The sequence below is a fragment of the Physella acuta genome, unplaced genomic scaffold (assembly GCF_028476545.2).
Source record: "Physella acuta isolate Inbredline_101_S28 unplaced genomic scaffold, ASM2847654v3 ptg001120l, whole genome shotgun sequence".
Classification (NCBI taxonomy): Eukaryota; Metazoa; Mollusca; class Gastropoda; family Physidae; genus Physella; species Physella acuta.
Window position 1 is genome coordinate 401118 of NW_026732637.1, and position 72089 is coordinate 473206.

Below are 72089 nucleotides of genomic sequence, written 5' to 3' on the forward strand. Positions count from 1 at the left end.
TACTGATAGCACGGAAAAAATGTATTGTGTGGATATAGTACAGGAATGTTTATAGTTCTTCATATTTTCCCGTTCGTGCCTTAGACATATGGGGCATATAAAATAAAGTTAATCAGTTAATCTGATTTGGCGACCTCGGCACAAAAGGGGATAAAAAGGTAAAAAAAATGTCCAGCCGCCATTGTTTCCCTAACTTGATGTCATGTACTCACCAGACTCGAACCCGAGATCCGAACTTGAGATATTCTGGTTAACAGTCGTAAGCTCTACCATCCAACCACCTCGCCCCTCTGTTTGTAGTTAATCACGTGATATTTTGACTAACATTTAAAAGACCCATTACATCAGTTAATGACAGTACACATGACCACGACATAACAAATGATCACATGACAAATGATCATGTAAGAAATCATCATAAAACAAAAGATCACACCTAAAATGATTTAAAAACAACAAATGCACACACCTACAAATGTCATCGAACATTGATCTTAGAACAATCGATCACACGCAGTACCCGATGTGCTATAGCCGGGTCACATGACGTCCTGACCTTGACCTTCTCACCTGATTGGAGCCGTGTAAGACCATCAACATCAAGACACGGCTACCAGCGCTGGGAGGGCACACACAATGCTCAGACGTTCACTCTAACGCCATAGCCAGTACGTCTGTCTGTAGGTTCCTCCAATAGTTTAGAACATACGTTTGTCATAGGGCGCAAGATAAGTACCGAGACTGAAACCCCCCCCCTTCCCAGACTGTGAGCACTACATGGGTCGGGGACCAGTAGCATAGGTGGCCGGAAAGAACCGCAACGGAAAAAAGCGCAACGGAAAAAAGCGCAAAACAAAAAGCGCAACGGAAAAAAGCGCACACGGAAAAAAGCGGAAAGAGAAAAAAGCGCACACAGAAAAAAGCGCAAAGAGAAAAAAGCGCAAAGAGAAAAAAGCGCAAACAGAAAAAAGCGCAAAGAGAAAAAAGCGCACACAGAAAAAAGCGCAAACAGAAAAAAGCGCAAACGGAAAAAAAGCGCAAAGAGAAAAAAACGCACACGGAAAAAAGCGCAAAGAGAAAAAAGCGCACACAGAAAAAAGCGCAAACAGAAAAAAGCGCAAACGGAAAAAAGCGCAAAGAGAAAAAAGCGCAAACGGAAAAAAGCGCAAACAGAAAAAAGCGCACACGGAAAAAAGCGCAAACGGAAAAAAGCGCAAACGGAAAAAAGCGCAAACAGAAAAAAGCGCAAACGGAAAAAAGCGCAAACAGAAAAAAGCGCACACAGAAAAAAGCGCAAACAGAAAAAAGAGCAAACGGAAAAAAGCGCAAACAGAAAAAAGCGCACACAGAAAAAAGCGCAAACGGAAAAAAGCGCAAACAGAAAAAAGCGCAAACGGAAAAAAGCGCAAACAGAAAAAAGCGCACACAGAAAAAAGCGCAAACAGAAAAAAGCGCAAACGGAAAAAAGCGCAAACAGAAAAAAGCGCACACAGAAAAAAGCGCAAACGGAAAAAAGCGCAAACAGAAACAGAAAAATGCGCAACCAGGTTAACCCCCCCCCCCTAACCCCCCCTGCCTTCGCCACTGTCGGGGACACGATTTATGTGGGTGCGAGTAATGGTGGATGGGACCAGTACTGATAAAAAAATTGCAGTATATATTGAATTTTAACTATATGTGATTAATGTAACAATATAAATAACACTGTTTCACAAAAATTATATAACAAGACACCACGTCCCTTCCCACACATTAATTCCCGTTTGATATTCTTCCCCTCCCCCATCTCCCCAGCTCCCACCCCCATATAACATCTTTGACCCCAGCGACCTCTACAGATTCCAGAATTTTGTTTGTCTGCTCCTCCGGTCTGTCACGCCTGACTGACGAACAAGTCGTCTGCTGATGGTCTCTATTGTCTGACCCTTTCCCGCCTTTATTTTAATAACATCACGCTCGGCAGAGAGCCGTTGACTGGCACGGTCTAGATGAGACTCAATTAAAGTGGGTCGCCGGAGCCAGGGACTGATGCGTGGCTCATTTTTTTCATTAGAGGGGGCCAATGTTGCCAGTTTTCTCTACTGCCCGGCTAATTTTGTTCCAGAAGGTTCCATTCCCTCTCCGCAAGACGCACAATGGTCTGACAATCGCCAAGTAGAAGATTTTAAGTCCTGGAAAGAAATTATTCTTGTACCCAACACGTCCTTCCTCAGATTTTGTAAGCTCTACCCTACTCTACTCTATTTGCCTTTAAATACACCTTTCTCGTACTGATCTACTTTGCTTCCATATTTTTCTCACTTTCTGTTCTCTCATTCTCTGACTGTCCAGTCGATGTCTCTATGTATGTCTAGCGTTTTAAGTACCTCTCTTTCACTATATAAAATGTCTGTACAACCTCTCCTTTCTCTCTCTCTCTCTCTCTGTCTCTCTCTCTCTCTTAATAAAACGCCATCTTTCTGTGCTAGTTCCCTTCATTTCTGTATTTCTGTCTCTCATTAGTAATTTTTCTCCCTCCCACTCTATCTTTCTCTCTCTATCTTTCTTTGTCTCTCTCAATCTCTAACTCTCCCCATCTCTATTTATCTTCCCCTTTCTTTCTACAGTTCTCTTCTCTATCTCCCCCTTCTCTGCCCCCCCCCCCCTCCCTCCCTCCCTCCCTCCCTGCACCCACCCACTTGCCCATGCCCTCAGATCGGCCCCCAATCATTCAATTAAACCTCCAGTGATGAATGCACCGAGCCTAAAAGACGGCCTTCACATTGAAACCGTCCATTGAAACGCCGTCACGTCTGATCCCCCTGGGAGGGGGGGGGGGAGCGGACCCATACAGAAGGGTGGGGCGGATGCTGCTAGATAAACGACGCCCGTAAAGTGGGGCTCCAGTTTGATTCTCTGCTCCCCCTTTTCGTCGAGACCTAATTAATGGGATAGAAGAAAAGACGTCTGTGTCTTCACGAGTGACCAAACACCCCTCTCCTCCTCCCCACCCCTACCCCCATCCACAATCCCCACTCCACGAGTTTTTATGTTACTTTAAATAGCTCAATCTACTCGACACTGTCTTAGTGCTGTTAGCGGAAACACTTCTAACATTTATGATTAAATCAAGTATAGTGATGAATATAATTAGATGCGCCATCTATACAATAATATGCCCCTTCATCACAAATCACATAAAAGATCAGCGTTTTATTAGGCCTATACATCTACTTTAAACAATACATGTTTTGAATATATTTCAAGAGATATTTTGTAAGCATCAATATTCATACCTTTCATTGAACAGGTTTATTAAATTTTACCTGTTGGACCTTAAAATCAAATGTTCAAGAGCATTAACAGATAACTCTACTACGCTGTCAATATAAATTATCCCTTCCACACGCTATATATATATATATATATATATATATATATATATATATATATATATATATATATATATATATATATATATATATATATATATATATATATATATATATATATATACGAAAAGTAATATGATTACAAATGGGCAGACATGTAATAATGCTTGAAATTTTTCGAAATAGAATACCTATAGTAAAACAAAAAAACAAAATCTCGATTACAAATTTGTATCATGAGTTCGGCATGATCGCATTGTAGTTAATTTGGGATGGGGTGGATATTTTAATAACCAACGCCTTGAAATTAATTTCACGAGAAAACAATACTAGCCTGTGAACAATGCGTATTAGAAAAATTGAAATTGACTTTTCCACTCGCTGGAGAGAAACATGCGAGCCGCTGTTATTAACTGGGCCGGGTAGGGAACTGATGAAAAGCTTCAAACAGATTAGTGACACAGATGTCTTGCGTCTAGGACTGACGCCGCTGACTCCCTTTCAAGAGCTGTCCAGGCTGCAGTCAGATCCGGCAACAAAAGACGCTGTCCGGCAATATGTTGGGGGCGCGATGAAAAAGATGGTCAAAAGACCGGATCGGTTTCCGGGTGGTTTGTGTCCCCGTGGCTATGTTGCCTGTCCCTTGTCTCCACGGCTAGGCGTAGCCATCCCTTTCAGATGAGTTCAGCCGAGCGTGTGATGGTTTTGTTTTCTCTGGTTGAAACGTCATGGTCTTCTGACGGCCCCGGAAGTACACAAGCTTGACGTGACGTGTGTGCGCAGGAGAAAGGATTATCGTTTAATGCGCATGATCGATGACCGATACCAGCGCGTGCGTGTATGCGTGAAATTGATGCGCGTCGTGTGAGTGGGTTGTGATTGTCTCCCATCGGGGTAAAGGGTCTGGTGTCACAATGCATTAGCTACACGGGGTAATTTGGCTCTGTGATCAAATCTTACCACACAAATATTTCGAATAAAAAGTGTTATTCTCATTATTATAAATCATTTGCAGACTTCTCGACAATCGGTACTACAAAGTGGCTTTGTCTAAATGGAGAGCTTTCATCTCATATGGTCACGTTCGTGTTCAAGACACATGGGCAGATGAAGTAGAGTTCATCTGTTTTAATGACTTCGGTGTATGAAGGGATAATGTGGTCAGCATTATGTCAAGCCGCCTTTATTTTCACTAACGTGAGTCAGGTACCCATCAAACTGGGTGGACTGAGACCTGTGAGTTAGCAGTCTAGCTCTACTGCTAGGCAACGCCGTCCCTTAGTGGAAGGTTATACCAACGCTAAACGTTTGATATTGCTACTACAAGAATCTTCACAAATCAATCTAAAATATCAGGTGAAGTTCTAAGCCATGGCAACACTCAGTTCAGATAAATCTAAAACAGCTTGTAATCAAAGCTCCCTCTAAGGGGAAAAAGCTTGTGCGCAACGTGTATTTTGTGTGCGTTGTGTTCTAAAACTCTTATTCAAGGATATATGTATTTTACAACAATGACTTCGCGGCAAGTTCAAAACAACTGCGCGGCCGCGCGAACGCACAGCTTAGATGGAACACTGCTTGTAATGTAGATTGAATATTTAGTTGTAAATAGAAGATTTCGATTAAATATAAATTATTTGCTATTCTCACATTTAATAAAATAAGACCAATGCATTTGTTTCAGGTCAATATTTTCTTTACCGTTTTTAACCTCAAAGTTTAGTTACATTTGTAACTTTCATAATTAGTAAGTTAACAATTGATGATTTACTTTTACAAAGACTCACTTTTCAGTATTACATTTAAAGTACCTGAAAAAAAAGATAATATAAAGAGCTAATTCTAAAATATAGAAATGTAATCGCCTTTATTCCCATCCTTTCCCGGGCAGTTCCCGGAACCTCAAGGGAGAAAAAAAATGACAACGGATATTCCCAAAGTCGACAAGCTGAAGGTGAGGTTTGTATTGTGTTCCCGCCCCACTTGAGCACCTGTATCCCGGGGGCTTAGGTCTAAAACTAATATTAGCTAATGACCGATTATACCGCCATTTTGGTGACCACGCTTGTCTTGGTGACCTCCCGCCCCTTCTTATTTCTCCCTCGCCGGGGCTTCTTATCGCACTTGCTCGGAACTTGAAAGCTTTATTTGAAAAGCGCGTAATAACCGCCCCTCTTAATGGCTTATAGGTGAGCGTAAGTTGACATGATGGCCGACGTGAAAAACTCGCACGACGTGACGTATGATAGGTGATCCGCTTAAATGTCACCGTCAGAGAAGATAGCTGTGAGCCGTCTTGATCCCCTAGACACGGCGGTACTGTGCTAGTCAAGACAAGGAAACTCACAAGCTATATGAAAACACCATAAACAACAACAAAACAATCCAGTTTTATCACACAATAGATAGTTACTTTTTTTTCATTATATTTTTTTTTAATGTAAAAGAGTGAATTGCTTTACTTTGAGATTTAATATTGTTCTGTTTCATTTTAAACTTCCTTATTTCTATACAACATTAAACAATCAGTATTTTTAAAATAATAGCTTTGTAGTAAAATTTGAAATTTCAATTATCTTTGATGAGAACAATCGACGAATTCAAATAATTAAATCTATTTTGTTTTTAAGTGAAGTGTTGATCTTAATTTATACTCCTGTTTAACTATTACTTTAAAATTATTACAGAACTGCCCAAGTGGGAGGTGACGACATCTATTTAAGTGAAGCACCATATTCTTATTTCCGTGTTGTTACGGACAGATGTAAGGCTTGGAGTTTACTTGGCCATAGCCTTGTAAAAACAGCTCACCTTAACTCACTATAACCCACAAAACAAGTCTGTTTGAGATCTTTGGATACAGAAAATACCAACCCACTGTAATACACATAAAACAAGTCTTTTTGAGGTCCTTGTATACAGCACATACCAATACCAACCCACAGTAATACACATAAAACAAGTCTTTTTGAGATCTCAAACAGTTCCTAGCAATCTGTAGTACACAAAGCAAGTTTTTTTTTTTTTAGACTCTTCTAAACAGAACATACCAACTCACAGTAACAGAAAAAACAAGTCTTTTGACATCTTTGTATACAGCAAATACTAACTCAATGTAACACCCCAAACAAGTATTTTTGAGATCCTTATGTACAAAAAATACTTACTATTTGTAACACACACAAATAAAGTCTTTTTGATATCCTTGTGAACAATAAATACTAACTCACTATAACACAGAGAAAAAGTCTTTTTGAGATCCTTATATACAGCAAATACTAACTCATTGTAACACACACAAAACAAGTCTTTTCTAGATCTATGTATACAGCAAATACTAACTCACTGTAACACACAGAACAAGTCTTTTTTAGATCTTTGTATACAGCAAATACTAACTCACTGTAACACACAGAACAAGTCTTTTTTAGATCTTTGTATACAGCAAATACTAACTCAATGTAACACCCCAAACAAGTCTTTTTAAGATCCTTATATACAGAAAATAATAACTCTTTGTAACACACACAAAACAAGTCTTTTTTAGAGCTATGTATACAGCAAATACTAACTCAATGTAACACACAGAACAAGTCATTTTGAGATCCCTTTATCTCACATGCCATAATGAAACTAATAAAAAAGAAACAGCCCTCCATTCATCATAGTCAATATGACATGATACACTTGTTTATAAATTTCTTTCACCGGAGAGCAGAGAGAAAAAAAAATGATCCGAGGGTGTCATCGCACCGGAGTCGTCGCTCTGCGGGAGACGGGAGAAAGTGAGAGCGTTCCCATGAGCCTCTTCTTCAAAGCGCTGGGAGTTGTTTTTTTTTGTTTTTTTGTCGCTTCCATCTATGATATGAATGTCAAAGTTTGTGCGGAGATTTCCATGTCTAATTATACACTCAGCTGCTTTTGGCGTCAAATGTTTGGGTTTTTTTTTGTTTTGTTTTTAAATCTTATGACGTTAAGATACTTAAAGGTATAGGGCAGTGTTGATGGCTAGGTTACAAGATATTTACTTCAGAATTGCCGTTGTCGTCGAAATACATATATTTTATATTCCTGTCCCTAAAATGGAGATGGATTGCTCACACAATCATGAAGCCTGCATCAAACATAACTAGACAAGCCCTATCACGGAATCAGCATGGTTTAAAGAAAAGAGCACCACCAAGGAAGACTTGGGAACGTGACCTGGAATAAGAAACTAAAAAGATTGGATACACCTGGGGACAGTTGGAAAGACTAGCCCAGGACATAGATGCATGAAAAGCTCTTGTCAGCTACCTATGTCCTAGGAGGGGCGACAGGCTAACCTAACCTAATTTCCTAATCCAAACCTAACACTAACCCGAATCCTTGAGCAATGGAAATTAGTATGAAAACCCAAAAAATTTCTTTAACTTTTATCGTAACTCAATCTGTAGCTCCTATAATATTTAAAACAACACCTTTTTTAAAAACAAATTGATTAATGCCCTACAACAGTTGATTTATACATCCACACATCTTTATTTTATATATGTAAACAATGTTATTCTCTAAGTCAAATTTTTATACCGGACAAATTTTGTTGTCTTTAATGGAAAACAGAACTTTCTCAAATAATGACACATTTTTGTTACATTAATAAAATGAGATCGTTTTTAAAAGTTATGAAACTCATAAGAAAAATACATTCATTATACGTTTTAGTAACAAGCAGAGACGAAGCTTGTCAAGATCTGAATCAAATATAACAAAATTGATTTTTTTTTCTTGTGAAGTTGTCGTCGAGAACCTAATGGGATTCTGTAGAAAAACCTCCAGCTAACACGGAACTGAGATCTTAGTAAACAAATCACGCAGCTTGTATTGCCCAAACCGTTGAGACCTTGTTTTTTTTTCTCCCCCTTTTAATTCCGACTAGTTCTCTCCCTTCCAGATAAGTCCGTTTAACCCGTTGGTTGCTTCCCCTTTTCACACCATTTCTCTCCCTTAATAAAGCCTCGCCGACGGTCCGGCTTGACATGCGCCGGCCGCTAGTCGCCGTGGACATGCATACGAATCAGCTCGCGCAAATTATATCCAATCGCATTCGTTCCCCAAGCTCGCGGTCTCCGGTTTCCGTTTCCGGGATTAGTTCAAAGGGGGGGAGTGGGTGGGTGGGGGGGGGATAGAAATGAACAGTCGGCTGTCGGGGGGTTAAGGCTTGTCGTTTTCATTGTTAAGCAAGCAGGGCAATCAAACTGCGGATCAGGGGAGCGAGCCAATACTGAGGACAGAAAGGAAATGAACATAGGGATAGATCGACATGGTCCCAGTCCGCGCCTTTAGATTGGAACCAGTGCTGGGGGGGGGGGGGGGGGGGGAATAAAAGGGGGGGGGGGGGGGTAGAATGGTGTGAGACAAAGAATAAATATGTTTTGTTTGTGTTGACAATAAAAGATTGAGGGAGAAAAAAAAACCGGATGCCAGTTAGGAGAAATGCACCCGGAATTCCGGAAACAAACAAATAAATTGTGTCTGCGTGCTACTCATGTATTGCTTTTGTTGCGTTGTATTAGCACATCCATCTTTTATACATTCAAGTTGCCATGTCCTGAAGCCTTAACATTTGTTTTCGTGCAATGTTTTTTTTCTAAACACGAGTTGAGATTTTATATTTTTCCTCACAGATATTGGAAATAAAGCTGAACTTTAAGAGAACAAAAATAATAAAATATTATTCAGGGTAAACAACTTGAAGCTGACGCCGGTTTCTCAGATTTACTTGCAAATGAACTCCGTTATTTAATAAAAGCAATCGAAAAACAAAAGTCGGCCGTTTTTTTCTGTGATAATACATTTCTTTTAATGTAGTGTTGGAAATGTTAACACGTTCATAACACATTGATTTATTTATCATTCAACATATATATATATATATATATATATATATATATATATATATATATATATATATATATATATATGTGTGTGTGTGTGTGTAAGGATGTATGTATGTAGTGTGTGAGTGCGTGCGTGTGTGTTTGTGTAAAAGGATATGTAGCAATATAAATACACTCGTGCCGATGACAGATTTGACTGTAAATAATGTTTAAAACCTTTCCTATGATTGCTGTCTATTAAACTGTCGATGGTAGTGGTGTGAGTTTCAATGACAGCGTAGTACCTGGTTGATGTTCATACTTCATAGCGTGCGGCTAGTACAAATCATGGGATAAGTGAGTCACTTTGTCCCTGTTTTTCTTATAAGATTCATCTTTTCCTCAGGGGACATGACCCTTATATAATTACTCTTATTTAAATAGTCTAGAAATGCTATCCACCAAAGTGAGAATATCAATGAATATTTCCTTTTAAAATACCAAACTTGAAACATTGTTTCAACAATTAGATACCATCATTAAAGTTATTTTTTTTTATTTTAATTTTTTTTAAATTTTGAACAGTTATTGTTTATCATTTTAAATTGGCCACAAACAACATACCCCAGACACAACATACCCCACATACAACATATCCCACATACAACAAACCCCCACACACAACAAACCCCCACACACAACAAACCCCCACACATAACATACCCCACACAACACATACCCCACACACAACAAAACCCACACACAACATACCTCACACACAACATACCCCACACAACTTACCCCACACAACATACCCCACACACAACATACCCCACACACAACATACCCCACACACAACATACCCCCACACACAACAAACCCCATACAACATACCCCAGACACAACATACCCCACACACAACATACCCCACACACAACATACCCCCACACACAACAAACCCCATACAACATACCCCACACACAACAAACCCCACACACAACAAACCCCACACAACATACCCCACACACAACATACCCCACACACAACATACCCCCACACACAACAAACCCCACACAACATACCCCACACACAACATACCCCACACACAACATACCCCCACACACAACAAACCCCACACAACATACCCCACACACAACATACCCCACATACAACATACCCCACACACAACATACCCCCACACACAACAAACCCCACACAACATACCCCACACACAACATACCCCACACACAACATACCCCACATACAACATACCCCACACACAACATACCCCCACACACAACAAACCCCACACAACATACCCCACACACAACATACCCCACACACAACATACCCCCACACACAACAAACCCCATACAACATACCCCACACACAACATACCCCACACACAACATACCCCACACACAACATACCCCACACAACTTACCCCACACAACATACCCCCACACACAACATACCCCCACACACAACATACCCCCACACACAACAAACCCCACACAACATACCCCCACACACAACAAACCCCACACAACATACCCCACACACAACAAACCCCACACAACATACCCCACACACAACAAACCCCACACACAACATACCCCACACAACTTACCCCACACAACATACCCCATGTGGCTTATGTTTTCCTGAGTTCCAAACATCACTACCCGCAAGCTGGAACTTTAATACCGGATTTGAAGCCAATTCCCCACGACCTTAAATACCTCTAAGGAATTTAACTTCCCCGTGCCATCCCTGGTGTTACGACTCAGACCTGCGTCTTTCTGATGTTAACGTTTTTTTTTTTTTAAACGTTTAGTCAAGTGGGTCATTAACACAATTTTACGAAAAAAAAAAAGTTTTTCTTAAAAACAAGACACAAAATCAATGAAATAAAACGCATGTGTAAGGCAGGGGCTAATATTCGCATTAACAACCTCACTTCCGCAAACCTTTACAACGTCCTTGAGAGGTAGCAGATGCCCGCTCTTGGTCTCTCCTTGGGTATGGCAGTTTGAAGCTACAGGCTACTCTCTCAGCTACACCAATCCATGTTGTCATTTATAACGGTGGCCATTTGTTGTGTGTTCGAGTTACGGTTCTTTAAAGGGCAATTTAAGAGCGCACACTCCCTAGCGTGGCAGGTCTCCCGACTAATTTCATTCCTCTTTTAGTGGGAGGACGCAAAAAAAAAATGTCCTTTAAGAATGGTAGTCCATACAGCGGATGAAGTAGAGTTCACCTGTTTATGAGACGTGGGCAGATAAAGAGATAGTGTGGCCAGTTGTACGCCTGTCCTCCTTTATTATTCTCAGAGACGGGATGACTCCAGAAAATCGTACAGACTAGAGCCAGGTACCAAACGACTCTAGCATCAACTCTAGCGCCCGACCACACCCTCCCAAGTGTGCGTGGTAAGCTTAATTTTAATGTGTCATGTAAGTGTGTATTCTTTATGTGTTTTGAAGATGGCGTGTTTTGGGGGCTGTAAAAAAATATCATTTATACATTTTCGCTTCTATTATTTGAAAGTTAAACTGTCACTTGTTTATGAAATCCTGTTTGGCTTCAATAAATGTCTGAAGTTAAAGACCACATTGAGTTTAACGACAGGGATCATTGTAGAAATTAGAGGTTCTCAAAACATACTAAACCAGCTCTTATGTTTAATTTTATGTGTGTGTTACCTACCACAGCAGTAAGATCTGCAAGGGGATGCTCTACTTCACCTGACGCTTGTGGTCGGGTTTGTAGCTGCTCAAAGAGCTAGCCAGTCGGTTGGGATTAGATTCTGAGGGGATTTTAATTAAAGCTGTTTAATTTTTTTGTTTATTCATTTTTTTTACTGTAGGTTTGTAAAAATGGAGTTCTGAGGATTCACAGCAGCGTCGTAAATATCAGTTTTAGTTTTACATTCTGCCTAGAGGCACGTAATTTCTTGATCTACACTGACGTTTAGTATTCATTTATATTAGGTAGGTTATATAAGTTCTAGAGGTATAAAGTGGGTGTCTGGACAATGTACAATGTGAAATGTGCTGTGGTTTGCTAATGGTGAATGTTGATAGTCATTGGGTTTTTTAATGTAGATATATATTTTTTTTTTTTTTGAGTTAGCTAATTTTTAATTTTTTTTTTTTAAATTTTGATGTTTATTACCGTTTGATAATGTTGAATCTAAAAGTTTGTTGTTGTTTGTTAAACTTGAAATTGGATGTTTAATCCGATTTATTAATGATAAATGTAGATTTGTAGTAGGCAAAAATTAGCTATGTATAAATAATTTCATAGTCATTAATATAACTCTCAAGGTTGTTAACGAAAAGCGCTGAGTTATGTTATATTCTCGTGGCGTGCACATTTTATGTGATGTATAATGTTTAAGGATTGTGATTTTAAAGTGTTTACAGTATCAACAAGAATAAGGCTAGGCAAAAGTTTAATTTGCTGGATTTGAATATTTGTAGCATTTGTTTACATTTTTTTTCTATAATCATAAAGATATTGTCGTATGTGTGTGTATTTATAAGTTATGTGCTTATGTTTATAGTGTTTATGTGTGTCCGTGGCGGCCTTATGTCTTGTCGGCCTTTTGGTTTATAGTTACCGATTTGCAAGCTTGTTTGGATACTCCGATTGTGTAAAAGTTACTGAAAGATTTGATAAAAACTTGGTTCATAAAACATCATGTTTATTAAGACTGGAAAAAAATATTGCATCATCAAATACATGGATTTACATAGCATGAAATATAATAAAACGAATCAAAATTTGCTAGTGAAAGTCAATAATATTTATTATATTAAAACGTCGATTTCAAAAAAGTATCCATTTCGTAAAATTATACAAATTATTACATGTCAATGTTCATTTTTTGTGTATTCTTATGGCGTTTCGCTTGAGTACACATTGTTCAAATTGTTCGTGTGGTTCGTTTAGGATTAGGATAATCTGTGATTACATACCTTGTTGTCTCACGCCATCAATATCACGAGCAGGTGAGAAAATTGAACTAGTAGGTAGACGAGGAAAATGGAGGGCCATTTTGTCTACAGGATGAGATACATCGCGGCTTGACCCACTTTCCGCCGCTGCGCGCGCAGCCATTTGCGCAGCATGTACATGGGCTTCAAGCCCGGCTCGTGCTACGTTGGGGGAGGTTAGGTTGTAGGGGTAGGATAATGTCGTGTGTGTGAAGGAGAGCGGGAACGGCCCGCCGAGTCCGGCGAACCTGGCGGCAGCGGGCCAGTGGGCCGCGGCCCCCGGGGGTAAGAATAAAAATCCCTGCCCGGGGTGAGGTCTTTGGGGCGATGCCGCGGGAAGTGTGGACGAAATGAAGGTCGACCTGCTCAATGCTGAAGGCGAGGGCAGCGACGATGATGTGATGTGGCTGGGCGAAGACGCTGTTGATGTTGTCGATGTGGATGAAGACGACGAGGAAGTTGTGTTGATGAAGTCAGATATGGACCAAATTTTGGGCCGCGTCGTTGGGGGCGTCTCGCTGACGGCGCCCCGGCTCGGACTGTGCGAGCTGGCGTCGGTTGTTGATTGACTAGAATGGGGCTGTTTCGACACCAAACTCGCGGTCACCCCGCTGTGACGAGCATCTCCGAGTAATGACGGAGATCTACGATGGGATTGTTCGTCGGTGTTCTTAGAGCGTGGGTCGGGCTCCTCGTCCCGTGGCTCGACGGAAGACGACCCCCGGAGAGGGGATCTGTCCCTGGAGGCCAGGTGCCTCTCCCTCTCCGAGACATCCGACAGCAGACGCCGACTGTGGAAACTGTCTCTGGAAACATCATCGTCTTCGTCGTCATCGCTGATGTCGTCGTCATCGACTCGAATGATCCTTTCCTTATAGGGCCGGTTGTTGTTTTCAGAAGCGTGGTCGGCACCTGGGAAAAAAAAAGACGAACTGAGTGAAGTCACGTGACTATAGAAGTTGTATGTTAACATGGTTATCTGAATATAATAATGGTGCTGGGTACTGGTTTGGGCTGAAAAACAATAACCGTTAATTGAGCGGATCCATGTTTAGGTCAACCGTCTCTAATCCTATCTCTCCCTCATTCACACATACATACATATACGTGAAAAGACAAAACAAAAAAAAACATACAAAAAAATTCGCACCTATTTCATTCAAATAGTTTAACTGAACCGTTGACTTAACCCATTAGCATTAACTTTTTTAAACTAAAAGTTAAAGTATGTATTTGAAAACGTTATTATTTACAACGCGTATTAAATTTATTTTGAACATCTGTTAATCCAATGAAAAATAATCTAGCAGAAAGATAATCGGGTGTAATTAATCATCATTACGTTGTTATAATTACCCGTGTAATCAATCCGAATATCGGTTTCAAGTTTTATCGACAAGTTTCATTGTATAAAATTATGTTGTATCTGATACACTCAAGTATTCTCCTACTAGATGTGTACGATATTTTTATCAAGAGGATTAAGACGGGGGGGGGGGGGTATGCACGACATCACGTCTAATGCGATTACTTGCAACTAGTACGTTTTCTGCGTGAGCACGAGTGGTCTCACGTGCATATGCGTCATCAAAGTACATCCGTGACGTAAGCTATTAGGTCTACTATAGATGTCTTATTACAGATGACAGAGGAGTGACGGCTAGAGTATATGGGGTGTGTGGATATATCTATGTGATATTTCGAATGGGTATGGGATTTCCTGAGCTTTTTTATGCATTGCTTGAAGCGATTTTTCGATTTCGAGAAGCTCAAAATTTTAAATATTGACTCTAATTTTTTAAAATACAATATGGTAAAAACAACACAGACCTAGTGTTATGTTTTTTATTTTTAACGGTTAAAATATAATGGACACGACTTTACGCCTTACCTTTCTAAAATAAAACACGAATGCGATGAAAGAAAAACATATACCGGATAAAACACATTGTTATTGTTATTAAAATTTACATGGACAATATACTTCAATTATAGGCTATCAATGTAAATCAGTTAAACTCTTATAAGCATATGCATTGCTATTATATCTGAACACTCAGTACTAATGTTTCAAGATTAATCCCTTCAATTACAAATCAATAGATTGCATTTTTCTAAACTGCGCTGTACAAGTTATCGATATCTATATCATTATAAACTAATTTTCATATCTGTAGCATCTAGTTTACAGGATTTAACGGTTACATTTTTCTGTTCTACTCTCGGGCGAGATCACGCGAGATCACAACACTGGGTTCCCAAGCCACGTAGCAGGATCGAATTTCACCCCCGCCCCCCTCCCCAGCCGTCACTTGTCAGGCGACGTGTAAGGCCCCTATCGCGCTGCCCGATCAACCCCAGCGCCCGAGGCCGCTCGCCACTAACGCCACGAACTTAAGCCTTCAGGCCTGGCGCCAGGGATGAAGTAGGTATTAGCTGTAACGGGATCTGCGTGTATTAGCAGTGTTTATTTGCTATACACACAATAAATACGCGAGGATTGAAATCTGCAAAACACAGTGTTGATAGCTTGTTTATTTACACAAAAATAAAATACATAATTTTAAGTGGGAAAAGAGGCAAACGCATATATATATATATATATATATATATATATATATATATATATATATATATATATATATATATATATATATATATATATATATATGTATGTATGTATATATATGTTATATATATATATATATATGTGTGTGTGTGTTTGTTAGTACGCAAATATATATATATATATATATATATATATATATATATATATATATATATATATATATATACATATACTATAATATATGGCGCATTTATGTCTTTCTGAAGACATTGCGGCTATTTTATCAGTGTGAGAGGGTGGTAGAGCGCGGCTCAGTGTGCCCGTTGATAAAGTGAGACGTCTGCAGCTTATGCTTGCAGCATATCGTCCTGCCCGCTGCACAGTAAAATGTGCACTCGTGGTCGGAGATTTCCCGAGCGGGGTGATGAGTCCCAGAGCCCTGGCAGGTCAAAAGCGCCACAGCTGCGGAAAATGTGCTGCAGCGCGATAACCCGCGGGACCATGGGATTATGGGATGGAAGAATTTGGCCACGGATTTATTGCGCTTAAATATCCGGAATTTTTTTTTTTTCCTGTTTAGCTCAGGGTTAAAGAGTTGACTTAAATTTACGTCTTTTTTATTAATTTTTTTATCAAGAGATTTAATTTTTTTAAAAAGGAGGAAATATCCATCATCAATCTAACAGCACTTATAATCCTTAATTAATCCAGTTAATTAAACTAACTAATTAAGCACGTCGTTATGTACATAACGCCCGTTGATCTAATACACATAATTAATTAATTTGTAGTGTGACACAACAACTTATTTTTAAAATGCATTAGCTTGTAAAGTAGAAAAAGTATATAAATCCTCCCCCCCCCCCCCCCCCCCCCACATCCCACTTAAAACTTATAGTCCACATGGAGGTTACGGAGTTCCATTTTTTTACAAGAAAAAAAAAAATCGCAAAAATGTATTTGCTCTACCGTTATGTTGGAGGGGTACTTAGGTACAGTAAGTGTACATATGCCCCAAGTAGCGCAGAAGTGCTTCGAAAGTCATTAGTGCCTTCGATGTAATACAGAAAATAAAATTAATTACTTCGTGAAAGTAATGAATGCCAGTATTCGTCTATGCCGCACTCTAAAACCGCATCAGCAACACTACATTCTGCCCCCCCCCCCCCCCACACCACCCTTACCTCAGTAGCCTCCCACCAACAAACACAATACTTTTCGCTCAATATTGTTAGCTGAACGACCACATTTTAAAAATATACAATCTAAAGATACAAATTTCAAAGCAATAAATTAACCCTTGGCACTTAGCCCCGCAGTAACAACCGACGCCTCGTTCTGTACAGTTAACCCTTTAGAGATCGCCGGTTAATTTAGACAATTATCCGCCCAGTTGAAGCTCCCATAATGGGTTCCCCGGCGATTAAAATAAAAGCGTGGGAGTCGTGTCTACATAACGGAAGAGACCCTTAGCCTAATGCAGCTCATTTTCGCCTGCGTGTTGGGGTCGTACTTAGATAAGGGCAGATCGTAGTTTTTTTTTTTTTAGCGTAGACATCGTAGTGTGTCTATGTCTATGTTATACAGCGGTTATGTAAATACATGTGTCAAGGTAATAGACACTTCATATGAAAAATTGATATAAAAAATTATTAGCCAATTTTTCTTTACGAACTGGGGTATATATCATGGGTATAAGATAATCGTTTTGTTTTTGCTCTTTTAATTATTTCTAAAACAATTGTGTGAAGATTAATTTTTTTTAAAAAAAATAGAAGTATCGTTGTATTTTAAACATTGTTTATCAAACGTTATAGAAAATTTTAAATTGTAGTCTACCTAGGTCGAAAATTGGGAGGTGGGGTATGCAGGGGTGTGGGAAAGATGGAGGGCGTGGTAAGTACAGGACGGGGTGAGTCCACGGTACTCACGGAGAGATTACAACTGACAGAAATTAGCTCCGTGAGCAAAGTGGTAGAGTGGCACTGATTTACCACCTTTTCAAATTGTAAACACAAAATGTCTAGAGAGTAACTTCCCTTAATACCACTACCACAATTAAGACTTAATTTGACTCAGTGCTTTATACAGATTTAAAAAAAAATACTATGTATGAACATCTATCCCTCAAAGCAATTTCAAATATATAATCATTTATCATCTATTAAATAATAGCAATTATTAATTAGTATATCTAATTTGCGAATCCGTTACTATTTTTTCAAAGCTTTTCCATGACGATTTATCTGGCGACATCATGTTGTGAGTAAAAAAATTTATTTCTGTGAAAATACGACATTTAATTTTGTGGCTTTACAATCAAATGATTACTATATTGGTGATTTTTTTTTATATGGGCACGTATCAATGAAACAAAAATTAGACTCAATTGTTAAATCATAAAATAAATGTCATAACAAGTCGAACATTTAAGTTATTGTACTAGTAAATCTCACCCTCCAACCCCCCTCCCCCCCCCCACTCCCTACTCTCTTCACGATTATCTTACTTTAAAAGTAAAACTAATCTCACAACCTAGGTATTCATTTCCTTGTCCCGGGCCTCCCCACACCCCTACTTCACACCCCCACCTCACACCTCCCCACACCCCACATCACAGTGGTTCCCACGCTGTCCATCATCTGGCACCGGACTACTGACAAGACTGTGGGTGAGTACCTCGCCTCACTCACGTGTAACCCACACACACGGCGTCCTTAGTGACGCCTGACTCAACCCCACTGTATCACTTGTGTAATGGAACACAAATCACACCTAGGACATACTCTCCCCCCCCCCCCCCCCACCACCATCGCCGGTCGTTCACCTAACCACTTGTTACCCCACCCCCCGCACTTCAACACTAGTACTTTCTTCAACTTGTAATACTATATACCGTCCCTACCGTCCCATGCCATGACTTAACGTTTAAAGGTCAACTGTCTGTCATTCTGTCAGTCCATACAACTGCCTGTTACTCTGTGAGACTGTTCGACTGTTACTCTGTTTACTTCAATGGTTCTCTATCAGTATACTGAATTGTTCTGTCAGTCTATTTAAATGTCTGTAACTACTTGCTATGTGTACTTTAAATTAAAATAAAAACACACTAAACATGTCATTTTCTACATGTCTATACGTCGTGTTTACCACAACTTTAGTTTTTGGTGCGCATGCGCAGTCGACAGGCGGACATGTTGTTTAGGCTGGAGCCACCCCCCCCCCTCCCCAACCCAACCTCCTCATTATACCCGCCATATCTTTATCAAACTGTTCACTGTTTTACACGTGTTTGCTCATGTTTTTTTGCCGTCTGCTGAGCTGACCAAGCACGACTCATCCAGGCAAAACAATGATAACATTTTTTTTTAAAAGAGGCAAATTATCTCCCATTTAAATAACGTTTTTTCTGTCTTTCCTTCTAGTAATTTTGTTGAGAAATGCGTGGCTATCATACGAATATCATTTACTGTAAATAAATTACATTTAAAAATATTTTCTGAATATACTTTATGCTTTGAATATTAACACATATTCTTCTTGGTATCTTTGCGGACATACGGAATAGCATTTTTAATTACACAATTCCGCAAACGGAAATAGAATATTGCTTAAAACAGTGTTTCCCAAACTTATGTAACAACATCTGTAAACAAAGATTTAATTGTTTTCATTTTAGTACATACTATATGTAAGGCCTATGTTACATAAAGCGTTGATTCGTTAAAATCTATATTTATTTTGACCTTTTTTTTACATACTTAATTATAGCAGTAGTCTAATTATCGTGGTTTCTTGCTATTCCATAACTCCTAATGAATTACATCTATTCTAGAAAGTGTTAAGAGAACCATGTTACTGTCGAGCTACTGATAATTTAACGAGCAGATCATAATCAATTAGCAAAGTGAGAGACTAAATCAGGGTTACATTTATATTAATTATTGAAATAATACAACGATAACTATAAATTAGCGAGAAGAAGCTCATGAGCTATAACTCTTGAATTAAGTATATCAAGGACCATCACTGTGATTAAACGTAATTGCGTTTGTTCCATTTAAAAATAGACTGTTTATATCCCAGCCCATAAGCCGGGGCCTCGCCGAGACCCGCACAAACATATCAGTGAAAGAGATAACACCAGCTTCTCTAATAAACATCCATAGTCTCGCCTGGGAAAACAAATAAAACGTGTATATATGTGTCGCGATACCCCTGTCCTAGTCAAGGGGAGATCAGACCCAGGCTTTCAAGTCAGGGGAGGTTACCCGTGTAAACTTTAAACTTTGGAGCCAGAAGAATGGGACGAAAGGGGAGAGAAACCACCCACATTCTGCTTGTGTTGCCAACTCCTCAAGAAAATGAGACCTCTGTAAATCTCATCAAGATATCGACACCCCCACCCTTCCCCTCACCCCCCACACACCTTCTCAAATCCCTGCTCTGTTCCCCCCACAAACCTAATGAATACCACACTGTCAATACCTTACTTAAACCCTGTCAACACGGCGCTTACCTAAACACAACCATCTCGCACGGCCAGGGATGTAGTGGAACTATCAGTAACAGAACCCCCGGGGGTGGGGGCACCCAGAGAAAATAGTCGGTGCCTCAACGATTCGTGCGTCCCGTGGTAGAACGGACAGTTGGAAATTTCGCGAATTCCGACACGATCATGAAGCAATTGAGAAAGAATGGCAGATATTTCAGCGGAACTCTTCAAACATCTGAGCACATTGGACGAGTGTTTCGCCATAAATTACTGAAGCGCTGACCAATTTGTTGATTGTTATGTAGACACTTAAAGGTAATTAACTATCCCATTGAATAGAAAGCTAAGCTGGTGGCAAAGAAAAAATGATGAGTAAAGTAAAAATGTATGGAGTAACAGTTGAGTAATTGTTTGTAATTGTTTTTAGGGATAAAAATACGACACTACAAATTGTAATTTATTGGATTGGTATTTTCTTCGTAGAAGCAAAGATTTAAAAAGAAAATTAATGAAATACGTTGTGTTGTTTAAATCAGTTACGTCATACAAATGGTTGAAAATGGGGTGGGGTGGGGAATCTGACTTTTGTGATGTGTTGGAGGTGGTACGGGAGTTGGGCTTTGCAGGGGGGGGGGGGACAAGAAACTCCTGTGCGTTTAAATTTTATTTTATTGCATAACATGAAATACAATGATTAAAATGAGACTATTAATAAACTAGAAATTTTTTTTTTTGCCATTTATTGTTTGCTGCGAGGTGGGGTCTATCAAACTGTTTGATAATGGCAATTTTGTTATTTAACTGGCCAAAAATTAACTAACACCCAGTAGCGTACGCAGGGGGGGAGCAGGGGGAGCGGCCGCTCCCCCTCTGGCCATTTTCAGCAAAGTGGCGCCTTTTTGGAAACTTTTTAAACTCAAAGTTTTAAACAATGATATTTGTTAAAAAATGTTTTTACATCTATGTAAATCACAAGATTTCTTTTCATGCAACAGTTAAGCATTATTGTACTAGTTTAGTAGTGTCTACGTTTACAAAACGTATTAACAGCTGAATCAGTTTGCCATTCTAAAAATAACCATTACGATGCATTGCAATGTTTAAAAAACCTCTACGGTAGTACCACTTGGCAAGAGGGGTGTTAAGTTTAAGGCAACTGTATAATGTATTTGCTTACGAATAATTGAATTAGAAAATGTAATACATAAAACTTCACACATAATTACTTTATATATACAGTTTGAATCGTGTGATTAATTTAAAAAAATTACAATACAGAAACAAATACAACTGATGTGGCACCTCTATTTAAATTTACTTATGAGCAAACTGCGTAGTGGTGGGGAAATTTTGACGTCATCACGATGAAGTAGTAGTATTCTTACAGTTTGGGCGATAGTGATTACGATTACAAATTATATGAAACAGTTACAACCCCTCTCCCCCATGGACCCCTCTGTAAAAAAAATATTGTCATAATACCACTGCTACTTATTTAAATTTATTTCTGTAATATATATTTGTGTAATATATATTTGTGTAATATATATTTGTGAAATAATATGTATGTTTAGAACAGTAATCTAAAAACTGACGCTATGTTCACTCTGAATTGGTTATCTCTCCCCCCCCCCCCCCCACCACAATTGTGTAGAGCGACATTAATGTACCTAGGTATACACCGGGTTGGATAATTTACCTAAAGTGAACGGACAGTGGTGAATGAAGTTGAACCCCCACCCCCAACCCACCCCGAACTGATCTGTTAAGTACATGTAGAAAAACGCGTAATGATGTACCAAAGTACCATGCCGCCAGAAAATTAGCTTTTTAAACGTAACACTCTGTGAATATTGTTTTTGCAATTACCAGTAAAAAGTTGTGTGATCAATACAGTGATCTAATCAATACCTATCACTATGTTAAAAATTGATCATTCAAGAACACAAAGAAGCAGTAGTTAATTAAAATATATGATCTGAACTAAAAGACCGATATTTAGTTAAACGTAGGCTGTTATTCCGAATGATTTTTCTATTATATCAAAAAGCGTGGTTATGTACCAACTCTGATTTTAAAATCTTTCATTATGCTGTAATACTTTAGCATTTATGATGACGATATATTAAATTCTGATTATAGACAAAAACATTTTGTAAACACAAATAGTGTTAAACAATTTCATTAAAAACTAAAGTAATTATTTATTTGGTTTGACATTTATAATTAAATGTGTAGATATATACATATTTATATTAAGAGAGTGATTGTTTCCCCTATTTCACTTGTCTTAAATAATTTCCCAGGAATTATTATGTAAGAAATTTGTTTTACAAGAACTACAAAACAGATTGTGTTACGTTCATTGTTTTTGGTTGTAGTGTGCGTATATATATATATATTTTTTGCTTAGATTGATACAATTTTTGTTTTGTCGGCTTACACTGTGTGTTTTTTCTTATTTCTTCAGAGAGCTACATTCAATTTAATTTACATCATAGCGAAGTAATGACATACAGCTAGTAATTATATATATATATATATATATATATATATATATATATATTTATATATATATATATATATATATATATATATATATATATATAATACACGTATATAGAACGTGTTAAAAATTCGGCGCCTTTTTTTTGCTCTTTTCGCTCCCCCTACAACGAAAACCTGGATACGCCTCTGCTAACACCCCCCACCCCCCACCACCCCACCCAGCTATCCCTACAACACCAAATAAAACATGGCGTGGAATCTCGGTCGAGCATGTCCAGAATGCTGCTATGTGAACTATGTGCTGGGCTCACGACCTTGTCACGTGACTACACGAGACCAATCGGTCTCTCATTCCACCCCCCCCTCCCCACCCTGCCACTACATGCCCCTTGTCATGTGACTTGTTGTCAGCTACGCCAGGCATCCCATACCTCCCACTGGCGTTGTCAGCATAGGTGGCATAATGGGTGGGGGGGAGGGGGGGGGGGGGTGGAATGATAGGTCCATGACGATCACGTGTCACCCGTGTGTTCTCCTCTGTTTACTGAACCATGCCAAACATTACTTCCAGTTTCTAATGACATCACTGAACAGATAACTGTCTATAAATATCTCTGCTTTGTCCGGTGTAAAGTTAAACTACATGTATGCTAACTATATCCGGTGCTGACTATTATATTATTTTTTTATTGCGTTTAGTGCTAAACAAAACTGTTTATCTAGCCGATTAAAGGTGAAACCCGACTAAAATTATTTGACTATATTAATTAATTACTCATTTATTTTATTTTATTTTCAGTTCAAGCTACACAGATCCCTACGTCATCTATAGTGTAAATGCAACTGTGTTTTAACATACGGCCCACCTTTTATTTCTGAGGCAACACAAAACTGATATTTTACAAAATATTTTTTTTTTTACTTTGAGAATGGCGGGGCGTGTAGGCAGAACACCTGCTGTCAGTAAACACATTCAAATCATGTGTTGAGAAAAACGTAAAACACATTCATCACATAGCAAGTTGTCTTGGTCGCGCAGTCCAATCTCACTACCGTACGTATTCACTTAAACGGCCGTTGTTGCTTGAGATAGCGAGAAAAGGTATTAAACGAAGGCTGAACGGAAGTGTTGGATGGGGGAGGGGGGGGGGGGGGGGGGGGTGGGGGATGGGTGTGGGGGGGGGGGGGGTTCTTGCAGCGGAAAACTGAACGTGTAATCTCCAGTGGGTCGTAAAGTCTAGGACCCATTAGCTACGGTGGTATCAGACTAGCGCGTCACACATGACTGGTGTTTATAAATATGAATGATAGTTGAACTCTAATGATTAAACATACCTGGAGAATTAACTAGCAATACTTATAGTAATCTAATATAGTCTTTGAAACCAGCAATTCTGATTGTTTAAGTTTCTATATAGCCATACCTTTAATCAAATTCCTAACCTTATTTCTTAAGCGATTTTCATAAAATGATGTTGCATAAATAAAGTCTAGTTAATCCCAACGGCTTGACATGATACGGCTAGAACGCCAACGTACAACAAAACAACAGCACATCATCATCACTTCAGTGGTTAAAAAAAAACAAGTCACAAACAATAAACCTCATTGAAGCAGCCCGCGAACATGACGGGCCGGTGTGCTAGTATTAACCAAACCTACGGTTTTTAAATCTAACTGTCAGTCCAGGATCAAGCGGTCAGCTCTCGTCCGTGGTTTTAATGCCATGCCAGCAGACGTGGGGGAGAGGACGGCAAGCTGCCGCAGGAGGCAATGACATCTGTCTCTATCGCAGAGAGAATATTAAAATCTCGGGGAGGGGGGGGGGGGGCGCCGTGAATGGCGTCCTTATAAATAACATTTTAAATGCTGGTTTTTACGAGAGTAATGTAAACATATGTGTTGTAATTAAACGGGGGCTAAAAGCAAGTCTATACTTTGTTTAAAAAAAATTAAGTTTATATTCTTATAAAGTATAAATTAATGTTTTTTTTTTTTTGTTGACGTTGCTATGAAACACTAGACGAAAAAAAGTTAAAGCAGATACACCAATGTCTTGTGTCTTGCTAAATGGAAAGCTACAACACTGTCGTTTACACTCACTACTGTTCTATGTTTTGTGGTCAACTTCATTTTTAGAATTAAAACTTTTTTTTAAAGTACATTCGAATCAACAAAGCATCGCAAAAAAAATTATTAAAATAGCATGGCTCAGATTGGAATGTGAATGTTTTAGATGGTCGTGTTTTCATGATCTTAAACCTCTCTTCCAATCCGTGGAAATGTATGTTTTTATTGGATACGTCCTCATATCCATCTAGACAGGTTGTCACTGGATAAAATTACCTTCACTAATGACAAATACAAATTATAAGAAGATAGTATTGATAAATGTTTTGGGGCTGACCTGCGTTCGAACCTGCGACCTCTGGGGGTCAACGCTTGTGTGTTTAGCCCGTCTTTATTTTAAAACGCTGACGTCATGCCCCTTATTTAAACCTCAGACAACAACACAAATTCTCCAGTGGTTATAACATCAGTCACGTGATCAAGCAACAACACCACCCCGGACCCGCCGTGCGGGCTATCTGGACAGCCTAAACATATTTAAAGGATGTAAAACAATTCAACGAATTGTAGGGGGGAGTTATCCTTTTACAATCTCAATTTCAATCTTTCTTTCTCCAACATCTGACTCGGTTGTGGGGTTGTTGTTTTTTTTTTTCGTATTTCGGAGTGCGCCTACTCCGACCCCCCAGTTAAAATAAACAATACATCTTGTTCTAAGCTTATCTCAGCGGCTCAGGGTGTTGAACAAGACAAGCCCGTGCGTTGTTCACCTCGGCTTTTAATAGACTTCCGTCCTTATTTTTGGTGCGCCGATGGGTGGAAATGTCTTCACAATTCTGATTAGTTACATATTGGGAAAATGTGCGGGACAAAACGTGTGCTGTGTGGTTGCTTGAATGTAAACAAGTTTAGCACAGACAGGTAATGTATTGTATTGTTGTAATTAACGCAAAAAAAATATTACTGCGGTTTTTTTTTTAATGCGATGCGTGGTGAATGTAGGAGATTTGTTAATTACTAGACAAATTGGCATCGCCCATGACGATTCTGGTAACTATGGAGAAATACATAGGTAACTAGAGTTCACTACCCTGTACATGTCTATAGCTGTTTAATGATGAATCAGAGGAACTTTCAAGTTTAGTTCTAAAAAAAAAGCCAACTTTATTATGTTTACTTGTAAAGTTTTAAATAAAATTTGCGTTTTATAAAATCGGTGTTGAATGGGGTAGGTTCAGATTGGGTCAGGTTGGGCAGATGGTGCCATATCTTGTAGGGTTGGGGTACGGGCGCCATATCTTGTGTAGGGTCGGGGTACGGGTGCATAGTGTTTAGGGTCGGGGTACGGATGGCATATCTTGTAGGGTTGGGGTACGGGCGCCATATCTTGTGGGGTCGGGGTACGGGCGGCATATCTTGTAGGGTCGGGAAAATGGCGGCATATCTTGTGGGGTCGGGCATATGGCGGCATATCTTGTAGGGTCGGGAAAATGGCGCCATATCTTGTGGGGTCGGGGTACGGGCGGCATATCTTGTAGGGTCGGGAAAATGGCGGCATATCGTGTAGGGTCGGGGTACGGGTGGCATATCTTGTAGGGTCGGGCAAATGGTGCCATATCTTGTAGACTCGGGGTACGGCCGGCATATCTTGTGGGTCGGGGTGGATGGAGCGACCCCAGTAGCGACAAGTTCCCACTGGCTCACACAGCTTAGACCGACGATTAAATGGGCGGGGTCGACATTGGAGGAGAGAAAAATATTTACAGGGTAACAGAGACGTTTGGAGATTAAAACAAAAAAACTTGATGGGGGGGGGAGGGGTCGGGGGGTTGGACTTTGTTGATACAAATGTTGTGTGTCGTGTAGGCCTGGTGTTTAAAGACATGTACCGTATTGGATTATCTAGGTGTTTAAATAAATATGTTGTAGATTAAGGTGTTTACAGTCGCAGTTTTTTAATAGCTTGTATCCTTTCCGTGTTAGATATAAAGAGCAAAAAAATTCTTTATGCACCCGACGTTCCATATTTGAAGAGGGGATGGAAGCGGGCGTTGTTACTGAAACAGCATTTTTTTCTTTTTAAATTAAATTGATTTTTTTAAATGGAACACGAAATAAAATCTAAAACTGACCAATAAACTGACCAATTTCGAAAGTTACAGAAATCTCAGTTTTTAATACACAGCAACCTTCTTACTACAGCAAGGTAAGTTTGTACAACGCATCTCAACTCGAGGAAACCAAACTTTGCTACATTGAGAGTGATTGGTTAAACCAGCGGAAAGCAAAAAAAAAAAAAAAAAAAAAAAAAAAAAAAAAATATTAATCTAGTCACCGGAAATACGAATCTAGTCGATAGAAAGAAGAATAAAGTCATCGGGAATGCAAATCAAGTCACTAGAAACACGAATACAGACACTAGAAAGAATAACCTAGTCACTATATTGACGAATCTAGTCAACAGAAAGACGGACATAGTCACTGGAAATACGAATTTAGTCGCTGGAAAGAAGAATCAAGTCACAGAAAGACGAATACATTCAGTAGAAATACGAATACAGACAATAGAAAGAACAATCTAGTCAATAGATTGACGAATCTAGTCAACAGAAAGACGGATATAGTCACTGGAAATACGAATTTAGTCACTAGAAAGAAGAATCAAGTCATAAGAAAGACGAATACAGTCACCAGAAAAAAAATTGAAGTCACCATCGATTCCTACAGACGGAAGCACCCAACAAGCGGTGGGCTAATATTTTCTAATCCCCAACCCGGATACCGGGATCAGGGGGATTACTCTAAACATTTTAATATCCGCCCCTGGAACTCTGGGGGATGTGACATCATCACAGCCAACTGGGTCAACGACTGTGCGATTTGTAACGTGGGGACACAAGAGGATAACCCGGGCGTTTTACTTGACTTACAGACACACAAACAGACAGATGCCACGTACATAATACTTGAAAACAAAAGTTATATTAGGAGGGTGCCGACTCATTAGATTTGTGCCAAAGATCATATTTGGAGGGTATGTTCCTTGGCTGCGCATCTTTAGCAGAAGCTAGCTCACAGTTACAATCAATAACTGATCAGAGTTTCTTTCAGGCAACTCTTCGTGGGGGGGGGGGGGGGGGGCAAGAAAGTCTACCGACCCCCCGGAACGCAATGGAATTTATATAGAAAATATATACTTTTAATAGTGTCCCCGTCCCTCCCCCCCCCCCCCCCCTCGGAGAAAAAAAAGTCTGGAAGAAACACTGTAACTGACGTATTCGTATTACAATGGGATGAGTTAAGCCAAGAAATAAGAGTTAATTACCTAGGGCCATCAAAACCGGATTTTCCCGATATTTCGTAAATTATATTTTTGTTTTCTTTTGTTTTTCTTAGAAGCGTGGGGTTTTCAAACAACGGAAAAGATAAATTGCCTTCAAAGATGTATATTAGGCGTTTTTTTTTTTTCTCCTGCAAATCTTTTTGTCATCGTCATTATTTCCTCATTTATCTACCTCTGTGTCGACGATGTACGCAGATTTTGACGTCACAAATATTGCGCTCTTTAGCTTAAGAGTACATTTGATGTGCAAATAGACATTTGTTTCATTTTTCCTTTGAACATAGAGAAAATAAAAATAGTGTATGTAGTGGGAATATGAATCAACAATAGTGACTAGCTAAAATACGTACTTTTCTTTAAAACTTAAAGCCTAAACAAATAATCATTTATTTTTTTTGCTGGACATAGTTGTAAGCTACTTTATATATAAATATATACTTTTTAAATAGAATATTATTATATTTTTTTTGGTTGTAACTGATCTAAAAAAAAAAAAAAAAAAAAAAAAAAAAAAAAAACGAGCGCAACTATTGATAACCATGGCACGCAATTCAAACAATAAGTGACGATGCAGAAGACAATGCAGACGGCAATAAATCACGCAGGAACTGACGTTGTATTAAATGCATCCATCGCTATTGAAAGTCCATTACATAATGGGATAAACATAATCCAGTGCAGCAATACATAGCTGTATGTTTCATTTATTGGGGAGGGGGGGGAGGGTTGGAGAGGGAGGCTGGATATTAAAACCGGATATGACGGAATCAATGGCCTAGGCCGTGAGATGAATGTAGATGGATTTTCGTTACAAGCCGGACCCGGCTTTTTTGCCGGCTGTTTGTACATGGCGGGGCTAATCGTGCGGCAAGTTTGCACGGAAGCGGCCGGAGCATGTGAATGGAGAGGGGCGTGTCGCTCGCTCTCGGACACAAATATTTCTATTTGCGATCCGCCTAGGGAAAATGAGAACACTACACTCGATAAAAGCGGGTCGTCCATTAAGGACGTGACGGTATACGAGCAGAGTTTTCTTTCATCATGATATTCATATCACACCAGTTGTAGTCACACCAGGGGCGGAACTACAGTGCCGCCAGACCCAGCAATGCGGGGGGGGGGGGGGGCACGCCTTTTAGGGGCCCATAGCCGACCAGAATAAATTGTTTATATATATATATATATATATATATATATATATATATATATATATATATATATATATATATATATATATATATATATATATATATATATATTGGGGGCCCAGAATTGTTTTTTTGCGGGGTGGCCATTTTTTCTAGTTCCGCCACTGAGTCACATGTCATCACAAAATGACACCCCCTCCCCACCTTCCCACACTCATTACACTAAAATTACGTCACAAGATTTCAAAACTTCATGTAACAATTTTTTGTGTTTATGTAAAGGAATCAAATTGTAATTCTATTTATAAAAAAAAAAGGTTTGTTTGTTTTAATAACTACTGAAGTAGGCTAGTTTACTCAAGATGTATTATTCGATATTATTAAATTGACTATTTTTTTTTTATAAACACTATATAAAAGCATCAATCAATTTTAAGGTGTTCTTACAAGTTTTGAATTTTAATGTCGAAAAAATGCGATTGTGTTGAGGGGTGATCAGAATAAATGGCTAGACTGTGAGCTGATATATATGATGATAACTACATGTTTATATTTAGCTTAACATAAGTGTATATGTTGGCCAATAGCCCATTGACCTGATATTAACTTTGATGTTTTGTTCACGGAGAAAACATTTGATATTGATTAATTACAGTCTGATATTATTAAAGGTTATTGACACTGCATGCCTACCTGGTTTAACAAAAGCAATTATAAAACAGGCTATCCCCCCCCCCCCCCAAGATTATGGCAGGGGTTGATAGCAAGTGTATGCGTGAGGGTATGGTGATTGCATAACGTGGAGAATTCGAACTCCGAATAAATCACAACATTTGCCAGACGCACATTCAGCGTAAAGCGAACATTTCCTCGTTTCAGTGCGCTAGTGTCACGCTTTACGCCGTCATTGTAAAGCGACAATGTTGGCGTAATGTTCATTTTCTGCTCCTGTATAAAACTAACATGCCATTTTTTTAAAAAACCAGCGATTATGTAAGCCATATTGTTCGGTCTGCTCTTGTCGAATTGTCGTAAATATCGCGAATAAAACGCGGCAGTAGTTTGAGGAGCGGGGGTGGTGATGGTTGGGTTCTTTAGCGACTCTGTCATCCGTGGCTAAGTGAGTGGAACGGGAGAAATGTATGGCGTATTGCTCGGAATCGCGCGGTGCGCAATTGGCGAAAAAATCTTTTGATAGCTGGCTCTACCCTCTACCCTACTCCTAACCACCCCCCCCCCCTTCCCCAACACTTTTTCTATGCGTGCCATTTTTTTTTTGTTGTAAAAATGCAACCATACGAAGTTGTCAAAAAAAATTATTCATGGTTCGTTGCGAAGTAAAAAAGAAACGAACATTAAAAATAGTTGAAATGAAAATCGCAGTTGAGAATTTGTAAGATAAAGACGTTAATGTCTGTTGGAATTATTTTTAACTAGTATTCCAATCATTGGTACGCTTTGTAATCATGTTCGTAGTGTATTGAAATTTTTGAAACGGACAAATTCAACAAATGAGATATTTTACGTCATAGTTTCTCCTACACCGACATTAGGATAGTTTGTGAGACAACACTCCAGCCGGAGAAAAAAAAATTGACGTTAAAAATAAAATTGTACGCGGATTTCGAGACGGTTTCGTGCGGATGAACGGGTTCGTACACACAGTCCATAATAAAAAAATAATCGATGTTGCAAAACTCGACGCGATTAACGGTATCGCATGATGTGTATACGAGTGAAAAGGCACTTAAATGATGTATCGATGTTTAAATAGTACGATTATGTCCGACTCTCGAGTCCGACTTCCGGCTGTCTCGCCGCGACATGTATGGATTGGAGTTTGATAGCCCCCGGTGTTGAAGACTGGGCCATTTCGGTTACATAGAGCCGGGGTGAATGCCGGAGAAATATCCGCGCCCGTGGTGGGACGGGGACGAGTTGCTAGTAAAAAGAAGAATGGCGGGTTGTTGAGAGTGACAAACAACGTCTTGTCTGACGTCCGCTGACACTTTTGTGTCAGTTTCAATTTCATTCAAAGTCATTTACATTTCTCTACACATGTTAGGAGTAAAGGGGGGAAGGGAGGTTTCCTCGTGGTTGTGGTTGTGTTTACAACTAAGGTGGGCTGCTCTCACTAAAGTGGGCTGCTGTTACTAAAATGGGCTTGATATCACAGAAGGCTATACCGTTCCATGTGTGTGTTAGTATGTCCTGAATCTAGGTTGTTACATATTAAGATTCTTTCCAATTCAAATCAAGTTTAAGTTCATGCTACTAGTGTTTTTTTTTTAAACATTTCGAAGAAGAAAAGTGTAATATTTTGTATTTTTAAATTTAGTGTCCAGTTTAATGTAATTCTAAAACTATCAACATTTCTCTTTTTTTTTTCCTTTTTTTTTTTAAATCGTATTGTTAAAAGAAAAAAGTTAAACTAACAAAACCCACATTTTTCTCAAGTTAGTTACTTGTTTCAGCTGTGCCTTTAAAATATTAAGGTAAATTTATACAGTGTGATCTGCTTTGGTTAAATTCAGTTTTTAAACACTATCCTAATTTTAAAAATAAAAACTCCGTTTTTTAGTTTTGTAGACAAATACATCGGCTGTTATAATCTGTAAGAAATTAATTTGTTTCCAACATACGTATTTCAGTTGAATTCGTTCAAATATTTGAAGTTGGCGAAATGGTGTCATTGTGGGGCCTAGAGGAATAAGCATGCCAGCATAAACCTATTTACAGCTAATTTGTATTAATTGAACAGCCGGGCTAGTTATTTGAAGGTTTATTTTTTAATCTATTTTGTTTATTCCCTGACAGTATTGATCTGAAATACCCTCCGGCAAAAAAAAAAAAAAAAAAAAAAAAAAAAAAAAAAAAAAAAAAATCGTGTAAAATAAACCTAAGTAGCCTACGCCAACACAGTACTCATAATACAGGGGAAAAAATGGCGCCCTCATCCAAAATAAAATAATTGAACCATTTTTTTTACACGGAAACCACGACAACAATCAAACCCTTACACAGTTACATCGATAATGAGATAAAAAAAAAACAAAGTCTGACGATAATTTTAACTACGAGAGAACAGTCCCTTAAACAAAGAAAGACAAAAATGATGTCAAACGCGGACGTACGGGAAGGCTATTATCGAGGTGAGCGCATACACATCACCACAGACGGCATTTAGCATGAGTGTTATACGGGCGTATTATTTGCTTCCTACCCCCTGTGGTCACACTTCATACGTTAGTTTTTTTTTTAAAGTGTAGTTTTTTTTTGTTTGTGAATTGTTGTAGTTTTTATTGAAGTAACTAAGGAAGTTAAAACTTAGTTATGTTGTTAATTGTAATAATATTTAAGAAAGTTTTTTTTTATCCTAATGCCTGATGCTGGAGGCGTCCTAATGTTTTTCCTGTGACTTTTTTTTTTTGTTGCTATTGTTCTTGGCAGGCAGATACATTAAACCACAAAAACCCCATTTAATTTATCGTTATGAAATTTAATTTTATACAATGTAAACCTAGATAATAGATACATCAAAAACGATGGCGGTAAGATATTTATTTTAAAGTATTGAGTCTTTATACCTGATGGGTCATTGTTTGGCATAAGGGTTATAAATTAGAGTTAGACACCTTGTTTAATTGTGCAGTTAAAAAAAAATCAATACATTCGAAAAATGACTTACCAGGTGAAACTAGGGGCGAGGAAGGTTTCGATGACGTAATATCAAGCTCCTGTGTCGGTGACATGACGTCACGGCGCCTGCTATCAACGCAGTCGTCGTCGTCGTCGTTATTATCGACGTCGTCGCTGCCGTCCTCACTACGGTTCCTGGGCGACCAGGTCATCTTGTTCTCCTTCTTCAACCGTCGTCTGGCATTGGCGAACCACGTGGACACCTGCGGCACCAGAGAACAGGTCAGTCGGGTGTGGAGGGGTGGTTAGCACTATGGGCATATATAATATGCTTGGGTTCGAAACCCATAGAACGTATATTTTAGATAATCTAAATTTCTTTCAAAATAAAGGAATCTTTTTGAAGATTTAAATTTTGAAAAAAAAATATGATTAATTCGGAGTTTTAGCATTAAAGTTATGAATAGAATGATAAGTACGACAAGCACTGAGATTAGGATTAGATTCTGGTTAACTGTTGTAACGAACGGGGGAAGTAGAGTTGACATGTCGTTCAAGCCGTTTTTATGTTGTATGTAAGTAACAGAATACACCACGTATAAAATATGCTCATATTTGTGTCATGCATGTAAAATAATGCCGTAGGTCGTAGATGTACATAAAGCCTAGTCGGGCGATTAAATAAATAATAAAGTTAATCTGAACCAATAATCTCAGATACAATACCGGAATAAAGATACCATAATTTTACAAAGACAGTCAACATATTTTACCTGTGTCAAGGTCATCTTGGTGATGATGGCCAACATGATTTTCTCCCCCTTGGTGGGGTACGGGTTTTTCCGATGCTCATACAGCCAGGCTTTGAGAGTATTTGTGTTTTCCCGTGTTGCGTTTTTGCTACAATATGAGAAAAAGGTTTACATTGAAAACATATCACGAACAAACAAAAAGTGAATAGATGAAGTTATAATACATATATTGTGTCTAAATTAAGGTCAAACAAAAAAATTATGCAAACATGAAAATTCGAATTTCAACTGTTAATTTTTTTAAGTTACTGTTTCAAATGTTATGTTTTTGTTATTTAAAAAAAATCCGAATACTTGTAAACTAAAACTGGGTTTAGTATTTTATCAATGCAGTTTTGTTTTATTAAAATACAGCGTTCAACATTTGAGTTTTTGGATCTTTGACAGACATTGTTTAATGTTTTTTTTCAAATTTCCCAAATAAAAACAAAATATCGCGGGGCATGTAGAGTTTACCATCATCTATGAAGCTGTGTTTATGATATTTCAACAAGGACTGAAGGGGTTAATCAGAAGTGCATGGATTAATTCAAGGGGGTGAATTCTGACGACGGTCAATTCAAGGGCGGTAAGCCACCCGGTTAAACAAACGCACGGAGAGGTTACCAGGAACGATATCATTAAACGCGAGTGACTTTCAATTTTGTCTGGGTTTTTTTTTCTTCTTTTCTTCAATGCCATTTCGCATGGTTAGATTCCACCGGTCTTTTGTGTGCGTGTCAACGTGTGGGTTTGTGTGGGTGTGTTTGGGTTACCACACCCCGACGCCCTGACTACTCGAATGCAACCCCCCCCCCCCCCCCCCCGTCAACAGCCGATGTTTTTTTTTTCAAATTTTGATTTTGTTTGCACCAGTTGGTGGGACGTGTTAAGTTTTTAACGTTTCAACTACCTCTTTCATCTGGAAGACGATAGAGGTGTGTGTGTTGGGAAGGGGGGGGGGCATTGGGGTAGCGGGTTGCACCGTGCCTCTTTAGACCAGTCAGTGAAAGTTGAAGTGTGTGTGTGTGGGGGGTGGGGGATAGGGGGTAACAGCTTAGGTACGTTTTACCATCTGGGAGCTGTCGCCTTAGCCTATAACCTGCTCTTTAATAGTGAAATACGTGGAAGTAGAGGAGGGAGGGAGTGTGGGGTGGGGGTGCTTCGTTCGGATTTATTGAAAAAAATCTTTCAAGTTTTCGTTCAGATGTTGAAGACCGTCAAAGGAGTTCTAATAAAAGAATAACAGTAGCCGCCGTCTCTGTATTAAACGGACGTAAAAGAAAACGTTAGCTTAGAAAATCTTGACTTTACTCGAGTTGACTATCGAAATTTGGGTACATCAAATCAACTAGCTTTTAACAATAGATCCTTTGAAGTGATTAAATTAGAAGCAGTACTTAGTTTCAACTAGATTTAAAGCAATAAACATTTATCGAAAAAATAAATAAATTTTGAATTGATTGTAAATTATACTTAGACTTAGTTATTTTTTTAGAAGCCTCATTTTTTTCCCGAGATGTCTAGTGCAGCTAAAATCCTATTTTCCGTTAAATACAATTTATAATCATGAGTGATTACGGTTAAGCTGGTTATATTAAATATTTAAACAACTTCTATACAATGCCGGCTTCTACTCTCTCTCTCTCTCTCTCTCTCTCTCTCTCTCTCTCTCACACACACACACACACACACACACACTCAGGCACGTTTTTGTGTGGAGGACGTGCACGTACTCACCCTGGTCCATACGGGTACATGGCCATCGGGTCGTACGGGAACCCGGGCTGGGACGCCGCAAGCTGCCTCCATGCCTCGGCGCTTTCTTTCAGGTCGTAAGGCGAGGTGCCCTGTAGGGAGAGAGACGTTTTTGTTTCACTTTTTATTCTATCACGTCCCACATGCATATATATATATATATATATATATATATATATATATATATATATATATATATATATATATATATATATATATATATATATATATATATATATATATATATTCTATCACGTCCCACATGCACATATATATATATATATATATATATATATATATATATATATATATATATATATATATATATATATATATACATCAGCGTGTATATGCATTCATTTATTATATACATGCATATATTCAAAACATACACACTTTAACATAAATCAAGAGATTATATTTTTAATGTTTGAATGTTTCTGTTTTTGTCTACGTAAAAACCAAACGATACCAAACGATATACTGTGTGGCATACAAAACTGTAGGAGTCGTACATCAAACAGACAGTTACTATGTATATATCGCTAGTTAAAACATACGCACACGTTAACAGCGAATAGGTTTCTAAAATTATTTGTTGAGGTCAAGAATGATTAGTATTATTACTACACCAAGTTTTGGACTACTAAATCTATGATACATCCACATACAAACCACACACATAAACAGCATTCACATACACATACATAAACACTAATCTACATATCATATGTACATAAAAACCATTCACGCAAACACACATCAATATAAATAGACACACACATATACATAAACGAGCATTAACCATACACAAACACAATTCCGCACACAACATACTCATAAACATGTATCCACATACACGGAAATTAACATAAACTCACACACACTCACAAACAAACAAACACACATCAACTTACAAGAGGTGTGTAGAAAGCCGACCCCTCCGCCCCCAGTGCCACATAACCTTGCGACACCGCCGCGGCGTAGGCGGACGCGCTGTACACACTCTCCAACCCCGGGGGGATCCCAGCCCGGGGGTAGCTGACCAGGCCCGGGGGGTACTGGCAAGAGCAGACGGTCTGGCCCGTGTGGGGGTCTGTGAGTATGGGCCTTCCGTTCTCGCAACAGGCACGGTGACCTCCTGTAGGTGTAGAGCTAGATATCTGAGGGTAAGAAAAGGCAAATAATAGAAGTATTAATGTTTGTACCATACTTCTACATCAGTTTAAATCTAAGGGTAAGAAAAGGCAAATAATAGAAGCATTAATGTTTGAACCATACGTCTACATCAGTTTAAATCTAAGGGTAAGAAAAGGCAAATAATAGAAGCATTAATGTTTGGACCATACGTCTACATCAGTTTAAATCTTAGGGTAAGAAAAGGCAAATAATAGAAGTATTAATGTTTGGACCATACGTCTACATCAGTTTAAATCTTAGGGTAAGAAAAGGCAAATAATAGAAGTATTAATGTTTGGACCATACGTCTACATCAGTTTAAATCTTAGGGTAAGAAAAGGCAAATAATAGAAGTATTAATGTTTGGACCAAACGTCTACATCAGCTTAAATCTTAGGGTAAGAAAAGGCAAATAATAGAAGCATTAATGTTTGGACCATATGTCAACATCAGTTTACATCTGAGGGTAAGGAAAGGCAAATAATAGAAACATTAATGTTTGGACCATACGTCTACATCAGTTTAAATCTGAGGGTAATAGTAACAAAAGGCAAATAGAAGCTTTGATGTTTGGACCATACGTCAACATCAGTTTAAATCTGAGCGTAAGAAAAGGCAAATAATAGAAGCATTAATGTTTGGACCATACGTCTACATCAGTTCAACACGCTGGAATAAAAGAACAAGTTTTATGGCTACAAAGGTAAAAATAAACAACATAATTGTTTTTAAACGTGTTCGTCGCGTTTAATTTGATTTAAAATAACCCTAATGAAACAATTATCGTCAATCTTTTCTGCAATTAAACGAGGCCGACAGTCGGCAGGGATTTAAAGAAGACATCCGTAGATTTTAAGTCAGTTTTTACTCTACCGAAGATTTGTATAAATCCACAGCTTTTATTATCACTAGCATTTCTGTCTCCTCTAAAGCAGTTGAATTTTAGGCCAAAGTGTAATTGGGACGTACTTTCTCTGGACTTTAATCATGCGTGCAATGTTAGGACAAGTGGTCATTTTTTTGTCATGAATGGAGATCTACATTAACTTATTTCATCACAATTTATTATCGTTTGTAATTAGCATTATGAGATAATTGGCACTCTAAAGTTATTAAAACATATCTTTTTAAAATGTAATTATGCTTTAATTGTAGGTACTCGGTTCTTTCTATTTAAGGGCCTAATTTTTTTAAAACTGTTGTTTGCTGTTGCTGGATAATAAACGAATTTCTTTACCCCTAAAACGTAAATATTGAGCTTAGATTGTAATTTAGGCTTAAATAAAACACTAAAACAATAAGTTACGTATGATCAGTACGTGTGTTTAAGTCATGTAATTCCTATATGTTAAAGTCAGTGTTTCTTTCAGGCATTTCTCCGGGGGTTCACACCTCCCCCAAACCCCCAATGGACGTATCAAATGTCCCCCACAGGAGGAGAGAAATGTCTGATAGAGACCCACATTACAGAGACCAGATAATGTGAGTTATATTTACGTGCATGGGATCGTGTGTGTTATATTCATATCCACAATGTAAAGTGGTTTTTTTTTTTATTTGTAAGTTAAACATAACAATGGCTTTTGTATCACATAATGTATGCATAGTGTAACTTTTGCTCTGATTGTGATGTTGGGTTTTAGTTTTAAGATTCCAGAGGCCTAACAGGTGTATTAGGAAACTTTACGTTATATTAGGAGATAAACTCATCGGCCGGTTAGCTCAGTTGGTTAGAGCGTCGTGCTAATAACGCGAATGTCGTGGGTTCGATCCCCATACTGGCCAATTTATTTTGATGCTTAAAGTTTTTAGTATAATTTTAGTTTAGTGTAAAATAGAATATGTATTTGTCATAAAGTTAGAAACTATGCAATACCCGATCGATTGTATCATGTGGTTACAAAGTAACAATGGAAGTCATTTTATCATCGTAACAATAGTGGTCATTTTGTTACTGTGTAACCGATGTTGTCATATTCTTTTCTTTTAACGAATGTAGTCATTGTGTTAATGTGTTAATATTTTTTGTCATTTTATTTAACAAATGTAGCAATCTGGCAATTGTAAACAAACAAAGAGATCTAATTACAAAGAGGAAATATAGGTTAGTCGTGACAATGTCTTATCTACAGATATTTTTTTAAGAACAGACCGACTTAAGATGTAATACATTTTTTTTCTGATTGTATAAAACAAAAATTCCGGTTGATATTTTAAAATTATATTCAAATAATTAGGCCAATGACTTTGTAGGTTTATATTTTTTTGTCCGCTTGGCCTTCGGTAATCCTTTTCGTGCTTTATTCTGACGATAAGAAACGATTCAATGGAGCTAGGTACTGTAAAGATTCTACAAGTTCCGTGCCGTTTAATTTTGTTGAAATATAGTTTACAATGTGTTACCATACAACCGGCAACCGTCGCTTGTGATGTGGTAAAATGTGTAGAACGGGATGAATTGTCCAGCATTACAGATTACACTACACACAGGGTTTGACCCGTCCAGGTTGTAGCTAATCAGAGATAGGGAAATCAGTAATGGCTAACTACGCTGTACAATTCTATGTGTTATAGGTCATCGCAACCAGTAGGCCGGTTAGCTCAGTTGGTTAGAGCGTCGTGCTAATAACGCGAATGTCGTGGGTTCGATCCCCATACTGGCCAATATACATTTTTGTATTCTAATTTTTTACTTTAATTTGTTGAGTCCACTAAATAAACACATGTATAAAGAGAAAAATAAATAAAATAAAATATTAGCGCCTAAATTTATACAATTAAAAAATTGATTAAAAAAACTCGAAAAAATTTTGTGTTTGATAAATCCTAGAAAAGTAACAAATATGTATCAAATTACCGCACAATATATGAAACATGTGAAGGCACACCAATAAAGTTTTAATTAAGAGAGTGTTTAGATGTGGAAATTATATTGTTACGCTACATCTCAATTACACACAAGTCCCAAAACCCGCTCCGTCTGAGGTAGGCATATAAAATTAAAACGCCCTAACATAATTATATATTAGCTAATTTGTGTTGATCACTATACTTTATATATTATTAAGTTTTGTACTAAAAATTAATCTAGAGTGATGAATTATCGAGGTTTTTTTTTTAAATGGTGATAATAGTGTAGCGTGTGGTGAGTTTGTTGATTTTAGTTTCTTAAATACAGTACATTTTTCTTTTCAGTGAAATGTGTTTTATACTATCCAGTTGTTTTATTTCAATGTCTTTATTAACAACGGGGCTGTAACCCTAGCCCTAATTAGCTAACCTTTCATTAGGGTTTTATTTTAATTTGTTTCTGGGTATTTTTTTACAGGGATAAGGGTTAGTGTTTTGTTTTGTGTGTGTGTAGTTTAAATATCGGCAAGAACATTATTTAAAAAATTTTTTTTAACAAAAATAATGAAAAGAATAAAAATGTAACACGCTTCATTTGAATGCCAATTACAATATGTTATATTAAAGTGAGATGTAAACCTAACCAGAAAGTATTGTTATAACGTATGTTGTATCGACATTATTATTAGGATTATTAGTAACGATTTCAAGTAACTCAGTGATTCTGGTACATGGTCTTGACCAACACCAGCGAGGTCAACTTATTCTACCCACTCGATGTTTAAACGACCAGCTTAATTGGATGACGTTAACATGGCGCAGTGTCCAAACAGTACCCTAAAGCTGACCCACGGGCCGCTGAATGCGTGATACATATTTAGATTACACGTCACATTTGCTTGAGTTTATGATACCCAGTCTGGGTACGATTTTTATATCATTTAGGTAACTTTTTCCTTGAATTGTTTGGTATTGTTTAGTTTAAAAAACAGTACATTGAAATAAAGTTGAATGATTTAGAAGGGGTAATTTTATATGATCGAGTTACAGCAGTCTTGAATTGTCATAAGATGACTTTTATGTTATAGCTAAATTATTAAATATAACAGTATTTGTGATTATAAATTTTACTTAAACTAGCAAATTACGCCGCTGGTCGTATTTATTTGTTTACAGTTTAGTGGAGACAGGTTACAAGCGAAAGGTCCGTAAAAACTAAATGTCCGCGAAAACGGAACTTTCGCTAGAACTAGATGTCCGCGAAAACAATACGTCCGCGGAATCTAAGTATCTGTGAAAACGAAACGTCCACTAAAACTAAATGTCCGTATATATGAAATGTCCCTGTAAACGAAACATCCGTGAAAACTAAACATCCCATTTGTATGCTTGGATCAACTGTAGTGAACAAATAAAATTTCTCCAGTATTAGGTGAGGTTCATGGATAAAAATCATGAACGCAAGAAACTTAAACTGTTCCGTTAAAAAGAAAACCTACATTTTGCTACATTTAGAGAAATAACACCTAAATGGTTAACAGCTTAACACGTTATTATTTAACTATGACCGGGTAAAAACAACACTAATTAAATAATAAAAAACATATTTACATTATTTTGTCGTTGATGTCAATCTGAATGGGTGGGGTTATTTTCACAAAACAGAACTTGTAATACGTACTAGGGTATGCGCGTTAAAGTTGTACAAATGTATAACAAGTTACGGCTGACTTTAAGGGGCAATCCAGTCTTTACGTTGTCTGTGTGCAGTTGTAGTCTTACATTTATCTCATTATTATCTCTCGGAAACATGTTTCTGTATCCCGATAACGTGGTTTGTAAAAGTAAAAATGTTGTGTTGCGAACAGCTAATTTGTAAAAATTATAATTAAACCCCCGGTGTTGTTGATGAAAGAAATAACGCAGTAAACTAACCGGCACTAATTAGGATTAATTGGTCCTTAAATCATTTTCAAACACGTCAGCCAATTACTGATTTATTTTTTTTTACATTCGATTATTCGGCACTCTGAAATTTTAAATGTTATGACACCGAAAGGTGTACCGGTTGTCACGTTGTCAGCCAACATGCTACCGATACTGCTATGAATTGTATCATTTGTGTCTGTTGATCGGTTTAACCAGTCGTCATATGGGAACTACACCCTACGCCCGTAACATAAAAAAACAACAACAAAACTAACACTGGAGCTGATGTACTGATAGAGACGACTAGACGCTAAGATGACCACGCCTTTTATTATCATACCATAGCAACATAAAGGATTAACATAAATTTTTTTAAAAAAAACGAACTTTGCATTATGTACCATAGTGACATCAAGTAGCTGACTTAATTTATCATAAAAAACAATGCAAACTTAAATCTAATCCTTGATGTAAAAATAACGCAAACAATAAAATGTGGGTGGTTCATATTTTTTAAAGAGCAAAGTTGTTGGGATTATTTTTTCATGTATCAAATTAAAATGTTAGTCTACTATTGAATACATTAATACAAGTTGTATAACATTTCTGTGGTAGTTATGCCAACAGATGGTCTAGAATAGTTCGACATTAAATTAAGTAAAACACTAGGTGGCGGTCTGCGCCATGACAACACACCTGGGGTGATAGATAACCCTAATTAAGATTCTGCTTAATGAGTCTGTGTCTTACCTGCGACTGGCTGGTGGGGGGCGGGCTCCGGGGCAGGTTGGGGGCCGGGGGGAAGGCCGGGAACTGGGCGAGCGACATGGCGACACCTGGCGAGCAGTCACCCTCGGGCACGTGGGTCACGGTCCGATAGAGACAGGTAGATATCCGTGAGGGTCACACACTTTTCAAGGTCATCCGGATGGTGCTGTGCTCATGAAGTTGATGAATCAGAAAGACCGTTTGTTTCTTCCAGAGTGTAACTTTATTTATTTTTAAAGTCCTCTTTTTTTTTTAAATTTCTTTATAACGTTTTTAGGTAATGAATTACACAGTATAAAAGATATAAGATGACAGACTTTAATGATTTGTCTGCTCAGACTTTCCCATACTTTTAAGATTCACAAGTCCTCATACTTCAAACTTAGATACACTTCTGAACTTTAGAATCATAAAATATAATTTTAAAAAGTTAACATATTAGTCTATTTATTTATTAAAAGATTTAAAATAAAATTTAAAGTTTCAATTCAAAATGAATCTTAAATTATTATATTTTTTAAAGATACACCATAGCGAATAAATTTGAGAAATAGCAAGAAAAACGAAATAAATTAAAATTAGATAAAAATGCATAACAAAATTGTCTTCTTAAGCGCAATTTAAACATACATCTGACGGCTGAAATTTTTACACCGAAATATACGGAGAAAGCTAGGATATAATCACATAATTAATTATAAGTAACGTTACTTTAAACTTTATCAATCGCATTTTGAAAACAAACACTTCACCCTACTGAAAAACTTTAAATACTATAAATAAAAACAATAATAACCTTGGTTAGCCGTATTAAAACATAAACCACATATAACATGAAATAGAATCTTGTCTCGGCCAAGACGTATAGTCCAAAAGACTTGCGAGAAAAAAAATATTTCTGTATGAGTGCGAGTAGACAGCCACGAGCGTATAGACAGGCTCCCTGTGAACGTGTAACTCCTGTTAGCGAGTCGCTCGAGTATTTTTTGCACCCCTAGGCAGTATCTCTCGCGGTAATATCAGGCGAGTGGGTTGTACGCGCAAAATGGGGGCCAACTGGGGCTGGGACTACTAGCTCCCCCTCCCACAGTGGCGGGGCGATATTTGTATGGCTGATGGGTTTAGATACGAGGGGGGAGGGGGGAGGGTATCAACGGAGGATGGGGCTTAGAAGTAGCACCGCCGGTAGGAGCGTTTTGATTGGTTGTTGGGTGGGGTGTTGTGGTATTGATCGACCAGCGCGAGATGTTTTGACAGACGTGTCACGCGGGTTGTGAGACGCTGAAGCTCCGCCCACTTTTAATCCAGGTTGTGGTATCGTCCAATAAGATTCTTGATGGGATAGTTTGAACCGCGTCAAAATAACGAGGGGTGGGTGGGGATATGGATTTTATTTGAAATAAAGCTGCGTCAATTCGTATTTCCCCACCCCCACCCCTAAACTTGTGTGTGGGGGTGTTTTTTTTTTCCACGGCTCCCCCAACCGGAGAGGTTTGTTTGTAGCGAGGTATCGTCCTGTGTTGACTTGTGTTGAAACAGAACCAAACACGGGGCTAGAATTAGGGTACCTTTACCTCGCGAGAACTGGGGACGGGGAGGGGTGGGTGGGAGGCAAATGAGGAGAGAGACCGAAAGAAAGAGAGAGAGAGAGAGAGAGAGGGTTTGTCGATCCCCTAAAAAATATCCCATAGTGCTTTGCGCGAGGCGTTTGTTATTTCGTATGGACGCGACGACGCGTGCGTGGTAAGCGAGGATGGGAAGTGAGTGGGGGGGGGGGGGGGGATAGGAATTGAAGAGAGGGTGGGGGATTTCGGAGCGAGGGTTTAAAACCCCGCGTTGTGCGGCTTCAACTGAGTATGTTTTGAGTTCGTCCCAACAAAATTGTGTTGTTGTTTTTTGTAAACACGGCTCACCTGAACACTAGAGCGGACTACTTTACTTGTATCAATACGCGTTATTTTTCTGCCTAATGGAGACGTCACATAAGGCGTAGAAATATTGCAGCATGCTAGGTTTTTTTTTCTATTTTATTTATTTAGTTGTGGCGTCAAAGAACCCCTCCCCTACCTCAATGCAGCCCCCCACCCCACTCAGAGGCGTAGCCACCCATTCCGGTGCCCTGGGCGAACTATCAAATTTGCGCCCAGTCTCCATTTATAAACAGTTAATCACGTTGTGTAAAAAGCCCCCGTACCCTCAACATTTTATATTTTAGTGTCACACAATAGCTGCAGAAAAAAATTAAATAAGTCTGTCAAGCCATGAGCAATCAATCGTTTTTAAAACTTTGACTGTACATGCTTTACCGTCATAATTAGCTTTATGTTAAACCCTGTTTGCCCCCCCCCCCCCCCACCCCGTATGGCGGCGCCCGGGGTTGCCACCCCACCCCTCCTCTCCTAGCTACGCCTCTGCCCCCAGTCCCTCTTATTACGGCCGACTGTAGCTAATGATAGACACTAAGCCTCACAAAACATGTCTATTATTTCTTTGTTTCCCATAAGCAGACGAGGGATTCTAGCTATGGCGTTTGTTAAGTGACGCCGCCCGCTCGCTAGGGGGTTCCAGAAAAAAGGGGTCGAGTAGGGGTAAGGTCCACATACACACGCTGAGAAACATACGGCCGACAAAAGGGTACTCACCCTCATGGGTAACAATTAACGACCCCGGTCCCTTATTTGATGCAACAGTAAGACGCTGTTAAATGGCGAATTAACAGGGTAAAAAGTGAGGCTGTTTTCAATGACACAGTGGTGATGACGTTTGATCTGATTTAATAGCCCCACATGGCGTTCTAAGGTCGTGCTTTGGTCCGTGTTATGGTCAATGGGGCGAAATGGTATTACTATAGTATCATATCAAAGTTTGCTTGTAGTTACTTGATCACCACCCCTACATTATCAGTGTTTCTTCCAATCTTCCAAACTTTTTTCTCCGGGGGGGGGGGGGGGGGGGCACTTGATATTTTCGGGGGGGGGGGGACGGTCTACATTTTCCGGGGGGTTGGACACTAGTAAAAATATATATTTACTATATAAATTCCATCTCGTTCGGGGGTGGGAGGGGGGGGGGGGGCGGTAGACTTTCTTTAGGGGGGGGGGGGGGGGGCGGAAGAGATGCCTGGAAGAAACTCTGTACATTATCCCCACCCCTACAGCAAGTCGACCCGGTAAGCAATCGAAAAATTAAATAATTCATATAGAAAATCTATACTTTAACCATCACCCATATATCCTCTCTTACCACCACTAAAAGTTTCAAGTAATCTCCCCACCTCGAGAATAATGACTGAAAGAAACCCTGCTAGACTACCAGTTCAAGAGCTGAGGGTTAGACCCGGGGTGAGGTTAGTAAAAAAATGTCAGGATTGGACTTTAGTTTTTGAAGTAAAGGTTTGGTAGAGTCCTAAATAGTACAGCATCTACTTCTAACTTCTAGACCAGGGGTTCCCAACCCCGTGCCCGCGGGCGCCATGGCGCCCGCCGAACGATTCGTATGTGCCCGCCTCTCACTATTCGACAGAGACAGAATTTTTTTCATAAACATTATTGAATGGTTGAAGGGGATGGAAATCGAAAGTTTGAGGGGGGGGGGGGGAGGGTGCAAATCGAAAATTTGAGGGGGGGGGGAGGTGCAAATCGAAAGTTCCCCTGGTGACGGGAAGGGTCGCTACGCCTCTGGAAGGAGTTTATCGATTTAAAATAGGTGGTGCCCGCCACCTTACCGATATTTTAGAATGTGCTCTAGAGTAAAAAAAGGTTGGGAACCCCTGTTCTAGACCAAGTGAAATTAAACTAGAATGTGTTGGGGATCGGGGCAAAATATTATATTTGTGGGGGAGGGGGAAGTGGGTGGTTCACCATTGTGGGGTATTATGTAGGAACAGTGTTGTACAGAGAAATGTTGTGTAACTTTTGACTTAAAGACATAAAAATAACAACAACAAAAACCAACAAAAAAAAAAGAAAAAAAAAAGCACACTTTGTTTAATACTGGTTGGTGAAAATGTTAACAGCATTGGCTTTCTATCATTCATGCTTTTTTCTCCTTTCAAAACACAGGGTTTTACAGTTGCGCCATGAAAAACAAATGTAAATAGAGATTTTCTTTACAGCTTAGAATGGAACTCCTAATACTGGGATTATAACTTTTAATATTGTGATTGTAAATTTAGAAAGGAATTCTAAAAATGGGATTATAAATTTAGAAAGGAATTACTAATACTCCTAAGACTATAAATTTTTCTTTTTAATAAACTTATTTCAGTGTTTGTAATGAGCGTACTATAATAAAAACAATATTATTATAGATCCAATTATTATAAGCCTTATCTATTGACTTAATTGGTACCAATTGTAACTTCTTGTAATCAGATGGCCGGTTAGCTCAGTTGGTTAGAGCGTCGTGCTAATAACGCGAATGTCGTGGGTTCGATCCCCATACTGGCCAAATATTTTTACGGACTATTTTTTAAAATTAACCAATTTTGAGATGTTACATATAAGATTTTAACATCAGCTGTATTACCTCAATGAGTTATCTTCATTTTTAAAGGTTCTAATGTGCGATTAAAACAATTTTAAGTTTATTATGTTTTCAGGCACGTTTTTTTTTCCCAAAAAGGTAAATATTTAGATATAGGGAAAAAACATTATAGTAATATAATTGATTTCAACTTGTAATATGCAGTGGCATCACTAGATCAGATATCTTCCTTTGCCTAATGTAGTGTCACTCCCATCTCACCTATGTTGTCATCAGTGTTTCTTCCAGACTTTTTACTCCGGGGGGGCACTTGAAATCTTCGGGGGGGGGGGGGCGGTAAACTTTCTTCGGGGGGGGGGGGGGGGGGGCGGACACTGTTAAAAGTATATATTTTCTATATAAATTATATAAATTTCATTTCGTTCGGGGGGGGGGGGGCGGTAAAATTTTTTCGGGGGGGCTTTGTCCCCCCCCGAAGAGATGCCTGGAAGAAACTCTGGTTGTCATCGTGTGCCTAATGGTGCATACAACTGTAAATAAAGCCTACTGAAGTAACTGGAAAAAAAACACACTTCTTAGAAAAATTCGATTTATTTCGTATTGGTGTTACCCCCATGGATGGTGTCATCCGGTGCGGTCCGTATTCCCCCACCCCCAGCCTGGTGACGCTATTGGGCCCACAGACCGTAAGGTTTAAAAATGTCCTTTACTTTCACCCCAAAATATTTCTCCGGGAGGGGGGGGGGGGGGGGGGGGCGGAGCACCCACGAAGAGAGTCTACCGCCCCCTTCCCCCGGACGAAATGTAATTTATATAAGAGAAAATATACTTTCAACAAATGTCTGGAAGAAACACTGACCTAATATGCCGCTTCTTAAAAGTAAAAAAAAAGATTGAAATCTAGTAGCGATGACCAGAGTTTCTTCCAGGCATCTCTTCGGGGGGGGGGGGGGGGGGCGTAGCCCCCCCGAAAATTTTTTACCGCCCCCCCCCCCCCCCGAACGAAATGAAATTTATATAATTTATATAGAAAATATATACTTTTAGCAGTGTCCGCCCCCCGAAGAAAGTTTACCGCCCCCCCGAAAATTTCAAGTGCCCCCCCCCCGGAGAAAAAAGTCTGGAAGAAACACTGGCGATGACTCGCAAATATACTTAAGTTAAATTCACATTTTGAGAAAATCTGCCCAATGGAAATAGGTTTAAAATATGTTACTAGATAAGATTATGAACACATATCTACTATGGTAGGCTTGGTGATTGGAGTCTGACTATCTTTATCATTGGAGTATTTAAGACGACATTATTAGTAAGTGGCCGGTTAGCTCAGTTGGTTAGAGCGTCGTGCTAATAACGCGAATGTCGTGGGTTCGATCCCCATACTGGCCAGAAAAATTACTTTTATAATTTTGTTTTGTGTATCAATTGTGTTGACTTGAGTGTTTTCTTAATTGAATAAATAACCGAGCTAAAAGAATGTTCCCCGAAAACAACAGTTTTAATGACACTACTCCAATTTAGCCCCATTATTTGTCCGCCAAGTATTTTTAATCCACGAATTAATCCTATGGCAATTTCTGTGGCCTAGGTTTTAAAGTTATTTTTAATTTTTAGATCTTACATTTGGCTGCTTCTAGTACACATACATTTTTGACTTCGTTGGCTTAATTATTGCCAGGTATACTTTAAAGCTGAGTAATCTCAAGCATATAAAATTACCTCCTTTCCAAAATTACCTCCAATTCATCCTTTCCACAAAGTATACATATGTATTAAATGGAAATTCGCACGTTAGTTGAAAAAAAATAATTCCGTACCCGTTGTCCTTAATTCTTATCTTCATCGCTTTTTTTTATAGACTGAAAACATTTTGAATAGATAAGCTCGTCATTTGCAATAATTATCGTAAGATTTTTTTTCTCTTCCATTAAAGTTAAGCCTGGTGGCACCGTATTTTTTTTTTTTTGTACTCAGTTTAACTGGCACGATAAACAGATAGGGAATAACTTTAAAATGCAATTCTTTGGCCCATTTCGTAACATGCGCTGAAGATTTTAAACTGCAATTAAATCCTGGCCGTTATCTGACGCAAGAAAAATTAGCTGCAATTTATTAATTTTATATTCTTTTAATGAAGACAGACTAACACAAACAGTTAGCGCTCTTGATGAAAACAGGGGAGATAAGAGATTAAAATAAGGGAGTTAACCTTACACACTTGCTCAGATGATAACATCAGGTTTGCGGAAGGTACTACTTTTTTTTTTATAAATAAAAATGAAGGGCAAGATGTTGAACTAAACAGGCACGCATTCGCGTCAAGAAATGCGCGCAAGAATATACTTAATTACAGCAATAAACACCAAAGGTATTTAAACCAGTTGGAAAGGGGGATGGGGAGGGTGGGGGAGTGGAGAGGGGTGGGGGTGGCGACCGTTTCCTTCTGAGATGGCTCACCTCGGTCGTGCATGAAAAGATCGGCGGGAGATAGGACCGTTTAGGAGTGGGTGAGTAATTGGGGCTAAGACACTCTTCCGTTTCCCATACCCGGGCTTAAAATATGGAGATGGTTGGTCCACATGATGAAGAAAGGGGAAGGGAGTGAAGGGAGGGGGTGGGGGTCACACAAATGTGGTGGACCCCGATGTTTTAAATCACAGTGTTAGTGTTTGGCTGAAAAATGGTTAGGATTAGATATAGTTAGGCACGTTATGGCAATAAGTTACCTACGATATTGTTTGCTCTTTTAACGAGTAGAGAAGTCTTTTGGGGGTTATCTAATACGTGCGTGAGCAAGTGTGTAACTGCACATGCAATGTATTTGTGTTTATGAGAGTATGTATATATGTCTGTGTTTGCATGCGTATTTATGTAGACGTCTGTAAATGTGTGTAAAAGGAAGCAAATGTGTGTGCATGTGTCTGTGTATGATTGATACTCTAAGATCGACTACCCTTTTGACGTTTACTCACCAAATGATACCCTGAGTGACGTAACGTATCAAGCTCTAACTCACTCGGCAGGAATGCTCGTGCTTACATTATTTACTAATGGACTTGCAGAAACATGTCAAGAATAAATCGTAGTGAATTAGTCAAGGGGGATGAATGGAGGTAAATGTTGTTTATAGTTGGTACCCTGTTCCGTTCTTCCCTGTTCAATCCTCGTGTTGTGAGTTGTGATAGACCGGTTTGTTCCTGATTTCTGTAAGGGTGTATAAGTAGGTAGTCCAAACTGGCGAAAAAGTGCGTTTTAGGGTCAGTTTTTGCGGTTTTCAAAAAAAAAATTTCACTACTTCTAGTTGTCCTATAAGAATAAAAATTATATGTCAATAAAGTTTAAGTCTTTATCTGTCGTAATCTGGTATTTTTATATCTGTAACACATGTCTGAATGTGTTTTATATTTGTTTGAAAAGTATCAGTTACGTCAACAAATTTCACCGTTTTGCGTGTACCGATCGACCCCACACTGTTTTATTTGGTCGCGGCTTCGCGACGAAGCATCGTAGAAGCATAATCTTAATGTCATTTTAAAGATCGAATTCTAGGCTGTCATTTGATGTATAAATTGAAAAAATAACTTGTTTATTTCATTTAAAAAATACAGATTTTAAACTTTAAATGACGATATATACACGGAAACAAACTAATTCTGTTTCAATTTTTACACCGATGTAAAGTTCAGTTTTATAACTACTTTGTGTTGTAAATTCAAGTATTTCTGATTTACGGTCGCGAAGCCGTACCCCCAATAAACATATAACCCTCGAGTCGACTTTCAGCCCCGAGTAAGTTGCTCGCCGAACGGTTTTAAAGGTTGACGACCGATGATGCTAAACGGATTTTACCCTTGCTAGAGCCTTCAAACAAGTTGTAAGTATCATTTTTAAAGTTTCATTTCCATTTTAATAAATGAATTTTAAGTTTGAATGTCAGTTTGGTTTAATTAGTACACGTTATTAATGTAAATTTGAACGCTTCAAGTCCACGGTTTTAGCGTGTGAACTACGCTTGTACACAGGGTGTGTTTAGACGTGAAGCTATTTAATTCAGGACATTCTAGGGACTTAAAATATGGATGCACTTAACTATTAGATGCTAGTGTTTACTAATTCTTTAAAATCTATTGACTGGGATCAATGATAGGGTCGTATTACTACAGTTTATCTGGACTATCACGTCAAAATTATGAATCGACAAATTCAAAATGGCCACCAGACTATCTTGGTTACTATGTGGACGAACTCAATTATTTACAGGGAACGAAGGTTAAATACTTATAAAATATTAATGAAACACAAAAGAAATGTATAATTATAATAACTATACATTTTTATCGATTTATTTAAAACAAAAGACACTAAATTTTAAGGACTAATGTGATTAATTTTTTTATTTTCTGTTGTGCACTCTGATTCTGATTCCCCTGCTGAATAATGTGAAATGGTCTGCGCCAGTCTCCTTAATAAAATGTACCAGATCAATTTTTAGATGGTTGTGCAATTTATTAAGATTGTACATGTTGTGACTTAGTTTTAAATGTTATATTAGTTGTAAGTGTAAGTAGTACTAGTAGTATTTCTCATTATTTTTTTATTTTATATGCATATAATAGTAACAATGAAGGACAGTTAAGTTGTCCTATAGGATGTTGAGAACCACAGTATGGCATCTTCATCATTGGATATCTCAACCATTGTGGGACAAGCAACGATTATTTCAAATTTCATTCAGTAGAATTACTCTTAAAAATATATATAAAAAATATAAATTACTTTTAACAAAAAGGTGTTTTCAGGCTTTTTCATATGTTTCCAGTTATAGTCATAGGACAAATAGTAGGCCTACACAATAGGCTAGTAGTAAATTTAATTATATTTTATTAATCACTAAATCAATTGTTCGTTCCATAGCTGGAGACATTTACGGTGGCCTATCCAGAACTTTCCTTACAAGGGAAGGGAAGAAGGCCAAGACCCCACTCCCCCCTCCCCCCTACAATTCCCAAAACATATTACTTACTCTTGATGCTCCACAAGATCAAGGTTGAGGGAAACAAGACGTACAAAGATGTTCCCCCAAAACTGTTCCCCCAAAGCAGTTATCAGGTTTGAAAAGAAACCAAAGCATGTGGCATCAACTGCTGCATCACTTGTAGGCATCACGTCTTTATTAAACTACATTACATTACATTTACTCTACTAAATTTTGATTCTGTTTCTCCTGCACTAGATAACTGTGGTATTTTTTAAAATAATATTTTAACTCATGTGATTTTTGAAAATAATTAACACATTTTTCCACGTCGATGTTACCAACACAATAATTTTAGAGTTATTCCAAAGCAAAAAAAAAAAATTGAATTTTTTTTTTTTTTATGAAAATAAAAGTGACCAAAACGCATTTTTGTCATTTTCAATTATTTTTTTACCTTAGAAAGACTCATTTTAGATGACTGAAAAAAATTGGGCATATATATTACAAACTTTGCAGCAACTTTACCAATTTCCACACTTCTATGTTATTTAGTTTAAAAAATATGGGTTCTCAAAAATGGCACTTTTTGAAAATCAGTTTTTTACCAAATTTTGCTTTTTTAAAAATCGCATAACTTTTTTATTTATTGAGATATTTTTATAAAATTTGTGGCATAGACCTTACAATTAAAAGTTCTTTCATGACATACTCACTCCAGAAGTCTGCAATCAATAGTTAATTTCAGTTTGGACTACCTAGTATAAGGTGTGTGAGAACGTGTGTGATTGTATACGTTTAGTCCAGTTCTTCGACAAGGTTTGTGTAGGTTAGTTCTCTACTGTTAGATAGCCACTGTATCTTAGTTTGTGTAGGTTAGTTCTGTACTGCTAGATAACCGCTGTATCTTAGTTTGTGTACTAGATTATGTGTTTATAATTAGATTAGTCTATGTTGTATAGATAGTGTAGATAATATTAAACTTTTAGTGTTAACGAATCTTTGTTTTTGTAACCCTTTTGTGGTTGTTTCGTCTTATAGGTTGCGTGACGCGCCTGATCACCCGTTAAAGAGATGTATGTGTGTTCACGACATACAAATTTTTGGGGGTGGGAGTAGGTGAGCGGGTGGCAGGGGGGGGGGGGAGGGAGTTTAGTATTCGATGTTTCTTGAACAAATAGGACAAAAATAAAGAAATGGCACCAAGATATGAAAAAAATAAAAACCCCAAAATGAAGTGAGTACAATCAGTAATATAAACTTTGCGTGCTGCTTTAGACCAAGACTCAATGCTAACCCCTCTAAAAGCATGTGCCAGATAAACGCACACAACACTAGCATAAGCTGTAATGTAACCGTTAGGGGAAGCAACTTTGTCACTGCCGTCTCGGTTCTTCTCAAAACAGGGGCAGTAGTGAAGGATTTAAAAAAAAAAAATGACACAAAGACATCTGTTTATCTCCCCTTTGAAAGATGAATCGATTTTCCGGTGAATTGGAGTCAAGTGCATGACGTGGTTGAGTTGTTTACGTACACTAGTCATCGTGTCAATCTTGAGCAGGGGCGACAATTGGCGTTAACTCTTCAATACTGGGAGATAACTCCGTGAAAAAAAAAATTGAACTAGAATCGGGTTACTTGCCCAAAAAAAAAAAAAAACTCCGCTGGGGTTCATACTGGATTGAGTAAAGCGATAATTACTGAAGATTGTACGAGCACTCAATCATTTCATTTAGAAAAGTTTAAACTCGTTTCCTTTTGCATTCATGTGCACTAAGGTCAAAATTAAAATGAAAGAGATACCATTTGGACTTGATGTTAAAGAGAGAAATTTAAACTACCCCCCCCCCCCCCAATTTACTCACACATAGACACACACGTACACACATCCACACGCCGCATTGCCTGTCACTTTCTTGTAACGAAGAACAATCTATTTTTAGCGCAATTTCCATTCTGGAGAATTGCGTTTATTAACCCGTCATTTCTGGATGTATGAATGTATGAATGTGTGTCCGCAGCTTTAAGTCGTATCTCCTCCTCAACGAAGCAATATCGAGGACTAGTTCCAAAAGCAATTATGTTAAGCAAGTTACCAGGATGATAGTGGGCCAAAAAATTCCGGGTTTCTTTCATGGATTTCCCGGAAAAGCCAAAAAACCTCGAAAAAAGCAGTTTTTGGCCCATATCTCGGCAACCAGACCACTTAGCGACTTGAAACAATTACCAATCGATTTCTGCCATAATTTAGAACAATATTGCCGAAGAAAGTTTAAAAAAATCTCCTTTCGTTCGGTCACAATTTTTTTTTAATTAATTAAAATTTGGACCGAATTAGTAGGCATGTTTATCCAACCACACCACACGCGTCATCACGTTCAATAGCTGCGCCATCACGTTCAATGGCTGCGTCATCACGTTCAGTAGCTAGGCGCGCAATGGTTTTTAGTCATGTAACTCTATTGTAAATAAAACATGTAAAATACTGAAAAAAAAATTAATAAAAAACGTTTTAATAACTAATTAACTAACCAATGGTTTTACTAACCCTGCTCTTGATTTACGCTACGACAGAGCTATTTTTAGATAACATAAGGAAATTGCGCTAAAATTGTCACTAGACTTTTTAATTACCTTGTTTTCATAACATTCTTGAACGGATGGTGTCTTCATGTGGCAGAGCGCTCGACTGCCAACGTAAACGTCGCGAGTTCGAATCACGGGATTGTGTGTCGGGTAGGGCAACCCTGAGTCCAACCAGCTCATATGGGTACCTTGACCCACGTCAAAGTAATAATGGAAGGCTGGGCATACTGCTGACCAGTGACCACACCATCCCTTCAATAATTCAAGAAACATGCCATCTGCCCTCTGGATTTTATAATCTGATCGCTCGGCTTCAGCCATTAAAAAAATACTTTAACATTACAAAAAACATAATTTAACAGCAGTGGTTTTACTAATCATTTTCTTGATACTGTGGGTAAGTGGGTAAGATATTCAACATGAAATTATGACGCCCCAACCCTCGTCTCAACGACACTTCAATATACATTACAGCGATACAACATTTCAGGTCCAACGACTTTACAGCATCCCCAAAACGTCACAACGACAATCTAACTCAGTGTTTCTTCTAGACATTTTTCTCTGCAAGATGGAAGAAGGGGGGGGGGGGGGGGGTCTGTAGACTTTCATCGCCTTCCCCCCCCCCCCCCCCCCCCCAAGAGATGCCTAGAAGAGACTCTGTTCTAACTTTCCTTACTACAATCCAACAAACTTTAATATTAAAGGGGGAAAACCAAAAGCATATGCTTAAAATTGAATTAATATATGTTCGGATAAAAAAAAATATTTTTTATAGTTCTAATCTCGTTTAAGTAAGTTAGTGTAACAATAAGATACTACTACTACAGTAATACAGGAATAAGAACGAAACATCGGGTATATAGAAAGTTAGATGAACAAAAAGTAACATAAGTAAAAGCAAATGTGTGTAAACGGCCTTACAGTTAAAACATTGAGCGGACGGCGATGGAAGTCGGCAATGTTGCTGTCAATTTTAATCAAACCCGTCCCTGACGATAAGCTATTTAACTTAATACCACACCATCAGATCCGCGCATCCACGCCAAGCGTGTAAAACTCCCACGCAACCCACCCACGCAGATGAACCAGAAAATTGGGCGGATGAACCGTTAACCTTGTAAAGCGGAAAGATTTTAACGCTATTTCTTTTTGCTAAGTATTTTTATTCCCGCAGAATTTTTTTGGAACAATCAGGCAGTTAAACAGCAGAACTATTATCGGCGTGTTTGTAAAAAATGATCGTTGACATGATTTTCTGCTCCGGTACATATCCTTCCGAGATCTGTAAACAGCTTACACTTATGTTAGTGTTGGTTTCCAGTAAGTTGCGCAAAGAGAAACATGCGCAAAGAGAAAAATGCGCTATGGAAAAAACGCGCAAAAAGACAAAAAGGCGAAAAATAAAAACAAACTATACTAATACACTTTAATTGTGTCGTATTTCTTGACATTTTTTAAAATGCTACAATGTACATGTTGTAATTCTTTGCTAACTTCTAAAATGATAAATTTAGAGAAAATAGATAACAGCGCAACCATCATTCACCACTCACCAACACAAGCCTATATAAATAAACAGCGTCCTTTCTCCCGAACTGATGCTTGCAGACCAGCAATAACACTGAACCACAGCCCCGTTAAACCCAGACCAACAATAACACTGAACCACAGCCCCGTTAAACCCAGACCAACAATAACACTGAACCACAGCCCCGTTAAACCAATACACCAACACAACTACACATCCACGATTTCATTGTGATTATACCCATACAACCAACGCTACTGACCTACCCATCACTGAACTCAATTCACCCCCACACCTACGAATATCCCCCTCTGTTTCTTTCTACTACTATTTCTACAACACCCAAAACCAACATTACTGACCTACCCACCACCACCCCCACTTCACCAAATCCCGCACAACTATCACATTGCATAACGGTCTACAACACTAAGACGAATATTACAGACCAACCCCCCCTCCCTCAACCTAGTTCATCACACACCCAGACATATTACCCCTCTACAGTAGCGTAAAGAGGGGGGGGGGCGGGGGGGGGGACATATGTCCCCGGGCGCCGACCTTAAGGGGCGCCAAAATGAGTTGGAAAAATAAATTGAAAGGTTGAGGGGGGTGGAAATCGAAAGTTTGAAGGGGGGGGGTGCAAATGGAAATCTCGAGGGGGGGGGTGCAAATCGAAAGTTTGACCGGGGGGGGGGTGCAAATCGAAATCTTGAGAGGGGTGCAAATCGAAAAATTTGTCCCCGGGCGCCGGAAGGGTCGCTACGCCTTTGCCCCTCTATTCGTTTCTATAACGCCAAGACCACTATTACTGACCTACCCACCACATCCCCCACCTCATATTCACCACATACACACACATATCCCCTCCTTTTCCATTCCAATCTACGACGCCAAGACCAACATTACTGACCTACAACCCCCACCCTATTTCCATCTACAAAGCCAAGACCAACATTACTGACCTACCCCCCTCCCACCCACCCCTATTTCTATCTACAAACGCCAAGACCAACATAACTGACCTACCCCTACCCCACCCGCACATCCACCCTCCCCCTATTTCCATCTACAACGCCAAAACAGTGCTCAGTATTAAAGCCGAGCCGCGAGTCACCGCGTCAGAAATTTGAATATTATCACGTTCAGCGCGCGCTGCAGGCTCCCTGTGGACCCCCATCTCGTGACGCCGGCTAATGAGCCAGACCAATAATATGATAAGCGGCCAATGGCCGGCATGCGAGGGTTAATTATTGCTCACTCCATTGTGTTAATACGCTCATTATGATCATATTCAATTTTTTAGTGGCGGTTTTTTTTTAGTTATCTTTCGCCAACTTGCCCTCCACGTGCATGCTGTGATTGTGTAGTTAAAGAACTGTGTGACGAGCATTCCTAAGAAGAAAAAAAAAAAACAATTCAGCCCAGCGTGTGGAATGAGAAAAACAATGAGAGTAACAATACAAACTTTTATTAAAAGGTGTGGCTTTTTAAAGATATATATATTAGCAAATCATAAAAATCAATGTTAATCGTACATAAAACTCGTTTTAATATATCACTTATACATTATGTTAACCTAATAATTAATCTTAAGATTTTTAAGCAACGTACTACTTACATGTTTAGTTTATAGAATTGCATGCAATTTTAGTTTTGGTGTTTGTTTCAAATTAAAAATAATTTTAAAGTGGTCTGCTTTCTACAGGACGTGCGATTGATATAGTAAAGTACTAAAACAATACATTGCTAATGTAATACATTACATTAACTAAATCGACAATTTTTGTTTTTTACTGATTTCATAACTTTTCCCCAGGAGTAATACGTTACTTCCACTGAGCAATAACTCACGCAATAAAAAAGGTTGACCACAGAACGGATAAAAATACCAAACACGTGCCGAAATAATAATATAAAACACAATCAAGCGACATTCAGGGGGTCGTGGCTTCAAATATTTCAGAAAGGGATTCTTCGTTTCGGAGTTGTCTCCCATCTCAGGCCGCTATACCCAGGGGACGAAAGCTGATTGAATTAAACAACGCAAGGGGGGACAACCCACACTCTTCTTGTTTCTTAGCAATCTCGACCAATGTCCCGCCATATTTAATTTAACTACGCCACTGAGTACGACACTCTGCGCATGCGCCGTCGGGGTGGGGGATGATGCTGATGTTCTGTGTTCGACGGTGCGATTTGGCGGAAGTCGGTTTTTGTTGATGTTGTTGATCGTGTTGAGGGGATGTTTGAAGAGTGGTGTACACAAGAGTGAAATCCATGTGTACATCAAACAATCAAGTGCACAGTTGTGTACATACATGTATAGAAGTTTGCACGAGCACCTCACGTTTTGTGTACATTGCAAGTACACGTGGGTTGAATTTGTCTGCGAAAGAATGGCGTTAAGTTTATTTGTACATTATAGGAACCTGTTTTCTCAATGTCTGAATTGGTGTGTAAGAGAGTGCTGCATAAGTGTGTACGAAAATGGTCGAATTTAGGTACATTAGGGTTGATACTGGTACGATAGATGATATAATTCAATGGATGTGTAATTAATACTTATAGCTAAAAGAGACAGAGATAGCTCAGTTCTGATTCTTTTCTTGAGGGTGCCATCTGAATAATAAAAAATAAAAAAACAACTCACACCATATTTGTACAGTTTAAGCGTATATGGAGAGTTGCAATTTGTAAATAATTTGAAGATACTCCAGTGTCACAATAAATCTATTATACAAGAATATCAGATTCGTAAATGTATTTTCAGCGACTATTTTTAACTGTCATGTCATTTTATGTTGTGGAGTGAGTATAATCTTTAACGTTATGCCCTTTTTTGTTACAGTTTTTGATCTTTGTCGTCATTTTATTTTACTGTGTTACCTTGTGAGTTAGTAATCTTTTGTTTACTCTATTTACAGTATGTACCTAAATTAAGAAATCTTATATTTTAATACGAATTTTTCCAGTGTTTTTTTGCTTGCGCACAGGCTATGAATTTCTATGGATGCAACGATTTCCAACATTCACTTGAAGAAACACAAATAGGGTTGGTAAGAAGGTCACCAACCAGTTCTACGGCTCAATAAAACCTACATGAGCCATATAACTAGTTGGTGACCTACTTACCAGACCTATTCCCAGTTCGGTCAAACTGATGCTTAGCCACTAGCAGTTAGCTCTTCCCTCGATGCGACTGTTCCAACCTCTGTAAAGTCTGGGGCCAGCAATTGGAACCACTGTTCGGCCATATTTAATTTAACTACTGCCCTGTCCGACAGAGGTGAGTATTCCGTAAGCCCGCCGAGACTGCCCGGGGGGAGGTAATCCACGGAAAGGCCGCTGTCTACAGAAAAGAAAATGGCGCGGCTTTTGTCTGAGGCGGAAAATGTTTCCGTTTCCCAATCCGGTTAATTTGTAATTGGAATCAATCTCCATTGACAAGCCCAGACAACTGGGTTTTCCCTGAAGAAATCGCCTGCGCGGACAAAAGTCGATTTTTGCGTCTTTTGAATACATGCAAGCCAGGATGGGATTTCAGAGTTATGGGCCCTGTGTCCTTTTTTTTTTCTTCTCTCCCCTTTTACATCTCTGGGCCTTTACATAGGGAGCACGTTGGACATCGTGGTCCATTGAAGTTTAATGTTTTATCGTTTTATTTCTTTCTCTAATTAAACGTCAATGACATGCTGTCTATTTTATTAATCTATCATGGCAGAGGGGCGTTGTTTATTTTTTAAATTATATTTTACAAAATCATACTTTCAATTAAAACATTATTAGACATGTCTTCATTTAGTGTATTTTTTAATCTTATACAAAAGTACACTATAGCCTACATTTAATCAGACTTAATGTAAAAACTTGGAAGGTCTGTTGTAGGCAACGTGAAACGATATTATGTAGAATTCCTGCTTTTCAAGCGTCCTTTTTTTGATTCACTGACAATTTTAGTTCTAGCCAGTAATTCACGGCTTTTATGTCAAAAGTTTTCAATTTTCTTCCAAATTACATTTTTAGGTACATCTGCTATTTTAAATTATTTATTAACTGCTATAAGATTTTAAAATGGTAAATTAGACATTTTGTATTCTATGTACATGGATCGTTGGGTGTATGTCAGAATGAAACAGTGCTTTTGTGAATCTTCAGCCCTGTATGCTTATGCTGAATATTGAAGTTACTAATTAATTCAAACTGACGCAAATATAATCAGTCTGATAAAATTACTGCAGGGAATAGTCTGTTACACTACCACTCGATTGCTGTATTGTTTTACGATTAATTATAAACTTGGCAATGATATTTGATGATGTATTTTTTGATCCAATGTTTTGAATAGATAATCACGAGAAATGTATACACATAAAGTAAGAAAAAAAATCATTTTAAAATTAAGATCTCAACACACCTTTGTAGGATAAGCACAATTGTTATTTTAAAACGCAACACTTACATCATACATTAAAGTGAACTAATTGCTATTGTTAATAATATTCAAATGACGAAGTAGTTACTTTAAAAGAATTACAGTAATTAAAAAAAAAACCACTACGCTTGGCAGAGTAAAATGGTGATACAATCTGAAAATAAAATCACTTGTAATCTAAAACATTCCCAATCTACAAAATCATACCATGCTGTTTGTTAAAGTAAAAATATGTATGTTTCTCAAAACATATTCGGAATTTTAATCTCATACGACAAAGTGAAAGGCCATAACATAAAAATTCCCTCATTTATAAAAGTTGTTATTAATATTTTCCCTTATTTACACTGTGAGTACTTGATACATCAGATGAAGTAGAGTACACCTGATTGTGTTGTGAAACTATAATGTTTATTAGGATAGAGTGGGTTACTAGATGTGGGGCGGAGTCGACACTTCACACATCTAGAAGAGTCTAGAGGTTTTCATCTATGACGTCGAGCACGAAGAAGAGAAATTGAACCCTTAAATTTGAGCGTTTGTGATACTTAACTTGGATGTGTTGCCTACCTCAAACATAATATTACTCGTTTAAACCTAACAGTCTATGGAGTAGTTGAATTAGATTGTATCTGTTTCTGTGAACGGCGTATGGAAGTACTGTATTCATCATAATGCTCAGCCGACTTTACTTTCCCTAGCGTGAGGCAGGTACCCATCAGAGCTATATGGACTCAGGACGTTATAATGACGTAAGCTTTGGATCCGAACTAGAGACTTTCCGGTAAGAAGTAGTATGCTCTACCATCAGACCATTCCGTCTCATAAACAAATCTTAAACATAATCAACACTAATCCCTGTTCTCATCCAAAAATACCTTTCAAAAGTATTTACAGGAATTCAAATGCGAATCACTATGTCTGTGCTGCAAGAATATATTATCATAATTCAGTCAGTGTTAGAAACTGTAGCCTTGGACTTTTGCAGCCAGCCTAGTGCCATGTCATCCGTCTTGGTACAATGCATACCGCGAGAATACCGCGAGAATACCACGAGAGTACCAGCAGCATACCTGGTACTTAACCCTTTTGTGCCCATCTGTCAGTGAGTTATTCCACTCTCCACTACAGGGCGGTAACTCTATTGTGGTCGCTAGGGTCAACACAAAGAATGAAATTTGTCATACACGTCACTGAGGTTAAAAAAAATGACTAACACCGTTTGGGGGTTTGGGGGATCATTTTTATAAACATCTAAATCTGCCCGGGGGTTATGTTTTGTTAAAGTGATACTTGGAGTATTCGGCATGCAGAAGTCATTCATAACACTTAGTCAGAGGCGTCGCTTGCATTGGCTTGCATTTTAGGATGAAGTGGCAATGTAACTGGCAATTTGTCAAGGGCGAGGACAAATGCTGACACGCGTAGGGATAATGATGGGGGTGGGGATGGGGGGGCAGTTTTTATGTGTGTCGGTTCAATGTTAAAAAAAAATGTATTAAAAAGTAGCAGCGTTGTGATAAATGGTTGACTGGAAGTGGTGGTGTGGGAATAGAGATGGTAGCGGACTGGAGGGGACGTTTGGGTTATGGACTGATTAGGGATGGTGCTGGGATGGTGGCATTAACATTGATGGTAGGGGATTAGTGAACTGACCACAGATGGTGGTGGGGGGGGGGGAGCTGGGAAACTGACCAGGGATGGAAGGGAACTGTAGAAGTGGTGAAAGATGATGGTGAACTGGGAAATATGCTAAAGATGGTGGGGGTTGGAGAACTGGCCAGAGATGAAAGGGAACTTGGATACTGAGTAGATATGGAAGGGGACAGAGCCGCTGGCACGACCAGAGATGATGGGGGATTGGGGAATTGGCCATAAATGGCATGGGATTGGAGAATTGGCCCTAAATGGCATGGGATTGGGGAATTGGCCCTAAATGGCATGGGATTTGGGAATTGGTCAGAGATGGTATGGGATTGGGGAATTTGCTGGAGATGGTAGAAATCAGGGTAACTGACCATAGATGGTAGGAGACTGATAAGCTAACCGGAGATCGTATACAACACACTCTATAAGGTAAAAAACTGATCATAGTTGTTGAGGGGCTAGTGAAGAGGCCAGAAGGATAAGCAAAATCTAAACGCAGCTGGACTTTTAGAAGTAAAGAAAAACATTCCATAACAACCGGTGCAGCCTTGTAATCAAGTACCAAAGGCATCTACATTTTGAAAGTTTATTGCCGTTTCTGTTTATAATAAGACATATCCTCATATATCAAATATTCTTCTTCACCCCCCCCCCCCCCCCCCCCCCCCGTTTTCTGTGTTCTGTAGACTCTAGTCTCTCCTTCATATTTTTGTTATTTTATTTTGCATTCAAATACTGCGACAAAGTTGGGCGGCTTTGACATTCATCTGCATCAAATAACCACTGCCTTTCTTCAGTGCCTGGTGCCCGTCCAATTGTGCCTGCTATTTTCTTTTATTCGTTGAAATTTGGTTTGAACACAAAAACAATCAAATCATAACTTCCCCGCCCACATCCTCTCTCTCTCTCTCCCCCCCCCCCCCATCAAACTACCAAGTGCACAGTAGTGACAGCCGCGCCCGCGCGTTCGCCGCAGAGGTTCAGGTTTCCGGCTCCCCGAAGAAAAACCGAGAGACGCACAGCCCGACGGTTTAATGACCGGTTATTAAAAGCCGGCAAATTATCTACAAACAAAATCGGCGAGTTTGGGCCAACAGACCGCCAGGGGTGTCTGTGGGGTCTGGCTGTCGTGAAAATAAGACCCCCACGACGCATGTCGATGCATGTGTTGGTACTGGACAGAAGTTTATGGGGTGTGTGTGGGGGGTGGGGGTGGGGGGGATAGTTTGATGCCGGCCTGGATAAAAACGTAAACGGGCACGCGAACAACGAAGAGGTCAAAGTTGACCGAGGGTCAGGTAGAATTATATCGTCAGATCACGGACATTTCGGTTTGGCATCAAGCGAACTTTACTTCTATGCAGGGACTATTCGGCTGCTGGATCTAGACATTAGAAACAGCTGAAGAAAGGCAAACACCGTTCCAGAAGTCTCAGCATTGCTGTCTGTTGATGTATTGTCCTTAGTCCTGTTAATGCTCAGTGTTTCTACCAGACTTTTTTCTCCGGGGGTGCACTTGAAATTTTCAAAGGGGGGGGGGGGGACAATTTCCGGGGGGGGGGGGGGGCGGACACTGTCAAAAGTATTTATTTCCTATATAAATTCCATTTCGATCGGGGGGGGGGGGGGTGCGGTAGACTTTCTTCGGGCGACGCCCCCACCCCCCGTAGAGATGCCTGGAAGAAACTCTGTTAATGTTACTGCAAGGGCGGACATTGCTTTAAAAAAATTAGAGCTGATTTACTTTAATGTCAACAGATTACTGTTAATATAATATTTATCTTTTGGTAATTTGTCATTTGTGACCCAATTATTTAACAATACAGTTTGTGGTTCGATTAAGAGTAGCTGTTTACTTAGTAAGTTACTTTTATAGTTGCGTGTTCAATGAAACATTTACCTCTTTTAATAACTGAATATAATCTAATCTAAACCTTACGAATACCGCTGTTCTATTTAGCGTTCTAAATACACTTAGTAGCAACTGACAGTTGTTTAATAATTCAAATTATAGTTTCTTCAGTTTTCCCTACTTGAAAGTTATTGTTATCGGTTGTTTAGGGGTAGGGGGGGGGGGTCGTGTTGGGAGAGGGTAGTTGGGGGTGTCCTGGAACTCGAGCGACTAATTACCGTATTGACGGGCTGTTTCCAAACAATCCGACGCTTCTCAAATTCTAATCAGTTGGTCTCCCGTGATCTCATTCTCTCCCCTGCTCCTGCGGTGGCCAGATAGTCGCAATTATCCTGATGTGCTCGGTGATTATCTCCCCGTTTTCAATTCAGCCCGGACCAGAGGTGCTGTCCCTTGCGAGAAAAAAAGGGGGACAACCGAATGACAAGCGTATTTAATACTTGGACGGGTCTGAGTACACTCCCCTGATTTGATGCCGGTGATGTCATGACCGGAGACAGGACCGGCTCACTTCAGCCGGCCCCGGCGTATGGAAACGTCACATTTTCTCCCCCCCCGAATTTTGACAACGTCCAGTCCAATTTTTGCCTCAGTCAAAGTCATATGTGTTTAAGTCATGATCCTCACATCAAATTCAACCGCCACAAACATTGAGAGTTTCACAATTTTATGAAAATGTTCAATGACAAATGACAAGTACTGACAAGAATTGACAAAAACTCACACGAACTGACAAGAACACAAGTTTTTTCATATAGTAGTTTGGTGTGCTTCTTTTTATGTGGTTCATTTTGGATTATGATCATGTTCATATGGATTCATAACAGTTATCAGTGTTTCTTCCAGACTTTTTTCTCCGGGGGGGGGGGGGGCACTTGAAATTTTCGGGGGGGGGGGGGGGTGCGGGCGGTAAACTTTCTTCGGGGGAGGGGCGGACACTGTTAAAAGTATATATTTTCTATATAAATTATATAAATTTCATTTCGTTCGGGGGGGGGGGGGGGAGGGGGGTAAAAATTTTTCGGGGGGGGGGGCAAAGTCCCCCCCCCCCCCGAAGAGATGCCTGGAAGAAACTCTGACAGTTATCCACACAGTAGAACCTTATCCAGTTAAGCTAACTGCGATACTCACTCTTATGGTTTGGGCGACGACTAGTTTTGAGTTTGTGTAATGGCTAATTTAAGAGGACTAAGAAAATTAGTTAACAATATTGAGTATATTTCTGTCCCAGGGGCGTAGCGAGGGGGGCGGGGGTGCGGACCGCACCGGGTGACACCATTTAAGGGGTTGACACCAAGGCAAAAAATAGCAAAATATATAGAGAAAAACTCGAGGGAGGGGTGCAAATCGAAAGTTTGACGGGGGGGGGGGGGGGTGCAAATCGAAAGCCTGAGGGGGGGGGTGCAAATCGAAAATTTGAAAGTTCGTCCCTGGGAAGGGTCTCTATGCCTCTGGGGGGTGACACCATTAAGTGCCGCACCGGGTGACACCCGACCTCGCTACGCCACTGTTCTGTCCTAAATATTTATAGTACTGCAACAACCATAAGGATCATATAAATCCGGGGAGTTTAAACGTTTTGTTGGAAGCAGACACTGTTAATGAAAGCTGACCCTAGACATAAGTTTGTATCTCAGTGCTAAATGTAGACATAAGTAAGAATTAAAGTCTAAGAACAGCAGTCGCCAACCAGACAGGATTCGAACCCACACTCCACCCATTTGCCTCCTCTATCGTGCAGCAGATCAGAAGTGTTAACACTTCGGCCAGGGGACAAGAACTGTCCTCAAGCTGACAGCTGAATCAGATTTCTTTAAAGGAGACACATATGTACGTTATAAGCCCTAGTTATTTAAAGAATATTTTAGTAATTTAAAAACACCTATTAGCTGCCGCTACCTAACCAACATGTTTACATATATATGTGAATGTCACAGCTCCACAAAGCTGTGGAAAAAAGTTCACGAAAAAAAGACATCACCATATTTACTCTGTTGCCGAGGCTTGTTACACCTGTCATATGTCACCTGGGCTAGACCGCAGGTGAGAGAAAAGTTAAGCCCAGGCTTGACTTACAGATGTTCTACAATGATGGGACTCCAGGTACGGCTAAACGGTGGGTAAGCCTGTAGGTAAAACACTACAGGTAGGCACTATTTATTACACTGGCTAGCTGGTACCAGTAAAGACTACAGATGACCGAGGAGGGCATTAACCTGTCGCTGGAACATGAGGTCACGTGTTGGTAGCAGCTTCATATCTTCAATAAATAATACACCTTTGTATTGCTACAACTCACAACGAAAATCAGCAGCTCACTTCAAATAAAAGTAAAGTTCACTTTTCGAACCTGACGGTCCGTGTGAACGTTGAAGTAGAGATCGACTGCTACTGTGTCTTCGCCATTTGAAGGCATAATTTGGTCAACACTATGCCCAACCGCCTTTACTTTCCTTAACGTGAGTCAGGTACCCATCAGAGCTGGGTGGACGCAATTATGTTCTACTGACTTGAACCCGATTTGACACACTGATACTTTTGTACCAAAAAAAAACCGATATCAAATTTATATATAACAACAGTTGTAATATTTTGTATTAGGATTCTTCTCATTCTTGTTCTCAATTGTAATGTTGGACGGGAATTCCCCAAACACAATTATGTGTAACGTGACAACACGTTATGCGCCATATGTCACGTTGACTCTAATATCAACCTGCTTTCTTTTTTGAATATGTTTCTATAGCCTTTGTCCATCCAAGAATAAACTACGAGCCAGCAATTTTTGGGTTCGAATTCTGGACTTCTCGCTTTATCAACCACGAACTGTGCCGACTCGACCACACCGACATCTGTATTGTGTTGAAATACAACTTGTTTAGCATACAACATTTCTTGACCATTCTAGTCCATTCAAATAACCCCCACTCCAAATATGTAAGTGTCACAATTTACAGACCCCCTCCCCCCAACCCCCGCAATACAAATGTCCACATCAGTGAGAGACCTATAACTGCCACCAGTGTCATATGCATGTACTCACGTCAGCTTTATGTATTCGCTCACTTACACACTGACAGCACTATTGTCACAATGACCCGTCCCTTCCACCGGCCGTCTTTGTTCGCCGTGCCCGGCATAAGTGCCCTAACCCCCCCCCCCCCTTCCCCCCCCCCCCCCTTCACCCTGGGCCGAAAACTATTTGACAGATGTCGTACAGGGCAAGGTAGAATAGACATTTCGTTCACAATGATACTTGTCCCTGTGTTTAGTTAGCAAAACACATCTGTATGAATACACAGATGGCGGGGAGATAGGTGAGAGGGGGGGGGGGGGCGGGTTAACATTTATCAGGTTTATTTTCTTTAAGAGTTGGAGTCCAGGCGTACAATGGACGTACCATGTGACCAGGTACTGTCTCAGTACAAATATACGCCCCCCCCCCTAGTGTGCACAGTGGTATAGAAGGTGCATAAGACCCACATCGCATAATTTTGACATTTGTAAAACGCTAAAGACTACCGGTTGTTGTTTGAATAGCATTTCAAAACGAGATCTGGATTTTGGTGGGTTTTTTTTTTCTATATCGCAATTCAGATTTATTCTTGATGTATGTGCCAGAAATTATTTTTTTTGCATACTGCAAGAAAAATGAGTTTCGTGCTTAATAAAAAAAAAGTGACTTTTATTTATGAGTGATGTTGGAAATAATGCATACATTCTACACACGTGAATACATATTTTGTTTTTTTATTGATTTGCATTAGGATATGGTAGCAGAATGCGCTGGTGAATGTTACTGTTCTAGATACACCGTTAGAGTTGATTTAGTTTAGAGTCGGCGTTGTTTTTAAACATATATTTCGATGAGGGTCCGGGTTTGGTTGATATTCGGGGACGGCATGGTCGTGTGATAGAGCATACGATTGCGAACCCGAAAGTCTAGAGTTCGAATCCCAAGTTCAAGTCCGTGGAACGTCCCTGAGTCCACCCAGCTCTATTGGGAACCTGACTCAAAATAGGGAAAGCAAATGCGGCTCGGCCACACTATCACTTCATAAAAAAAAAGCCTATGTCACCGAAATTATTGAACTCTACTTCACCTGCCACAAGCAGCTTCTGATCCTTGACATCAAATTCTTTTGGTTGATAACACAGGACAGAAACGTGGCTTGGAGGAGGAGTTTTATGTTGCAGCTAGATTTAAGGCTAGGGACGACAGACACACAACAACGATAAGGTTTGGACTCTCAGCCTGTGTTTAAGATGTGACAAAACCATGGAGGCCTACACATTCTATATGGGTTTGTAGGTATTCTTATAGGACTAACAAACATACACTTTTTCAAATGGGCTCTAGCTAGCTTCTGTACACCAGTTTAAAAATCACGTACACATACATACTTTTTTCAAGGTTGCTGTAGTTAGCTTTCTACAACACACCAAACACACACATTTTAAAGTGGCTGTAGTTAGTATTGAATAACACACCTAACAAACACATACACTCACACATTTTAAAGAGACGGTAGTTAGCTTTGTACAACACACCAAACACACACATACACTCACACATTTTAAAGAGACGGTAGTTAGCTTTGTACAACACACCAAACACACACATACACACCCATTTTAAAGAGACGGTAGTTAGCTTTGTACAACACACCAAACACACACATACACTCACACATTTTAAAGAGACGGTAGTTAGTTTTGTACAACACACCAAACACACACTTACCAGCACATACACATAACAGAAGCAGAAGTCTAAATATGGGCGTTCAACCACGTCGCTTGAGACTTGTTTCAATATCCTTATAAATGTTATAAGAGACCTGGAATCTACGAGTTCTGTAAATCTCTATTACATGAGGTCAAATGTTTCTAGGAGTCGTTCTTGTATATTGAATTAAAATACAACAGCATATACTTTGTGACGTTGTTGTGAGCTTTGAATGTCTTACGTACTATACGTGCGCTCTGTTACAGATTTCTATGCAAACGTTCTTTAAAACTCAAATGGGATAAAAAAAAAACAATATCCACTCTTGTACAACTACAAGATAAATTAACGACACCATCGTGTTAAAATCACATTTAACAATTAATAGTTAGAAAAATCAACCGCTCTTTAATATTTGTAACGAGCCGGCCCGCGGCATAACATACGCCGCTATTTAGTTGTTTCTAATTTTCAATAATTCATAATTTGTGAATTCGACAGTACCAACTGAAAATATTTCTTTAAAATACTATAAGTAGCTCGTTAAGGACCATAACCCCCCCCCCCCTTCCTTCCCCCCCCCCCCTACGTTTAAAATCGTTGGCTCTGCTTGTAAACATTTAGAGTGAACACAGCTCACTAAAACCATGTAGGGGTGGTGAGGTAGGGAGAGCGTTTGCAGCTTGTTTTCTAACGGCTCGAAGAAGAGAATTATATATATAGATCTTTTTAAAAAAATATTCAAACCTAAATTCTGTTATAAAAAAATATATTTTGGCCAGTATGGGGATCGAACCCACGACATTCGCGTTATTAGCACGACGCTCTAACCAACTGAGCTAACCGGCCATCTGTTCTCGTTTCTTATCATTTGCACTAGGACCTAATGTATTTTGAATGAAATACCGGAGACACTGACGTAAAGAATTGTTTGGATCTTGAACTTCTATTCCAACCTAATCCAACTCCAACGACTTAGACTTAGTCTCCATTTTTACTTTTAAAAACTTATTATATAGAGATGTTATATACACAATAGGCTTATGTTTTTTTTCTTCTTTTAAATCCAGATTGAAATTATATGGCCTATTTTGTAAAACATACTTTTACTAATCAATGTTTTAGTAGGTTAATTGATTAGACCGCTAATACATTTTTAGAACAGGCCTTATAATTTTCTTTTTTACTCGCACAAATGTTTGAATTGTTGTTGACTTAAATTTTAGACCAAAATTTAAATAAGCCATTAGATATCGACCCAAACGTTCATTAAACAGTTTGAATATTTTAAAGAACGTCCAGATGGTTTTCGAAGACATAAACTATGAAATATTAATAATTTAAAATATAAATCAATTAAAACAATGGTAAAGCGGAAGAAATACAACGATTTCTTTAAAAAAAAATACAACTGCCTAAAAAAAAACCACCCGATTATCTCCAACTGTCCCATAAACAGAAACATTTTCTCGCGAAAGACATCAACATATTAGAATTATGTCCCCTGATTATTACAGTGCAAACAGAGAATTTCCTTTTGGGGGCCATCAACACGGCGTTAGCTCCCCTTGTTCCCAGCATAACCCCATAAACACTCACGTTTAAACACATAAAACCCCAAACACAGCGCGGTGTTTGAACGCTCCTGTAGTTTATTATCAGCCGCGTTGAATAAAAAAAAGAAGACATCCGAATTCAGCTCACAAATTGTTGGACAAAAGTGGTCGTTGAGGAAGACAAAAGTCTGAAGTCTGATCTGAAAAAGAACGCTGCCGATAATGTGTTGGGTAAATAAAGTCCCTCGTAGCGAGGCTAGCTTGGGATTCTAACGATGTTTGCTTGCTCCGGAATAGATGACTCTTCTCCCGTATAAAGAGCATCGTCGGATGGTTTCTGTTTTATAAAAATACTCTTTTGTTCCGGTTAAAGCGTCCGTCTTTTGATACTCCTGACTTAGTAGTGTCGGCGCTTTGTTGCGAGGGTGTCATTATTTTTTCCCTAGCCGTTTTAGAAAGCCATTATGGGATTTTTATTTTTTAAATGTTGTTTTAGGAGTCAAGAAGGTGTTGGGATATTCGAAGTGTGTGGGCGTCGATGAAGAGATTTCCTTGTAGCGATCCGGGTATAACACGGATTTTTACGAATTAGGGGGATGTCCGTTTAGGAACAAATAGAACAAAAAAAAAGTCATGACAATAATGGGGAGATAACCACCACGGCTTAAACAATCCATCTGCAGAGTTGTGTATCCTGTTCTACAGCCAGATTTTCATTTATTATGCAAATGAGCTCACTCTTTAGATGCTCTATCCGCCATCACTTCCGGTAGAAAAGGCGAGCAGTTTTTCATGCCATTACCCAATGACCACTTTTCCGGAGGAATTATTTCCCTTGGATTAGGCCGACGATGACACAGCAAACAAAGCGATGCTGGCCCCTGTTTGACCAGGGATCAAACCACAGACACGGTTATCCGGGTTCCAGAATCTGCCAGAAGCTGACCCCCGGCTACCCCATCGCTGGCAGGGAGCTGAAAGTAAACAAGGTTTTCGGTGGGTGACAAGAATGGATGTAAAATTAGCTACAACTTCCAAAGAAGCGAAAAAGGGCGCACATTTTATTCTGCTATTGTGATGATGTTGTTTTGTTTGCTTGCTAGGTAAATTTTTTTTTCATTCTTCTTTCCTTTCATTCATAACACCATACACACAAATACACACACAGACATACAGACATACAGACATACAGACATACAGACATACAGACATACAGACATACAGACATACAGACATACAGACATACAGACATACAGACATACAGACATACAGACATACAGACATACAGACATACAGACATACAGACATACAGACATACAGACATACAGACATACAGACATACAGACATACAGACATACAGACATACAGACATACAGACATACAGACATACAGACATACAGACATACAGACATACAGACATACAGACATACAGACATACAGGCATACAGGCATACAGGCATACAGGCATACAGGCATACAGGCATACAGGCATACAGGCATACAGGCATACAGGCATACAGGCATACAGGCATACAGGCATACAGGCATACAGGCATACAGGCATACAGGCATACAGGCATACAGGCATACAGGCATACAGGCATACAGGCATACAGACATACAGACATACAGACATACAGACATACAGACATACAGACATACAGACATACAGACATACAGACATACAGACATACAGGCATACAGGCATACAGGCATACAGGCATACAGACATACAGACATACAGACATACAGACATACAGACATACAGACATACAGACATACAGACATACAGACATACAGACATACAGACATACAGACATACAGACATACAGACATACAGACATACAGACATACAGACATACAGACATACAGACATACAGACATACAGACATACAGACATACAGACAAACAGACATACAGACATACAGACATACAGACATACAGACATACAGACAT

General features: G+C 39.0%; 1 protein-coding gene and 5 non-coding genes across 6 annotated transcripts; 4 read left to right on the forward strand and 2 right to left on the reverse strand.

Moving 5' to 3' along the window:
• Window positions 1–12948: 12948 nt before the first annotated feature.
• On the reverse strand, window positions 12949–42512 carry LOC131955977 (Iroquois homeobox protein 5a). Its single transcript, XM_059320311.1, has 6 exons — window positions 42260–42512; window positions 36469–36714; window positions 35534–35643; window positions 33776–33902; window positions 33052–33265; window positions 12949–14142 (listed from the first exon to the last, which is right to left on the reverse strand). The coding sequence occupies exons 1-6, from the start codon at window positions 42335–42337 to the stop codon at window positions 13205–13207; spliced, it is 1713 nt and encodes a 570-aa protein (XP_059176294.1). The 5' UTR covers window positions 42338–42512; the 3' UTR covers window positions 12949–13204.
• Trnai-aau (transfer RNA isoleucine (anticodon AAU)) lies at window positions 38442–38515 on the forward strand. Its single transcript has one exon. It is a non-coding gene; the product is annotated as a tRNA-Ile (tRNA).
• On the forward strand, window positions 39321–39394 carry Trnai-aau (transfer RNA isoleucine (anticodon AAU)). Its single transcript has one exon. It is a non-coding gene; the product is annotated as a tRNA-Ile (tRNA).
• Window positions 42513–46652: 4140 nt separating the features above from the next.
• Window positions 46653–46726, forward strand: Trnai-aau (transfer RNA isoleucine (anticodon AAU)). The gene has a single exon. It is a non-coding gene; the product is annotated as a tRNA-Ile (tRNA).
• Window positions 46727–48077: 1351 nt separating this feature from the next.
• Window positions 48078–48151, forward strand: Trnai-aau (transfer RNA isoleucine (anticodon AAU)). The gene has a single exon. It is a non-coding gene; the product is annotated as a tRNA-Ile (tRNA).
• Window positions 48152–69352: 21201 nt separating this feature from the next.
• Window positions 69353–69426, reverse strand: Trnai-aau (transfer RNA isoleucine (anticodon AAU)). Its single transcript has one exon. It is a non-coding gene; the product is annotated as a tRNA-Ile (tRNA).
• Window positions 69427–72089: the final 2663 nt, after the last annotated feature.

Bases quoted from the DNA above. Each gene is read 5' to 3' on its own strand.
- LOC131955977 (XM_059320311.1), bottom strand. From the start codon at position 42,337: ATGTCGCTCGCCCAGTTCCCGGCCTTCCCCCCGGCCCCCAACCTGCCC. The intron at 36,715-42,259 runs GTAAGACACAGA...TCTTACCCTCAG, and splicing joins CCCCCACCAGCCAGTCGCAG to ATATCTAGCTCTACACCTAC. The intron at 33,903-35,533 runs GTGAGTACGTGC...CTCATATTGTAG, and splicing joins ATGTACCCGTATGGACCAGG to CAAAAACGCAACACGGGAAA.